A 72,089-nucleotide genomic window follows, 5' to 3' on the forward strand; every position below is an offset into this window, starting at 1 on the left:
TAATAGGAGAGCCAGAGGGGAAGAAAGTGGGCAAGGGGTAGAGAATATGTTTGAAGAAATAATGTCAGAAAACCCTGACCTGGTGAAGGAAAAAGTCATACAGGTTCAAGAGGCGCACAGAGTCACAAACAAGAACCCAAACAGACTCACGTTCTGAGACATCATAATTAAAATGCCAAAAATTAAAGACAAAGAATCTTAAAGGCAGCAAGAGAAAAGCAATTTGTTACCTACAAAGATGCTCCCATAAGGCTGACACCTATATCTCATCAGAAACTCTACAGATAAGAAGGGAATGGCATGAAGTATTCAAAGTAATGAAAAGCAAGGATCTGAAACCAAGATTAGAAAGGCTATCATTCAAAATAGATGGTAAAATAATAACCTTCCCAGATAGAAAAGGCTAAAAGAGTTTATCACCACCAAACCAGCATTATAAGAAATGCTAAAGGGACTGCTGTAATGAGAAGAAGAAATAGAGAGAAACCTAGGCATAAAGAATTAAAATGGCAATAAATAAGTACCTATCAATAATAACCTTAAATGCAAATGGATTAAATACTCCAAAAGATATAGGGTAGCTGAATGGATACAAACACATGACCCCACTATGTGCTGTCTACAAGAGACCCACCTCAGAACAAAAGACTCACACAGCATGAGAATGAAGAAATGGGAATAAAATGTCCATGCAAATGGAAACAAACAAAAAAAAAGCTGGGTTAGCAATAGTCATATGTGACAAAATAGACTTCAAAATGAAGGCCATCACAAGAGACAACAAAGGTCACTACATAACACTAAAGGGATAGATTCAACAAGAGGATATAACCCTGGTAAACAAATATGCACTCAATACAGGACCACCAAAATATATAAAAATACTTCTAGAGGATTTTAAGGGAGAGATCAACAGCAATACAGTCATAGTAGGGGACTTTAATACCCATCTGATTTCACTGGATAGATCTTCCAGACAAAACTTAGCAAGGAAACAGAAACTCTAAAAGACACATTGGGTCAGATGGATTTAATTGACATTTTTAGAACATTTCACACCAAACCTGTGCACAGGGGTCATTCTCAAAGACAGACCACATGTTAGGACACAAAACAAGTCTCTACAAGTTCAAGAAAATTGAAATAATATCCAGCATCTTCTCATATCATAATGGAAGAAATTAGAAATCAACTACAGTAAAAACACTTAAAAACATTCAAACAAGTGGAGGCTAAATAGCATGTTATTAAACAATGAATGGGTTACCAAAGAGATCAAGGAGGTAATAAAAAACATCCTGGAGAAAAATGAAAACAAACACACAACAACCCAAAATCTATGGGACACAACAAAAGCAGTCCTGATAAGGAAGTTCATAACACTACAGGCCTACCTCAAAAAAACAAGGAAAATCCTATATAATAAAGAGCTAATATGTTAATTAGACCAGACAGCAGAACAACCTGCTGGAAGACCAGTGGGCGAGGGCAGAGCCAGTGAGCCTGCACCGCCAGGCCAGTCATGGAGGTCCCAGTGCCCCCCCTTCCACAGAGGTGGTGGTGTGGGTCTGGTCCCAGCACCCCTCCTTCCACAGAGATGGTTGGAGAGGCAGTGGCGTGGGCTGGTCCAAGTCCGGGCATTGTGCCTTCTGCAGAGGTGGCTGCAGGGGAGTGGGCCTAAGCTGGCAGGTGGACATCCCCTAAGGGGTCCTGAACTGCAAGAGGGCGCAGGCCAAGCTGAGGGACCCCTTGAGTGCACAAATTTTCATGCACTGGGCCTCTAGTTAATAATAAGCTATTTACCCCTACAACTTAAAAAATTAGAAAGAGAACAAGAAAAGCACAGAGTAAGTAGAAGGATGCAAATAAGAAAGATTAGAGCAGAAATAAATGACATGGAAGCTAAAAAAATACAAAAAAATAAATGAAACCAAGAGCTGTTTCTAAAAAAAAATAAACAAGATTGATTAACTGTTAGCCTGACTCATCAAGAAACAAAGAGAGAGGGCCCAAATAAAATCAGAAACAAAAGTGGTGAAGAAACAACTGACACCACAGAAATACAAAGGATTGTAAGAAAATACTATGAACAACTAAATGCGAACAAACTGGACAATCTGGGTGAAGTGGACAAATTCTTAAAAAATATACAATCTTCCAAAACTGAATCAGAAAGAATCAGAAAACCTGAAAAGGCCAATAACAACTGATGAAATTGAAATACAAAAATTCCCAGCAAACAAAAACCCTGGTCCAGATGACTTCAGAGGGGAGATTTACCAAACCTTCAAAGAAGAACTAATACCTGTCCTCTCAAACTATTCCAAAAAATCCAAGAGGAAGGAACACTTCCAAGCTCTTTTTATGAGGCCAGCATTATCCTAATTCCAAAACCAGATAAAAACACTACAAAGAAAGAGAATTACAGGTCAATATCCCTGATAAACATAGATGCTAAAATTCTCAACAAAATATTAGCAAATCGCATCCAGCAATATATTAAAAAGATCATACACCATGACCAAATGGGATTTATTACAGGGATGCAAGGCTGGTACAATATTCTCAAATCAATAAACATGATCCATCACATAAACAAATTGAAAGACATAAAAAAATCACATAATCATATCAATAGATGCAGAAAAAGTATTTGACAAAATCCAATACCCTTTTTTGATAAAAACTCTCAGCAAAATGGTAATAGAGGGATCATATCTCAACATAATAGAGGCCATATATGACAAACCTACAGCAACATCACACTCAATGGGCAAAAACTAAAACCATTTTCCCAAGAACAGGAACAAGACAGGGATGTTTTCACCACTCTATTCAACATAGTACTGGAAGTGCTAGCCACAGCAATCAGATAAGCTGAGAACATACGAGGTGTACAGGTTAATAATGTGGATTTTGTAATCAAAGAAAACTTGATAATTTCAAGAGAAACATCAAAAGTGCTTTATTCAAAGTAATGTTCATTGCTAGCTACACATTTCCCCCATCTTTCAGGTAATTTGTGGATACCGTCCCAATAGAACTTTTCTTGTTTTGAAGCAAACCATTCAGAGACCCAATTTTCCACTTCTTCGTATGTTTTGAAGTGCTGCTCAGAAAGTGCGTGTGCCATTGATCGGAACAAGTGGTAATCTGAAGGAGCAAGGTCTGGTGAATACGGTGGGTGGGTTAATACTTCCCAGGCAAGATCTTTTAACGTGTCTTTAACTGGTTTTGAAGTGTGTGATGGTGCATCATCATGAAGCAAAATTATTTTGTGGTGTCTTCTGGCACATTCTGGTCATTTTACGGTCAAAGCGTGGTTCAAATTGATTATTTGTTGTCAGTAGCAATCAGTATGAACGGTTTCACTTGGTTTTAAAAGCTCATAATACACCACACCTTCCTGATCCTACCAAACGCAGAGCATTGTCTTCTGTCCGAAGTGATCTGGCCTTGCAGTCTATGTTGATATTAACCTGGATCAACCCATGATTTTGTGCGTTTGGAATTCTCAAAATAAATCGACTTTTCATCGCCAGTCACAATTTGATGCAAAAAAAGACTTTCTTTTGTGCCGTTGAAGCAACATTTTACTAATGACTTTTTGGTTTTCCATTTGTTGTTCGTTCAGTTGATGTGGCACCCATTTCCCTTCCTTTAAAATCTTTCCCATTGCTTGTAAACGATTGGACATTGTTTGCCGAGCAACGTTTAATCTTTCTGCAAGTTGTTTTTGAGTTTGACATGCATCTTCATCCAATAAAGCTTGTAATTGTACTTGGAAAAGTATGGGATGTTGGAAAAAGAGATAGAGGAAGATATAAACAAGTGGAAGAATATATTGTGTTCATGGATTGATATAATTAACATAATTAAAATGTCCAAAGCAATCTACAGATTCAAGGCAATCCTTATTTCAAGTACCAAAGGCATATTTCACAGATCTAGAGCAAATACTCCAAAATTTTGTGTGGAACCAAAAAGAGACCCAGAATAGTAGCAACAATCTGTTTTTTTAAAAAACAATATTTTTATTGATTTCAGAGAGGAAGGTAGAGGGAGAGAGAGATAGAAACATCAATGATGAGAGAAAGTCATTGATTAGCTGCATCCTGAACACCCCAAACTGGGGATCAAGCCTGCAACCCCAGCATATGCCCTGACTGGGAATCAAACCCTGACCTCCTGGTTCATAGGTCGATGCTCAACCACTGAGCCATGTCGTCTGGGCAATCTTGAGAAAGAAAAACAAAATTGGAGGGATCAAATATCAGATATCAAGTTATACTACAAAGCCACTGTAATCAAAACAGCCTGGCCCTGGCACAAGAACAGGCAAATAGATCAATGGAACACAACAGAACCCCCCAAAAATCAACCCAAGCCATTATGCTCAATTAATTTTTGATGAAGAAGGCAAAAATATACAATGGAGTCAAGATAGTCTCTTCAATAAATGGTGTTGGGAGAATTGGACAGATACATGCAAAAAATGAAACTAGATCACTAACTGACAGAATAAACTCAAGAATACACAAGAATAAACTCAAAATGGACAAAAGACTTAAATGTAGGTTGTGAAACCATAAAAATCTTAGAAGAAACCATAGGCAGCAAAATCTCAGACATCTCTCGTAGTAATATGTTTACGGATACATCTCTTAGGGCAAAGGAAACTAAGGAGAAAATAAATGGGACTACATCAAAATAAAATGCTTCTGCACAGCAAAAGAAACCATCAACAGAATGAAAATGGAGCCCACTGTATGGGAGAACATATTTGGCAATGATACATCTGATAAAGGGTTAATGATATCAAAAAATATATAAGGAACTCATACAACTTTACAAAAGGAAGATAAACAATCCAATTAAAAAATGGGCAAAGGACCTAAAAAGACACTTCTCCAAGTGGACAGACAGATGGCCAACAGACATGAAAAAATGCTCAAAGTCACTGATCATCAGAGAGATGCACATTAAAAGGACAATGAGATATCACCTCACACCTGTCAGAATGGCTACCATCAACAAATCAATAGATGACAAGTGCTGGGGAGGATGTGTAGAAAGGGGAACCCTAGGACACTGCTGGTGGGAATGCAGAGTGGTGCAGCCATTATAGAAAACAGTATGGAGTTTCCTCAAAAAATATATATGGAATTTCCATTTGACCCAGTGACCCAACTTCTAGGAATATACCCTAGGGGGCCCGAAACACCAATCAGAAAGAATGTATGCACCCTTATGTTCATAGCAGCACAATTTATAATAGCTAAGATCTAGAAACAGTCTAAGTGCCTATCAGTAGATGAGTGGATAAAAAACTGTGGTATATTTGCACAGTGGAATACTATGCAGCAGTAAAAGTGAAGGATCTCTTACCCTTTGAGACAGCATGGAGGGACCTGGAGAGTATTATGCTAAGCGAAATAAGCCAGTCAGAGACAGACAAGTATTACATAATCTCATATGTGGAATCTAATGAACAGAATAAACTGATGAACAAAATAAAAGAAAATTGTTAAAATATCACAAATGGTCTTTCTCTTTACTATTATAGATTCACTAGAAGCCCAGTTAATGAATTCATGCACGGATGGCCTGCCCTGATAGGGGTTCATTGGGCCAGGCAGGCGGAGGGAGGGGCTGTGGGCAGTTGGCCAGCCAGCCCTGCCTCTGATCGGGGTGTTGGGGGCCGATCAGGGGCCAGGATGGGGAGTGATTGGGTCCCAGATCAGGCTGGTTGGCTGCTGGAGAGCATGCCATAGCCAACAGTCATTCTGGTTGTTCTGGTCATTCTGCCATTCTGGTTGCTGGGCTTTTATATATAGAGATACTATTTGTATACCTATCATACCTTAATATTTGTTTCATCCTCCTTAACTGGAATCCTGGTTTTCCACTTTGAAAATATTCAGTTTGTCTGTCGTGGGGATAACTGGAAGCATGTGGCCTGGGTGGAGGGGGACCCATCCAGAGAGATGAAACGGTGGTGGCCTGCATCAAGGGCAGCGGAGGCAGGGAAAACAGGAAAGGATCTGGAGATGTCAGTGAGCAGCTCTCACGGCTTAGGCCTGGAGATGAGAGAGAAGCCGGAGTGTAAGATAGCTGCCAGATTCTAGACATGGCTGACTGGGTGTGTGGCAAAGCATGAGGATAAATGAGTTTGGAGCAGAATACAAGGAGATAAATTTTGGATAATTTAAATTTGTAGCACTATTGAGACATCTGGTTATAATATCTCTGTAGAAGTGGTGCTCAGGAGGGATATACAGAAAAAATATGGATTCGTGAATCATTAGCATATGACTTTTGAGGGCTTGGTGATTTGAGTTGGGCATCCCCAAGACCACCCTCAGGCTTAATGATTCACTAGAGGGATTCAGAACTCAGAAAGCTGTTATACTCGTGGTTATGGATTATTATAATGAAAGGAGACAAAAGCCAGCAGAGGCAAACTGCGAGGGCAGAGTCCAACCACAGCTTCCAGTTGTCTCCTCCAGTGTGTTTGTGCAGGTGGCACTCACTTATCCCCACTTGCTGCCCAGGGAATTTTTGGGGGTTTGTTCACATCGGCATGGGATGCCCACATGACTGACCTTAGCTAGTCAGCCTCCGGCCTCTCCAGAGGTCAAACTGAGACTGCGTGGCTCAAGACCCCCACACATCACGTTGTTAGCACAGACTATGTGACACAGCTCAAGGTCCCAGAAAAGTAGACACTCATATCAGGTAGGGTATTCCCAGGGCTTAGAGATGATCTTCCAGGAGGCAGGCAAGGGCTAGGCCTTCCTTTGGAATGTGCAGGGTTTGGAGATCCCACACCTGCTGGATCAAGTCTTTTCTGCACACACGGGTTTGAATGAAATCACTGGGACGGCTATGTGGGATGAACAGAGAAGATGGCCGTGGGCAGGGCTGGGGAGCACTCCAACCTCTCCAGCATAAACAGAGAAAGTGACTTTGACAAAGGAGCCTTGGTGGAATATCAGGGAGGTAGAAGCAGTAACGTCCCGGAAGCCAAGGGAGCAAGAAATACCCAGGAGAGAGTAACAAATGTGCCTGGGAATTCAGGGAAGAGGGTGACTGGCAAACGGATCCATTGGATTTAGAAGCAGGAGGCCCGTGCCATTTTTCACGGAATGTTTTCATTACAGTGGCTGGGGCTGGAAGCCTGACTGTAGTAGTCTGGAAATGCTAGGAAGTGGAGGCGAGGAATGCAGACAAGTATTTTGAGCTGCTTGATTGTGAAGGGAAAGAGAGTGATAAGGTGGCAGCTAGAAGGGAACAGCAGGTTGAGACATGTATTTATGTCACCATGGGAAACATGGGAAGACTTGAGTATGTTACTAGATTGTGGGAAAGAAGATGAAAATGAGAGCGAGTGTGGAAGAAAGAGTGAGCGAGAGATGACTTGGGAATACAGGAAAAAAAGACATGCCATGTGGAGAGGAGGTGCCTGGGGTATTGAGGACAGTGTAAGGAGAAGCCACTTTAGGGAGCAAGAGGGAAAACGGACTGTCAGGCATAACCGAGGCACTTGGGAAGTTATTAACTGATCTATTACATCATGACGTTTAGGCTGGAAAGCGGAGTCCAGAGTTTACGACCATAGAGTGGGATGAGTGAGTGAGAAGAGCATAAGGATAGCAGATTATAAAAAAGGGGCTGTTGACAGTTTAGCTAAGCTTCCTCATGGCGTTGCTGCCTTGACATCCCTTTTGGTTGGCCGAGTGGCCTGCTGGGATTTAAAACTGAGTCTGGCCCCTTGTGCAAGTACACTCTCTAACAGCAGCCTGCAGGCACCAGCGAATGTAAGTCTCTGATGTGGCGTCCTGAACAGCCCTGTGAGCAACTGTCTCCTTTCCTCCCAGGGCCTTTATGCCTTATGTGCTCTTAGATAAGACCCCTATGGACTGTCCCCAAACCTCACCCTTTTGGTTTGAGTTGACCGGTCCAGCTCTGGTCTGGGAACCCAAAGCACTCTACCTGTGGACACCAATAAATGCACGTGTTTCAGGTCCTGCTGTCTGCTGCCTGCTGCCTGCTGCCTGCATCCTGCCTTCACCTTTCTGTGTGGCCCCTCAGGTATACAGGTACTTCTTCCAGGATCTGAGTGATCTGTTTCTCGTTTTAAATTTCCCTGTGGTCTGCTCTTGCACTGTGGCTCACCATCTGACACCTTGTGCTCCACTTAACAAACATTAAGACTCAAAGCCACAGCAGGAGCAGAGCATACTATAGTTGAGGGGTGGTCCTGACCTGTTCGATGACGTTCAGTGAGTCAGAGGTTAAGATATTGAAGGTTGGGGGTTGCAATGTGTCATCCACAGGACGATCTCTCATTTTAATGACTACATTGCCTCACATGACAGAGAGAATGCCTTGCCTGGGAGCTCCCCTGGATTGGTTTTCTGGAAGCTAACGCTAATGTGCTCTTTCGTACAAGACAGCAGTAGGGACAACTCAGTTCATTAGGATCAGAAAGCTAAAGCAAACAGACTTAAACACCATGGACATTTGTGAGATGACAGCTTCAGGGCCAGCTTGATCAAGAGACTCCAGGTCTATTTCTCTGCTGTTCTCTCAGCTTGGTCCTATGTGGGATTAGTTATTTTTAAATTAAAAAATTTTAAAAATATGTAAAGTACCCATAACATAAAATCTACCATCTTAAACATTTTTGAGTGCAGAATTCAGTGGCATTGGGTACATTCACATTGTTGCTCAGCCGTCACCACCATCCATCTCTAGAACTCTTCTCATCTTGCAAAACCGAAACTCTGTACCACTAACCAATAACTTCCCATTTCTCCCTCCCCACTGTCCCTGGCAAACACCATTCTACTTCTGTTTCCATAGCCTACTATAGGAACCTCATATAAGTGGAGCCATACAGTACTTGCCTTTTAATGACTGCCTTATTTCACTTACCATAATGTTCTCAAGGTTCACCCATGTTGAAATATGTATCAGAAATTCCTTCCTACTTAAAGCTGAGTACTGTTCCATTATATGTTTACACCACATTTTGTTTACTCACTCATCCACTGATGGACATGGGGTTGGTTTTGTCTCTTGGTTATTATGAATAATGCTGCTATGAACATGGGTGTGCATATATCTGTTTGAGTCTCTGCTGTCATTTCCTTTGCACATATACCCAGAGGTGGAGTTGCTGGCTCATGTTTAATTTTTTGAGGGACTGCCAGACTTTTCCATAGCAGCAACACTGTTTTGCATTCCCACCAATGTAGGCTTAATTCCTAAGCTGCTTTCCACCTGGTGGCAAAAGTTCCAGGCTTTCTCTCCCCACATTGTGATGTCAGAAGATGAGTGGAGATGCTGACCAGAGTTCTGAGCAGTCGTTATGACACAGACCCTGCCGAGAACCACGGCTAACCCTGAGCCAATGCTGATAAAGGGAGTGGGGTGAACTGGTGGGCTTTAGACAACCTGGTCGACTCTTGTGCTGAAGTGGGTCAACATCTTGTAAGTATATCACTTGCTGCATGAAGCTTCAAAGGGCATCACTGTGTAGAGAGGTCGAGCCCTAGCCATTTCAGATAAAAAGGTATTTTTATGTACATACTAGAGCAGTGGTTCTCAACCTTCCTAATGCTGAGACCCTTTAATACAGTTCCTCATGTTGTGGTGACCCCCAACCATAAAATTATTTTCGTTGCTACTTCATAACTGTACTTTTGCTACTGTTATGAATCGTAATGTAAATATCTGATATGCAGGATGGTCTTAGGCGACCCCTGTGAAAGGGTCGTTCAACCCCCCAAGAGGTCGCGACCCACAGGTTGAGAACCGCTGTACTAGAGGCCCAGTGCACAAAATATGTGCATGTGCACTGGTAGGGTCCCTAGTGGCTGCCAGCTGGGTACTCACTCCCTTCCCCCAGCCGGCCCCACCCCCTGGTCGAACTCCCAGTCGAGGGGACAATTTGCATACTATGCTTTTATTATATAGGATGTGCCGGGGGACCATTCCCCTGGATCTGCATTCTGTTCAGCCTGCTATACTTATCTCCTTGCTTAGCTGAAGCTTTGATATGTCTCTGACCTTTGGAACAGTGGCCCAGTGATGCAGGATTGTTAGGAAAAAGGCTGGCTTGTTTTTAACACATGTTTTTGTTGTTTTGTTTTTCATTACTGTTACCGTGAAAGGTAATCGTCAAGACTTTTGCCAAAAGTCAAGCCTTTTCTTCTGCAGGGGGAGAAGGCACGTTGGCCGGGTTCCACGGGTCTCAGAAGACAGAGCTGCATGTGGGTCCTTGCTGATCACTGGGGTATAGCACCTGCCAGCCTCCAGGCCAGAAAGCTGTGCCTTTGGTGAGAGGCCCAGGCTGGCGGCACAGGCACCTTCCCACAGTCACGCAAATGAACGTAAGATTGTGTTAGGAAGGAGTTGCCCGTTCCCAGCCCCACAGTCACACAGAGATCCAGAGGGAAAGGCCTTGGAAACCAATATGCCTGGCTTGCTCAGAAGCCAAATGTCAGCTGGTTGCAGCCAAGCTCCGAGCCCATATGGGAGGTCCCACTGCTATCAGGCCTGGCTCTGTGGAAAGGAATTTCCCTGTGAAAACTCAGGTGCTGTAGCCACTCCCCAAGGAAGGGAGCATGGAGCCCAAATGCGGAAAGAAGAGTGTTTCTCACCTAGAGACTCGGCTGCCTTGGGAACTTGGGACCAGCTTGGCCTTTCCCGCCCAGAGGCCTGGGCCAGCTCAGGACGTGCTGGCCTAGGAGCCACTCCCAGCAGTGTGTGCACAGTGGGTCCTTCTCAGACCTGGGCCGGGCAGGCCGGCCTGCTCAGCGCCTCCCATGGTGGGGGGCACCCATTTTTACCTGTAAGAATGAGATGTGTTGGCCCCAAAGCGGTCAGGCGCCTCATCAGCACCTTCCTGCCCGTAAGGGTCCTCTACCCAGTCGCCGGAGTCTGAGAGGGGCCTCGACAGACCCTGCCATGAGGTTTCGTCAGTTCCATGTTCCCAGGCTTCCTGGTTGCCAGCTCAAATAGTGGTGGACCAGTGGCAGGCCTTCCCCAGCCCCCAGGAAGGCTCTGCACAAGGCCCTGATGGGGCTGGGGCTTGGAGTAGAGCTGTGTGGGCCGCCCAGCAGCCTTGGTTTTGTGTGGCTCCGGGAAGACGGGCCTTTCTTCATCGGGGCCTCCCAGGGCCACAGAGAAAATGCCCCGGTCCTGTTTCCCACCCGCTAAAAATGGGGACTTGGACTTCCCTGGGTGTTCCAGGCTCTTCGTGTTTCAGCAGGAGGATCCTGTGTGTTTGATCTAAATCTGGTCTCCTGCTGGAGAGACCCAAACAATCTAAGTCAAAACAGTATTAACAGGAAACCTGTCTCTTAAAGCCAAGAATGCAACCAAAATAGCTGCAAGCCTCATTCTCATAGCAGCACCATTTGGGGGAGGCCTTTACCTGAGAGAAACAGTAAGTGCAAATGGTCTGGCCTGCAGGGCTTTGCGGTGCAGAGTGCACGGGCTGCCTGTGGGGGCTGCCCAGCTTTGTGGTGCAGAGGTGGCGGGACTGCCTACAGGCACCTGGGCACAGGGAATTGGGCATTCCAGCTCCAACCCAACTGGCCACCCAGAGATCCATGCAAGCAAAAGATGTGTTTTCATGAATGAAAAAACCAGGTATTTTTGTTTGGTGGAGATAGTTGAGAATTTTAGAAGGGAAAAAAATCCTGTTGTTTTTTTTTTTTTTTTAAATAAAAGCACTTTATTTAACTGTGGAATATTTGTGAACTCAAAACACTACTAAGAATAGAAAAATCACCTATAATCTTACAATTCAGAAAGAACTGCAGCAAATGCTTTGTAGGAACTTTTAATGTTTTTTTCTTTATATACATGTGCATGCACATGCACATACACACACATGCACACACACACACACACACACACATGCTTTCTAATGGTTTGCATGCCTCCTGTTTCAGTCTTTTTTCACCTTCTTTCCTCCCCTCACACGCAGTCATGGCTGCCAGCTTCCCGACATGTTCGCTACACATACAAGAAAACATATATTTATTTATTCATGTTTTATATGCAAGAGGCAGTGGAGGACCTTCTGGACCTTCATATTTTGAACCTGACAATGTATCAGTACGCACAGATCTGCTTCGTTCTTTTATAAAGTTGCATAATATTCCCCAGTATGATTGTGCCATAATTTATCCAGCTGCATATTATGAACATTTAGATTGTTTTCAGATTTTTGATGTTAAAAAATACACTTCCTAGACGTGGCATTATTGGGTCACATTCCACATGTTGAGAGCGATGAGCCAACGGCTCTCCCCAGAGCAGGCGCCTATCTGCACTCCCGCCTGCCATGGATGGGAAGGTGTTTATTTCCCTTCACTGTCACTCACCCAGCTTGCTATCACAATTTTGGAATTTTGTTGATTACACAAGTGGAAAGTATCCCTATGTTGCTTGCTTTGCATTCTTTTTCAGAGTGAGATGGAACTATTTCCCATATTTGAAGCATTTGCACTTTTGTATCTGTGAAACTCCAAGTTATTTTCTCACCTTCCTCCTGGGCTGAAGGTATCTCTCTTTCTCTTCTGCTGTTTTCAGAACAATGTTTTTATGTTTTGGCCATTGCTCCTTTCCTTCTTCCTAGCCCAACATGAATGGAAGCTAATGGCTGCTCACAGCACAGAATTTCTTTTCCACTTCTCCCCGGCCTCACAGACTGCTTCCTGCAATAGGACTTCCCAATGTGGCTCCTCACGCATCCTTGTCTCTAATGCCCCTTCCTGGTGACCCAACCACGCCCGGGCAGCTCCTGTCACCAGCCATGCTCCCAGCTCCCACCGTCACGAGATAATGGGCTTGCACCTCAATTTTGATCCCTCAGCAGGGGAGGTCTGCTCCTGCCGAGTTTTATTTTTGAAGATTTAAAGCTGCAGGCACTTTATTTTTCTTTATCTTGTGTTTGACCGAAATGCTTCCAGAACACCTTCCTATTTTGTGATTCAGAACTCTAGAATTTTCACTACTTTTTCAAGAATGGAGTTCATAATGCTTTTTGCTTCACCTTCTTGCTTTTGTGGAATTTTTTTTAAAGATGTAAGGGGAAATGCTATTATTTTTTTTTTTACCTCTTTACACTCACACTTTATATTTTTGTGTTACATATCTCTGATTTACAACTAGATTAAAGCTTTACGACAAAAGTATCTTCCTTTGAGATGAATATTGTTTCTTCTCTTCTCTTACAGATAATAAGAAACAGTAATACATTTCTCCTCTGTATAAAGTATTTTTTTCCTTTTTATTATAGATAGAAACTATATATATATATAGTCCCACTCCCACTATACACAAAAAGAAAACAATAGATAACAAATCAAGTGATATGTGTCTATTCTAAGAGTGAATGTGTGTGATAAATAAACAGCAAAGAGCTGTATGTACAAAGCAAACATACAAACCAATTCTAAACTTGGGGAATCCCAACGACACACAAAAACCGATTTTTATCAATTGTTCAAGTTTTGCTAGTCTGTAATTATATTTCATGAAAAAGGTATAAAACACAATCCAGTATAGGTCTCCCAACTTTCCATTTCCTCCCCAATCATACATTTTCTAGGCATTATTTCCTTTGCTAAGGACTGGTTGATATATTTTATACTCAAAGATCTTTAAATAACATTCTTTAGAGGATAATTTTGTTTCATTGAGAAACTTCTAGCAATGTACCACAAGCTGGCATGTCCAGGTGGTAAAAATAATGTTGGAAATGTTTGCACTCTATAAAATTCTTTTCTGTGGTAGTTGGTGGAGGGCCAAAAATGCTTTAGAATTTAATATCGTTGATTCCAATGCTCACTGTATTCTGGAAAAATCAGTAATTGCAAAAAGTTTTACTTTATTGAGAGCTTTTCCTCACCTTACTCAAAGATGTAAAATTCTAAAGAGAAAGATATTTATTGGAAAAGATTTCCTTGCCCTCAAGTCTGAATGAGGCTGGGCCAGCTCAGCTTTCTTCTATGATGTTTAAATCCTTTACATTTATGTCTAGGCACTGACCTTTTACTTATATTTGTTAATTTTAGGAATAGCTACAGGGAAAGGATTGTAGTCTAGTGCAGGAGACATACAGACAACAACTTGTAGTGCTGGGGTCGGACCCCAGCAAGTCCAGGGGTCCCCAAAGGTGTGGACGGAGTCAGCGAAGAAGGAATGACACGGAGACAGTGTTCAGTTGATCAGCAGCCTAGCCAGGATCTCTAGCCAAGTTCTGGTGTTTATTGTTTTGTTACATCTGTATATATACCAGTTGATTTTAATCCTGTCAATTTCTATTGTAAAGGTCAGGGCGTTTCTTATCTCCATTCCAGGGAGTAAAGATTATGTAGCTTAAGCGTGATTGTTTGTAGTTAAAGTGATTAACTACCCGCCTGGCACTTAGTTAAGGGGTTTTATCCCCTCCCTGACTTCAGGGAAAAATCCCTACCTGGGGAAACAATCTTTCTCGGAGAGGTGACCTTGGTTAAAACACACAGCGCTAAGGGGAGCAAACATATTAAGAACAGTATGCTATATATGCCAGGTCCCTTGAAACATATGCTGTGCAGATGTTTCTTTCCTGCAGCGACTGTGTCAAGCAGCAAGGATGGACCAGCTTCCGGCATTATAGAAATGTTAGGCCTTTGTGCCGACTCCAGCCCTCACCTGCCTAGTTACCAGTGAGATTTTAGGGTTCACTCAGTCTTTTTCTGTTTCTTTTCACTCGGTTCCTGCACGTTGAGATATCAGGCTCCGAGAGAGTGTCAGACGGGAGGCTCTTCCTTTCACATCCTAATTTTAATTGATTTTATTAACGTGCTTAAGGTAGAGACTCCTTGGCTTCTGAATTAGCTGGCCGGGCCTTTGCCACCTGTCAGAGCCTGGTCTGTCCCTTTGGGGCAATAAATGATGGTCAGACCTGGCTGACAGGGTCGGGGGAGCCTGGGTAGATTGATTACTGCTAAAGAAAAGGTTTTTTTTAATTGATCAGACTAACATATTTTTAACTGACACGTTTCTAAGACACAAGGGAAATGTTGGGTGAAAGTCACAAATGTTCCAGTCTCAGAAACAACAGTCCATCACCCCTGCCCAAGCACACAGGCCTCTGTCGAACTTTCCTCTCAGGTTGTAGCTCTGTGCTGTGGAAAGTGATTTTCTTTCTTTTCCCACTTCAAACATTATTAAACAATTTATCATGTATTATTTACTAGACTGGCAAGTTTTTTCTCCCCCCCCCCCCAAAGGGGAAGTGTTATCTCAGAATTTAGGCAATGGGCCAGCATTTCTGATCCATGAATACAGAATATATTTAGATTCATTGTTATCTTGGTATTTGCTAGGCTAGAGAGGAACAATGGTAATAATAATGATAGAAACAGTAGTTAGCAATTAGTATGTGTGTATGTCAGACACACTTCGAAGTGTTATGTTTGAGGCTGACTGGGGCAGCTGGGGAGCATGTCCACTGTGGTCCAGAGTAGGCTTATGAGAATTTTAAGTGACTGCAAGTAAGCCCACCTGTGATTGTCAGTGGATCATCATCTGAAAAGCAACTTCATGCATGGAATAGTTATATTTGGACCTGAAGAGAATCCTTTTAAAGATGGTATTTTTTAATAAGCTTTTCTGAAGAATATCCAAATAAACTTCTCACTGTTAGTTTTTTATCCAAAGTGTTTCATCCAAATGTGTATGCTGATGTTACTGTATGTTTACTAGCAGAAAACCTTCCGAATCCATGGAGTCCAACACCTGATGTATCTTTTATTTGAGCATCAATGCAGTCTCTGCTGCGTGAACCGGATCCAAATGGTCCAGCCGAAAGCCAGGCAGCCAACTATATCAGGAAGACAAAGGAGAAAAGAGTTTCGGCCATTGATAGACAACTGGTCTGATAATCTTTCCCATCATTGTTGTGTATAATTCACCTCTCAGTAGAAAGGCTAACCCATTTTAAGCACCACAGGTTTTAAGGATTCTGCAGAAATAAAAAAGCCCTTCAGTTTAAACCTATAAAAGCTTGTGTGTCTTGATCAGTGTACTTTTTATTGCATGGTGTGAACCAAGTTACTGCTTACATCAATTTGTAATATATGCTGCTTGTATTCTTCCAAATGTATAATGATGGTGTGGGGTTTTCGTGACAGAATATACACATCATGTAAATCTATTAAAAACATTTTATTTTTGTTAAATCATTAAATCCCCCAAACAATGGAAAAACAACGGTTACTCTCACTTTACAGATGAGGAGACTGTTGCCCAGAGAGGTTAAGAAACTTGTCTGAGGAGAACCAAGATGGCGGCATAGGTTAACGCAGGAGTTTGCTGCTCTGAACAACTACTTCAAAAGTGAAACTAAAAGACAGAACGGACATCACCCAGAACCACAGGAACGCTGGCTGAGTGGAAGTCCTACAACTAGGAGGAAAGAGAAACGCATACGGACACTCAGAGGAGGCGCAGTGCTGAAGTCAAATTCTGAGGTGCTGAGTGCGCGGAGCGGGCTGGCAGCGGAGGGCGCGGTTGGCATTTTCAATCGGGAGGGAGTCGCAGACTCTGAGCTCCAGATCCGGGCGAGTCTCTAGGGACCCTGACTCAAACGGGAGAAGCGGGACTGTCTGGCTTCGGTCAGAGCGAGTGCAGCTTTCTCTCTGAGCTTTGCAGCGGGTGCTGGGACCCAGAGAGGCAGAGCCCCTGGGGACAGGACTGAGAGCCGCCATAACTGCTCTCTCAGGCCCACCCTGTTGATCCTGTGCGACCCGCCCCGCCCAAGCCCTGCACAGAGGCATTTGCCGGATAGCCTCAGGCAAAGGCTAGATTAGCACCTCCCTAGAGGACAGAAGTTCTCTCACTGCTGACACAGCTGATTCTCATAGCCACTTGGCCTGGAGGTATTAGCTCCCTGGTATTAGCTACAACAAGGTTTAACTATAAGACTGCGAACAAAGACCACTAGGGGGTGGACCAAGGAAGCATAACAAAATGCGGAGACAAAGAAACAGGACAAAATTGTCAATGGAAGATATAGAGTTCAGAACCACACTTTTAAGGTCTCTCAAGAACTGTTTAGAAGCCGCCGATAAACTTAATGAGATCTACAAGAAAACTAATGAGACCCTCGATGTTATATTGGGGAACCAACTAGAAATTAAGCATACACTGACTGAAATAAAGAATATTATACAGACTCCCGACAGCAGACCAGAGGAGCACAAGAATCAAGTCAATGATTTGAAATGCGAGGAAGCAAAAAACACCCAACCGGAAAAGCAAAATGAAAAAAGAATCCAAAAATGCGAGAATAGTGTAAAGAGCCTCTGGGACAGCTTCAAGCGTACCAACATCAGAATTATAGGGGTGCCAGAAGATGAGAGAGAGCAAGATATTGGAAACCTATTTGAAGAAATAATGACAGAAAACTTCCCCCACCTGGTGAAAGAAATGGACTTACAGGTCCAAGAAGCACGGAGAACCCCAAACAAAAGGAATCCAAAGAGGACCACACCAAGACACATCATAATTAAAATGCCAAGAGCAAAAGATAAAGAGAGAATCTTAAAAACAGCAAGAGAAAGAAACTCAGTTACCTACAAGGGAATACCCATACGACTGTCAGCTGATTTCTCAACAGAAACTTTGCAGGCCAGAAGGGAGTGGCAAGAAATATTCAAAGTGATGAATACCAAGAACCTACAACCAAGATTACTTTATCCAGCAAAGCTATCATTCAGAATTGAAGGTCAGATAAAGAGCTTCACAGATAAGGAAAGCTAAAGGAGTTCATCACCACCAAACCAGGATTATATGAAATGCTGAAAGGTATCCTTTAAGAAGAGGAAGAGGAAGAAAAAGGTAAAGATACAAATTATGAACAACAAATATGCATCTATCAACAAGTGAATCTAAGAATCAAGTGAATAAATAATCTGATGAACAGAATGAACCGGTGATTATAATAGAATCAGGGACATAGAAAGGGAATGGACTGACTATTCTTGGGGGGGGGAAGGGGTGTGGGAGATGCGGGAAGAGACTGGACAAAAATCATGCACCTATGGATGAGGACAGTGGGTGGGGAGTGAGGGCGGAGGGTGGGGCGGGAACTGGGAGGAGGGGAGTTATGGGGGGGAAAAAAGAGGAACAAATGTAATAATCTGAACAATAAAGATTTAATTAAAATTTAAAAAAAAAAAAATGAGGAGACTGTTGCCCAGAGAGGTTAAGAAACTTGTCTGAGGGTACACAGCCAGGAAATGGTAGAGCAAGGCTGAGATGGAGGTCATCCAGCTTCAGCGGCTGTGAAGAATGCTGTGTGTGTGTGTGTGTGTGTGTGTGTGTGTGTGTGTGCTTGCTCACGTGCGTGCATGCCCACGTGTGCACACACATGCATGATTGTGCATATGCTCAGGGCATTTACTCCCATACAATGTAATGAGATAACTTATTGGGTCAGGAAATTGAGCTAATAAGAAATTCATCAGCCGAGAATTACATTTGAATGGGCATCACAGTTGAGATTGGCTCTCTGATTCTTGAAAGTATTGTAGGCGATTGAGGCCAATCTGGAGCTGGGCCTAGGAATATTGGAATTTTTAATTTAGCTTAGCTTTTGTTTCCTTTTTTTGTCCTGACAAATTCTTAAGGCTGTTCCTTGAGGGAATTTATAATGAATGGAATTTGGAAGATGTTATTATTAATAATAATAAGTTTACCATTCCATTATGATTATTCATAAAGCAAGCAATTATCTGCCTCCACACTGTAGCCCTCAGTATGTGACTGAGCTGCGGCCTTGGCAGAATTGCCCGGGACTATATGACGCTACTGCTGCCTAGGGCACCTAGTCCTCCCTTCACAGATCCTAAACATCTACCCAAATAAAAGACATAAGACATAACTTTTAGCTACTTGGTATCATTTTGTTATAGTTTCCCTGAATGCATTTTCTTAAAGAATTCCTATGTTACTGCCAAACCAAGTCTTCAAGAAGCTAATCAAAGGCATTTGAAGGGCCTGGTGGATAGTATGGATTGACTTGTTATTCCCTTTCCAATGTCCTGCTAGTGCAGTCTGTGTGCAGAATATAGAAAGCTAATGCTGCATTTCCCCGCCGCCATTGCACCTGAGGTCTCAGATGGGCGTCTGCTTCACCAATCAGATGCACCCATGTGAGATTTAAATTTTGAATGAAGACGAGAGGCAAGACAGGTGTGGCAGGGGGTCCATTTGCTGATGTGCATTGCAAAGGGGAAAGCATGTTTTGGAACCAGAAAGTCAAAAGAATGCTCTAGTCACTGTAAGTACCTCCTTATGCAGCTGTTACCAACTGTCTAGGTAACTAGGCTTCTTTCTTTCAGCTTGTTTTAGGATTGCTTTTTAATTTCCCTTTTTTACTATGTAAAACATGTTATGTTCCTCAAGTCAACACTCTGTAACGAGGTGCAGTCTAAGACAAGAACCAGATGCTAATCAGTCAATTCCTCCCGCCTGGGATCCAGGTGGTGGTGGTGGGGCAGCAGAGGTCATTGCCCCAGGACATGTGCAACACGTCAGAATTCAACGCCCTCCTTCTCTCAGCCAAGCATTAGGCTTCGTTTCCTACCTGCACCAAGGGGTCAATAGATGTCACAGCTGGTCGACTCAGTCCCCGAATCTGCCATGTGAGCTGTGGAGACCACGTTGACTGCTTTATATTCAACATTCCCACCAGACGGCCTTGACTGAGCACTTAGGCATGCGGGCCCTGGGACAGGTGTGAGCACGTGGCCTCTGCCTCACGGTGCTGACCTTCCTCTAAGGACACTGTGGTCTGTTCCTCATTTGTTTATTTCTAGGGGCCCAACCTATCTTCACCCCACCCTACCTATAACCAAAGGGACACATCCATTCACACACATAGTCTGGGTTTCCTCAGAGGGCAAAGGACCTGAAATTGAATTCTGTTTCCAACTTACCAAATGTTCAGCTTATCATGATGGTGTGGTTGACCCCCTCCTGGGTGGGTGGAGGTGCTGCTGACTGCGTCGTCCTGATGTTCACCAATGGCTAGAAAAGATGAAAGGATTAGGAAACACAAATTAGAAGTTACAAAAACAGTTATGAGGATGTAAAGAACAGTTTAGGGAATATAATCAATAATCCTATAAAATAAAAGCCTAATATGCTAAGTGTCCGGTTGTCCCATTGGCCATTCAACCAATCAAAGCATAATATCCTAATGATAGGCTAAGACCACTCAACCGCTTGCTATGATGTGCACTGACCACCAGGGGGCAGATGCTCCAGCTGGTAGGTTAGCTTACTGTTGGGATCCGGCCAATCGTGACTGAGCGAGACAGGCCAGACACGCCCTGGAGCCCTCTGGCGGTCCCTCCTCAGGTGACCCTCCCCGACCCTGATCGTGCACCAGTGGGGTCCCTCGGCTTGGCCTGCACCCTCTCACAATCTGGGACCCCTCGGGGGATGTCGGAGAGCCGGTTTCAGCCTGATCCTGCAGGCCAGGCCTCTAGTCTTGTAATAAGAATCATTGTTCTCTTCCAGCCTGAAACAGAGCAAGTGCCTGCCCAGTTCCCAGGAAATTCCTTCCGCTCTTCAGGAGTGGCCCCGCTCAGAAACCCAGGCTGTGATGAAGCCTGTCATGTCCTCCAAGGAAGTTACTCCTTGACCAGAGAACCACCGCCCTCCGCATTCACTGACCTCTTTCTTGTGTCTCATTCTCCCACAAACTCTCTCTTTCTAGATCCATTCAAGGAAACAAATTACAACAGCTGCAGACCAAAGTGGGGAACAATAATAGGTAGTAGCACTTGGTCCCCCAATTTTTCCTTTGCCCTCCAGGCCCTCCATTACAGTTAAGTCTCCAGGCAGTAGCTACAGTGATTCTTCTACAATGTAAGCTGAGCCCTAGCCAGTTTTGCTCAGTGGATAGAGCATTGACCTACGGACTAAAGGGTCCCAGGTTTGACTCTGGTCAAGGGCACATGCCCGGGTTGTGGGCTCGATCCCCAGTGGGGGGTGTGCAGGAGGCATCCAACCAATGATTCTCTCTCATCATTGATGTTTCGATCTCTCTCTCCCTTCCTCTCTGAAATCAATAAAAAATATATATTTAAAAAAATGTAAGCCCAGCCCTGGCCAGTGTTGCTAAGTGGTTAGAGTGTCAGCCTGCACACCGAAGAGTCACAGGTTCTATTCCCAATCAAGGGCACATACCTGGGTTGCAGGTTCGATCCCTGGCCCCAGTTGGAGAATGTGTGGGAGGCAAACAATTGATGTGTCTCTCTCACATTGATGTTTCTCTCTCTCTCTCTCTCTCTTTCTCTCTCTCTCTCTCTCTTTCTCTCTCTCTCTCTCTCTTTCTCTCTCTCTCTCTTTCTCTCTCTCTCTCTCTCTTCCTCTCTCTCTCTCTCTCTCTCTCTCTCTCTCTCTCTCTCTCTCTCTCCCTCCCTTGCTTCCACTCTCTCTAAACATCAATGGAAAAAATAATCTCTGGTGAAGATTAACAAAAACTAATAAAAATAAGAAATAAATGTAAGTTGGGTCACGCTGCTTCTCTGCTGGAGCACCCCACCTGCTTTCCATCTCAGAGTAGAAGCCTTTGCCCCACTCACTCCGCTCCTGACACTGACAGCCTCCATCTTCCTCAATACACCAGAGAATGTCCATTCTCTTCTGTGTTCTTATTAATAGAACCCTGGCATTTGATAATACAGATGCCCTAACCCTTATGGGTGCACATGTGATCTAATTATGGCTGCTTAGGTAGAAACAAGCTGCAACGTGAAGCTTAAAGCAGAACAAAATTATTTCTGATGAAGCAACAGGCTGAGTTGTGCCTCTGGCCCTCTGGCCTTCACCTCACCACCCATCATCCTTTTTCCATCTTGGAACGTGCACAGTGCCTGGGAACGCAGCCGCCGCCCCGTCGCTATGGTACAGAAGCCTTAAACTAAGGATGGCGGGTCAGGGACAACAGGTAGGGTTTGGACCCTTGTGACACCGCGAGCTTTATAATAGCTGTGGGCTGCTTCCTATGCACCACTTGTTACTGCAAACAGACACGCCAGCCCTGTTGGCATTTCTGTTACTGGCAGACAAATCCAATAAAAATGCAAACAACATACTTTTTTTTTTTTACTATATAGAATAAAGTATCACATAGTATCATGATTCTAAGCTTTTGGGAAATGTTTACAAAAATTGTTGAATTATACTCATTTTCTTCCAGGTAGTTAAATGGTATATAATAAATGCCCTTAATTTTTTGTCCACAACCCAGTGGGTCTTGTATTTTGTACCTGCTTTCTCCCTGGACTGGTAGCTTTTAGGAGCAAGACATTGTTCTAATGCATCGTTGATGGCACCCAGTGTTTGACACACAGCGCATGGACCTAGGAGCTTCATGTGCGCGTGATTCTGACTTTCTCCGCTGTGTGGTTGGCACTCTCTCTGTCCCATGGCTAAGTGGATTGGTTTGGGATCTCTGAGTGGTCGTTGGCTCCTGCAGAATTCTGAGTGGAGAGACCCTTGGCTATGAGGAGAGATGGAGGAGGACCAACTTCTAATGTTCTTTGCCAAAGGTCAGGGCATTGCTTCTTCTCTGAATTGCTCTAATGTGAAATAAAAACTTCCCTTAATTTGGGACAGATAAGAATAATTTTGGGCAGATAAGATAAGAGCTCGGGGGAGCTGGGACTGCCCACTGGCTTGGCAGTGATGTTGCTACAAAATGATTATCTAAGACATTTTTCCTGTCTAGTTGAGTTATTTTTGAAAACCTAGAATGACCTGATTTAAAAACAATAGATGGAGGAGTCCTGGCCCTGCTGAGCCTCCGAGCCCGCAACGGGAGCCTCAGCTGTCACTTGCGAAGTTATCCAGACAGCCCCGCATCTGGTAGCTACAATGGCTCACCATCTCTTTGTGTGCTTTTGGGATTAATTGATTATATGATGGAAATTTTAGAAAGAAGGAAGTTGTGCAGGGGGATGAAGACTTTGTGGGGGGGACCAAAGAGCAAAGCGTTACATGCCAGATTAGTGTTTCTCACGGGGGGATGTATCTTAAGCAAAAAATTGGTGAAATTAATTAGGCTAATATCTGACAACCCAAAATAAGCTGCAATACATTCTCGAGAGGCACAAGTTCCCCTTGCCTCCTCCTGGTCCTCAGTGGGGACTGGGGAGCACAGCGCACCCCAACCCTTTCCTCTGCTCTGAGATGCTCGTTACAAAGCTGGACAAGGAAACGCATCGCCACAGACTCCGCCTCTTCTTGTGTGGGGCACTCAGCCCCCACTTCGGGGAGTCAGCACCCTTGACCATGTGGCGTTCATTCTGCTCACAGGCAGAGGACAGGCATTCTGCTCAGAGTCTCAGGGTCACCAGACTTGACCTACCAGCCAGAGGTGAAGGGTGGGGCATCAAATGACTTGGTTGGGAGGGCAGGGTCGACAGGAAGGGAGGAAAGAGGAGGGAGAGCACCCTTACCCGATGACCACGGGGTCCAACAGGCTTCCCAAAGGGCCCTGCGCCCTTCTCCCACCAAGCACCATTTTCAAATATTCAAAATATATTTAAGAATTTTATGTGATGTTGAAAAACTGCAGACATTTATGCAACAAAACCTAGAAAAATGAAAACTGTAGATGGAGCGGTAATCTCAATTAACCCTAGTGTGATAGAAGAGGAAAATTTTGGTGCCACATTTTCTCCCTTTCATGTTGTTGGACTTAAATTGATTGAAATGTATTTCTTTACCACAATTGAAGTATCAATAAATCTTGCTCCAATAAAAATGTATTCAAGAGCTCGTTTACTCTACCGTGGGAAGAGAGCCGTATCTCTGACTGGTGCCCGTATGGGAAGCACTCGGAACCCCACACATCCATGGTTGCTGGTTGCTCAGTCGCCATGGACACTTCCCACCTCGCTTCTGAGACAACACTCAGAGGGAGGAATGATCTGAGGTGAGGCACTGGTGGTGGTGGGGGAGACAGGGGCACCCCAGGTGGAAACCCAGAGGGTGGTCATGGTCTGTAGAACCCAGGTCCAGGTGAGTGGGCGCTGACTTCTTTGCAACACAAGATGCAGCGGTGCTAAAGCAACCCTCACTCCATCGATTACGTGTGTTTGTACCTGTCCCGCGAGCAGGTTCCAGGCTGGGCACCCATGAGAGCATCTGTTTAGGATTAGAGAAGGGCCAGATTTTCATATGCTATTGACACATGTCAGTGCTGAAGCCCGATGTGGAAGGAGCATTCATGAAGTTCCCACACAACCTGGAAAGCTGTTTCGGGTTCTTCCCAGGTTCCACCTCTTCCTCCATGACATCGGAGTTCTGCCTCCAAGGCTCGCCCTCCCAGCAGGGACCGGAAGTGGAGCTGATGCCAAATTTGTGCCTGCAGCAGGGGCATGTCCCTGCATCAGTGATGGCATTGCTGCCGTTTCCCTTTGGAAAGGGTCTCTCCGGAGGAGGCTTACCTTTCCTTTTTGAAAAGAAGCAGCAGAGAGGGACACAGGCTTCGCCCCCCCCCAGCTCGGTGACAGAGTAGATTGCTCCAGGAGCGCCCCACGGGCAGGCAGCGGCACTGACGGCTGGGGCTCAGGCCCTGGGCCGCAGGTCTGCAAAGGGCAGCACCAGGAGGGGGATGGAATTCCAGTCTCCTGAGCATCCTCTCTGTAGATGAGAGAAAAATCCCTGCAAAATAGAACAAATGACCTCAATGAAGCTGCTAAAATAATGAATATTTTTCACACCCCCTTAGCTTATTGTATCATGCAAAACGTTGTTTCTTTTTATTTCGAATCTCTAATAGCACTAGTATAATATTCTGTACAATAATTCTGATGAATGGACTTATTTTTGCCAAAAATCATTGGCCCATGAGAGCATCTGTTTAGGATTAGAGAAGGGCCAGATTTTCATATGCTATTGACACATGTCAGTGATGAAGCCCGATGTGGAAGGAGCATTCATGAAGTTCCCACACAACCTGGAAAGCTGTTTCGGGTTCTTCCCAGGTTCCACCTCTTCCTCCATGACATCGGAGTTCTGTGTAGGTTTCTGTACCCATAATTGCATGTATGTATGTATGTATCTCCATACAACATGTTTAGATTTTGCAGATACTGCCTTTCTTCAGGAGCATGCACACAGCGGCTAGAAATAATCGTTTTGGAATCAAAATGATCGTGTTGAACTCTCAGGTGAACCATTTGCCAGCCATGTGGACTTAGACACATTCCTTGCCCTCTCTGAACATCAGTTTCTTCACCAAAAATGGGGGTGATCCTCCCACATCTCCTTCTAAAGCTGCCCTGAGGCTTTCGTGGAAGGAGAAATGTCAAAGACCTGGTATAGTCCTGGCCTGTGATCAGTGCTCACAGTTTCCTCTTCCCATCCTTCTGCCTCCGATGTCCCTGGGAACTCCCGCAAAGCTCTCTCACACTTCACCCCGCACTACTGGCACCTTCTCCAGGTCATCGGGCCTTAAAACAACAGAGACCGGGAAACCCGTGGACTGACAGGAGCGCCAGGCTGTATCCACAGCTCTTAATCTCTCCACACAGGGAAGACAAACGAGCCGGGCAGCGGACAGTTGGTGCCATTACCAGATCGTTAATTACCAGCTTGCCCAGCCTTGGCAGGAGACCGTCCATCACTGTCAGACGAGTGGAGAACGGCAGAACCTCCTAACCGCCTCCTAACCGCTCTCCCGCTTTCGGCACCAGTGTGGCAGCTGTGAGCGGCCCCGGCAGAGCTTTCTCTCCCACGGTGCCTTATCAAGATAAGTGACCCGGGAAGTTGCTGCCATGTGATCTGCTAAATGCAAGAGCCCTGAACTTGAAGGGGTCTGGGGCCAAAGGCTTTCTGGGCCGGAGAGCAGGACTGGAAACCCAGAAAGATAAACGAAGACCTCTGGAACAAGATGAGATGAGTCAACTCTTTGCTTTGCGCACAGACATGATGCTCTAGGACAATCAGCTTCAGCTGCCAAAGTAGCCCTTTTGCAGTTCACAGAGAACCTTTCCAGGGCTCCCAGGGTGAGCTCAGCGCTCAGGGCTGTGGGTTTCACAGCAAAGCAGTGGAGCAGCTGCTGAGAGCCTTGCACAGAGGGGGAAACAGAGGCCCGGAAAGCAATAGTTATTGTCCAAAGTAAGATATCCAGTAAGAGGACGATTTGGATTCCAAACCAACATGCGTTGGATTCCAAAGCTCAGGCCTGCTCTATGACAGCACCCTGTGTCCCGCAGTGGGGCACAGCTCGCCGTGAGCAGGACAGCACTGGCCGCTAGGTCTCAATCGCTGATCACTCACTGCCTTTGACACCGAGGGCTGCGTGTGCAGCGTTGTCTCTAAGAAGCCCATTCATTCTCTCTGGTTGCAATGATTTCAGATTGGCCAAGGCTAACAAGCAATGGCACCTCTGTCGCTAGAGGTGAGAGGGGAGGCCACGTGTTCCCCCGTGCCAGGAAGGCAGAGAGACTGTCTCAGGCTATTCCTTGAGGCAGGAGACTTTCAGGAAAAGGACAGCTAAGAGTTCTAACAGGAGTGGGAAGGAGGCTTAGCAGAAAGGAGCAGGGAAAGGCGTTTACATGGAATCTCCAGTTTAATTTGATAAATGTGGGTCATACGATGTCAAGAAAACACTCAGAAACCATTGCTTTGAGCCATCAAGACTTGGCTGGATGTAAAGGAGACTCTACATGGAGATGAGTGATAGGGCGAGTGGGTTTCCATGCCCCGAAGAGCAGCCCATGAAAACTGCAACACCAGGCCTGGGTGGGGTTGGAGGCAGCATGGTCACCAAGGCTACAGTTGAGGTGTTTCCCCACCAGGAGACCTAGGGTTGGAGGGCACTCTTGGTTTTGCCAATCATTGTGCTGAAGACGAGGGGCACATAAACAATATTTAGAAAATATCTTAAATAACCTAAACTTAAAACTAAAATTATTGCCACACAACCATATGTGATTGTTATTCTCTGATAGAATTAATAACACATTTATAAATATCTGTGAAGAGTAGACATTTTGATTAGGGAAACCGAAGTTAAGCATTAAGCTACAGCTTTTTTTCTTGTTTCACTTATACCCCTGCCCTCTATCCCTGCTTTAATGTCCCCCAAAGTTATCTAAAAGAAAATCCAAATATTACACCATTTCATTAATAAATGCTTAACTATGTATATCTAAGAGAAATGAACTATTTAAAAAACATAAGCATTTTATCATTATCACACTAGAGATATGAAAAATAATTACTTAATGTTACCTAATATCCAGTCAATGCTTACATCTCCCTGTTTCTTTTTACAGTTAAAAAAGGAAATAAAACAATGTGCGCCGTATCTGTACCTGCTTTTTTTCTCAGCTAAAAGTTCCCCCTCTTTCCCCCACTCCCCTTGTTATTTATTTGATGAGACATTTGTCCTGTAGAATTTTCCACATTCTGGAGTGGCTGACTCTGTGATGTTGTTTCTCTATTATATTTTGTTGATAATTAGACCAGATCAGAATTGGATTTTTTTGCAAAACTATCCACCAGTTGGTGCCATATTTTCTGTTGCATCTACCAGGAGCATGGAAGGCTGGAGTCTTTCCTTTTGGGATCTGAAGTTACATCAGTGAGCTCAGGTGATGTCAATTTGAACCAGTCAGTAAGACATTTCTTTCTATTTTTAAATATGGAATGCTTCATGAATTTTCTGTCAATCTTGCGCAGGGGCCAAGCTAATCTTCTCTGTATCGTTCCAATTTTAGTATATGTGCTGCCGAAGCAAGCACAGTAAGACATTTCTTGTCAACCTTTACCCAATGGATTTGGAAACTATTGATGATCATTGTTAGGGTTACTATTTTATTAGGGTTGCAAAATGGTATTCTGGTACAATAATTCTGTCTGTATTTATTGGTTGGAATTATTCTATAAATAAGGACTTTAGGTCATCAATGAGTTGGTCTCCCCAAAAAAACAGGTTGTACAGGAAAGTAAATGCCATTCTTCCAGTTTATGTACCAGTTTTCAGAATAATACTAATTTGGTGTTCTAGCAATTTCCAACATGACCAATGCAGTTGTCATTATAGATTCATGCATTTTAACTTCTTTGATATAGTTTAACTTATTGTAAGCATTGTTCTTTTAAAAAATTATTTAAAATAAATTTTTATTGATTTCAGAGGAAGGAAGAGATAGAAAAATCAATGATGAGAGAGAAGCTTTGATCGGCTGCCTCCTGCATGCCCGCCCCCCCTCCCCCCACTGGTGATCAAGCCCGAAACCCAGGCATGTGCCCTTGACAAGAATCGAACCTGGGATCCTTGAGTCCACAGGCCGATGCTCTAACCACTGAGCAAAAACGGCCAGGGCAAGTATTGTTCTTTTTGATGCTTACATCCCATCCTTGGCAAATGAAAATTCTTTTATGTTGGTTCTTAGAAAATTTTGACATTTTCTTGGTAGTTTTGGTTAGCTTCCTTGTTTTCTGGTATAATAAGATAGTCTATCATTTCACATCTTCTGCTAACAACTGGATATTAAAGTTTGCACACCAGTGGTGATTATTACTACTTCATTGTTTATAGATATTTTTGGTGGAAATACATATTTACATGGATCTAGGAAATACATATTTCTTTTTATTTGAAAAAGAAAAATACATTATTATTTTATAACTTGTATTTCTAAGTTGAATGTAAGATTATAGGAATTTTATTTAACATATTTGATTTGATTTTAATTTTCTTTTACAGTAAAAGTTCTTGAATCCTAATAACATTGTGGGTGCCTGTGTATGTTTGTGTATCATTTAAAAATAGTAACAATATCAGTAGCACCACTAATATGACTCTTGTTTAATTTCTTTGTATTATTTTTGTCCTTAAGATATATCCCAGTAGAGATGAATAATTTCATTACTGTGTTTTGAATTTACTTGAAACAATTTTTCTGTATGTGGTAAAACTCCAACTTGGGTCATTGCTCCACCTGCTCTTGTGGCTCCCAGGGCACACTTGCTGCCTCATAAACTACCTGTGGGGTTTCCCTGACAAATGGCTCATAACAGAAAAACGAGGTTAGGATTTGGAGTCACTCAGGGATGGCCTCAGTTGTCACTCTAGATCAGTGTCCCATGGGCCCCCTGGGTTGTGAGCTGGAGAGAGATATTGAATGTGAGGAAACTACATATAGCTGGCTCACTTGTGTTCTGTGTTAGTTACTACTGTTGCTACTGTGGCTGTGGTTTACCTAAGAGAGCTGGGAGGGGAGAGAGTAGTGAGTGGGAAGGTGGCAGATTGTACCTTGTCTTGATATTGCAGGCCTCTCTTGCCTTTTTACACAGATAATCATGCCTCTCTATTGCTCATTTTCTTTGCTCTGTCCTCTGCCCCCACTCTGGAGCAGTCAGCACTGGAGAAAAACCAACCTCTTCCCAAGGAACATTTCTCATGATGGTAGTTATTAGTATAATGCTATTAATAACCAGAAGTCAATCTTTTTCATTTTAATTGTCATCATTATTGTTAGTGGTTGTGATGTGTGATTATTATTTATACTAGAGGCCTGGTGCACAAAAATTTGTGCACTTGAGGGGGTCCTTCAGCCGGGCCTGTGCCCTCTCAAGGTGTGGGACCCCTCGGGGGATGACCACCTGCTGGCTTAGGCCTTCTCCCCGGGGGATTGGGCCTAAGCTGGTAGTCAGACATCCCTCTGGCAGCCCAGGAGCCCTCGGGGGATGTCCACTTGCCAGCGGGGAGCAGGCCTAAGCTGCAGTTGGACACCCTTAGTGCTGCTGACGAGGCAGGAGAGGCTCCCACCACCACCACCACTGTACTGGAAGCCATAAGCCTGGATTGTGGCTGAGCAGAGCTCCCCCTGTGGTAGCGCACTGACCACCAGGGGGCAGCTCCTGCATTGAGCATCTGCCCCCTGGTGGTCAGTGTGTGTCATAGTGACCAGTCATTCCCAGTCGTTCTGCTGTTAGGGTCAATTTGCATATTACCCTTTTATTATATAGGATAGAAGCCTGGTGCATGGGTAGGGGCTGGCTGGTTTGCCCTGAGGGTGTCCTGGATCAGGGTGGGGGTCCCACTGGAGTGCCTGGCCAGCCTGAGTGAGGGGCTGATGGCTGTTTGTAGGCTGGCCATAGCCCCTTCAAAGGTAGGGGTCCCCACTGGGGTGCCTGGCCAGCCTGGATGAGGGGCTGATGGCTGTTTGTAGGCTGGCCACAGCTCCCAGCTACCCAAGCTCCCAGTGGAGGCTGGCTGGAAGCAGGTATCTGGGATTTATTTATCTTCTATAATTGAAACTTTGTTGCCTTGAGCGGAGGCCACAGCCATCCAGGGCAGGTGGGAAGCTTGGCTTTCTCCATCACCGGGGCAACCAGGCCTCCTGCTTGCTCCAGCTCCCTGGTTGTGGGCCGCCATCTTGGTTGGGTTAATTTGCATATAGTTTCTCTGATTGGCTGTTGGGCGTGGCTTGGGATTTAAGAGGAAAATGAAAAAATGAAAATGGCACAGAAGCAATGATGAGCAGATTGGGTGTTGCAGGAACTTGCATGAGCAAATAATTGGTTGCTCATTTCCAGTGTCTATTAAAGCACAACATAAAAGTCCTCCCACAGCACAAGGACAGTTGTCCAGGTATAAAGCTGATGAACAAAGAGATGAGAAGCGAAGTGAGGCCCAGGGAATCCTGTGCCCGGGAAGGGTAGCAGGGGAGCCACAGATGATGTGATTGTGGCACACAAGGGTTGAGAAATGTACACAAGGGTCACGTGGTCACTTGGAAAGTTCAAGAGTTCCCATATAGAACAAAAATAGAAATAAGTACAGATGGTTAATCAGGTACAAGTTGGAAGCTCAAAAATGCTTTTTAAAAACAACTCTTTATGTCACAGAGAAAATCAGAATGGCAATTACAGACTATTTAGAGAATAATCATAACTTAGAGTATGTGGCTGAAACTTAAAGAACACATAATTATTTTACTGAAACTGCTCCAGAAATTGCTGCAAAAAGAAATAAAATTGCCAAGCCCCTTTAATGGATAGGGCAGAAGCCTGATAACATAATAAAGACCACGTTTAAAGCTTAAAACTGCATAGAAAGCTCAGGATTAATGTTCAGCCTTCTATAGAGGCCAATTCTTTCCATTAATATGCAGACTTAGTATAACTCGAGTCAGTATCCCAATATTATTGTTTTTCATAAACTTAGTCAAAAGATTCTAATGTTTATCTGTAAGTGAAACATAAAAGGGAAGCCAAAAAAATTCTGGAAAAGAAGAGAGTAATTGCCTGGTAATTGCTGAATAGAATTTGCTGTATTAAAGAATACAACAGTGTTTCAGTGATCTGAATAGCCTCAAACTGATTTCAGAGGAGCTGGATCAATGGGGGAAAATGGAGCCGAAACCTACATCCAGAAATAAATGTATACATGCAGGAAAGCTTCTGAAACAGTGAAAGTGGTTTTTAAGTCAGTGCATTGATTTAATCTTCAGTAAAATGTGTTGGCACAACTACATACTTATTTGGCAAAATACTAAGAATCAAAATTGCAACAGTAATAAATTTAGATTCCTACCAGATTAATTATATACAAAAGAAATCTGGGAGAATAATTTTGTAATCTTGGGATGGGAATGGTTTCTTGAATCAAGATCTTAGAGTCAGAAGCCTTAAAGGAAAACTCGATCAAATTGACCTAAAAATAACAACACAAAGAAGCAATGTTGTTTGGGAATATAATGAACACAACATTTCTGAATGGGAATTCAGCAGTATGTGTCAACATTTAGAACGTACATATGCTTTTGCCTGGCAGTCTCTCTAACCTATGAATTTATCTCAAGGAGATAATTGTGCAAATGTATAGACATTTTAGTCAAGGTTTTTCAGAGAAACAGAATAAATAAAATATCCTTTCTTCCTTCCCTTTCCTTCTCCTTCCTTCCTTCCTTCCTTCCTTCCTTCCTTCCTTCCTTCCTTCCTTCCTTCCTTCCTTCCTAGCTTTCTTTCTTTCTTTCTTTCTTTCTTGTTGTTTTCTTTTCTCAGAAGCAGACTCTTTGTCTGAGACTACTTGGCAGGATGCTTGTCCATCTGCAGGCTAGGCCTGCCTACTGATTGGGCACAAAGCCCCACCCTCTGCATAGCCTGGGGCCTCCTGTGGCTTGGGTCGCAGTAGGGAGGCTTTTACAGAGAATATAGAAAGTGCCACAATAAAAAGTTTATTCCCAAACTTTCTGAAGTTCAGACAGCTCCTAATGTGAGTCTGAGAGTGCCTCAAATTGAGAGGACAAGAGAAGGCTAAGGTACACTCTGAGTGCAGAGAGGAGCATCTAGGAGCCGGAGGGATAAGGTAAGAGTGGGTGGGTTGAGATCAGCAGGAAGAAGTAAAGAGGCCCCAGAACAGTTTACTTTTGTGGCTTACTTATAAATTCCAGTCAGGGATTAGGCAAAGTTAAAGGGCCAGGAATAGAAGGGTCACCTTCTCTGTGCAAAACAGGGTTTTCCCTGCAAAGCTCTGACATGCTCCGTGCTCTCCGAGCTGCGATTTTAGGTTCTGAGTGCTGCCTGTGATCTGAGCGAACATAGCCCTTTATGATGCTCCATTACGATGTGTGGGCATATCTGTTGTGGGAATTAATTTTATGTGCTGACTTGCATGGCCCGGTATTTGCTCCCATGTTATTCTAGTGTCCGTGGGAGTGTTTCTGGAGATGACCGAGTGAAGCAGGCAGTCCTCCTTCATGTGTGGGGGTCCCATCCATTCAGCTGAAGACCTGCCCACAACAAACGACTGAGTAGGCGGGATGCCTCCTGACTCCCCGGAGCTGGGACACTGGTCCTTTCCTACCTTTGCATCCAGACCGGAGCCACGAGTGCCTCTCCTGGGCCCCCAGCTTGCTGACTGCAGAGGTTGGGACTTCCCGGCTTCTGTAATCATGTGAGCCAATTCCTTAGGAAAAGGTGATAGATGCACATTTTTGAAGACCTGGAGGAAGATCTAACTTAATTGCTTTGAAGTTAGTTCTTCACAAACAAACCCTGGGTTAACGTGCTGAATTAGAAATCTTCAATGTCTTTAAAAGTGTAATCTCGAAAGCAAAGGAAACATCTTCATATGGGGAGGAAAAATACCATAATAGAGAGAACAAATTCCATAACATCCAACAAAATACCGCACCACCTGGGCGTGTGTCTGCCCATGCGCTCAAGCAGGTGCACCCCTGCTGCCCCTCTGCTCACACAGGCAGGTAACCGCCTCTCCTCTCCATGTTATATCTGGCTGCGTCTACCCAGCAAACCTGCAAATGTTCCTAAGTGCTTTGTTACTGGTTGGCTTTTTAGTCATTTCAGAATAATGTCTAATTGGCAAGAGGTTTTAAAGCACCAGAAAATTCAAGGTTTGATGGATTTTCCATCCCCTTCATTATGTAAAGGCTTCCAGTAAGGAGTTCTGCTACAATTGGCTGCCAGTTTATTTAAGGTCCAATGAAAGATGAAAATAAACAAGGATTAATCCTGAGAACTTTTTGGTGGAATTATGAAAACAGTCTGTTATAAAACACATCCAGATGTCAGCCAGGATCCAGTCAATTAAAATAATAGCTTCAAGTAAAATCAACAAGGTTGGCCAGTCCAGCTGAGGGGTAAAATCTCCAGAATACCCAGCTCAAAGGGGCAGGGGCGGGGGCTGTTATGCTCCGGCCTTTAGCGGTGTCCATGAAACACACTGTGTAAATGATTTGTAAAAAAGAACTTATGGGTCCCATGAATCAATATAACTGAAAAAGAGATTAATTTTGTCACAGCTTAGGAAAGGTTTATAGAAGACCAAAACAAAAAAAAGTGTCATTTGAGAAGAAACTTTAAAAGAGCAAAAATAAAATAATTCCTTTATGTTTGACAATTATTACATTTTTATATCAGTAAAGATTTTTACTTTTATAAAGACCTAAGAAAACAATTTCCTATTGATACACTAATCCAATTTTTCAAAGATACATGTAAGGGTATTTATTGGAAAATTTAATATGAAAATCTCTGAACTAATCTAAATATCTGTATATGGAATATTGATTAAATAAATGATGGTACATCTCTACATAGGAACAAAATGCAAATGTTGAAAAGGGCGGTAAACCTGTTTGTGAACTGGTAGGAAAACATTTCTAACATGCATTAAGTATGAAAAAGCAAGTAAGAGAGCATTAAGTATATTATTATCCAGCCATCTTCTTATTAATTAATTAATCTATGTTTCCCTGGTCTATGAAGGGGAATTCTAGAAGGAGACCAATGCTTGTGTTGCTAACTCTGGGAGTTCCGGGGCTGCGGGCAGAGGATCTTTTTCTTTTTGTGCTATACTTTTTCATACTGTTTGAATTATTTGCTTTGAGCATGTATTGCTTTTATAAAAATTTTTAAGAGGCTAGTTAAAAGGAGCCAGAGAGAGAAAGAGAGAAAAAAGAAAGGAATGAAGGATTTATTGAAGTGGAAACCTAACTAATGGGATGTTGACAACCTTGGTGTGTGTGTGTGTGTGTGTGTGTGTGCAGAGACTGTGGCTGCAGGCTCTCTGACATGGCTCCATATCTAGACCCTCACCCCCACCCCACCGATGACTGAGCCAGAGAGTGGGCAGGGCCATATGTCCTCATTGCATTTATCCATTTGTAGCCCAAATGAATTGCAGAGCTCCATGTGGCCCAGTCCAAATGCACACACAATCTAGTCCCCTGAAGTAAAAGCCATTGCAATCAGTGTATTGCCTAAGAGCACCGAAAGCACTCCCAACTCTGCCTCTGGCCAACACCCTGATATCTTTTTTCCCTTCTTCTTTGCCTTTCACTTGCCTTACAGCTGTCAAACCTCTCTCCTCATGGCTTACTTTTGGTGCTTACCCAAAACTCTCTCCAGTGCCCTCAGCATTGTCTTCCTTTTCCTCCACCTTGCTCTTCTTTCCATCTTGCTACCCTCTTTGTTTGCATGCAAGGAAGTCTCCATCCTCTTCAAGTAAATGCCCCACCCCTGCTTCCTGACTTTTCCCATCACTTCTTATTCCTAGCTGCACAGCCATGTCCAGAAGCTGGAGGAGACATGGGGAAGGTGGTGAGTGACAAGCAAGCAATTCCAGAAATGGCCTGGGCTGAAGGGGAGACATATTCATGCACTGGCAGTTTTGGTTCCCTTGCATTGCTCATTCATTCACTCAAAGGGAATTTCCTGAGGTTCTGCTCTGTGTGGCTTGACCAGATGCTGTGTGGAGGACAGAAATGTCCACTTCATGGTCTCTGTCCTCAGAGAGCTTCCTATGTAGTAGAAAGATAAGCTGGCACTTGAGTTACAAAATGACAGGCCTTGACTAAAGGCCGCCCGAGGATTGCCCATACTGTCCACACTGAGGGATCAGGCCTGGCTTCATAGGGAGCAAGCTCTGAACACAGCTCTTGTTTACACATATCTTCTGGGGCCTGAGTGGCCCCAGATGGCAGAACAAAGGCCTGAGTGTTGATGGCATGGGGAAGGTTCAATATAAAGGAAGATGTTCCCTTTTAAGTCTTTTTAATAATTGAATTTATTGGGGTGACATTGGTGACAATCTTGCTCGTAAGAGGAAACAGGACACCTGTGAAAACATTGACAACCTCTGATTGTAATGTTAGGAGTTAAACAGTTACTACAAGAGACATAGTTTTGCTCATTATGTTTTATTCAGTGAATGAGTAATTGCCTAAAAATAAAACATGTTGTTATATCAGTTCAGTAATTATTGAGGGTTCTGGTGCCCAACAGCATCTCATGTGCCTGATGCCAACTCTAGTTTGAAATATACGTGTTCTTAAAAAATAGATGACTGATCATCTCTGTAGATGGAAGAATTCTGAAGCATTAAATTCCCTGTTATTTATGTAGAGGGCATATGAGCTTTAGTTGAACAACTTTGGCTGTCAAAGATCTTAAGAGTTCTAAATGGAACATGACTCTGATGGCTCACTTATCCCAGAAACCATTTCAGCCATTGAAGAAGCCTCTCTCTCTCTCTCTCTCTCTCTCTCTCTCTCTCTCTCTCTCCTCTGCTCCAGCTCAGGATGGCCCACACTCAGAGTTTTTCTGCCAAGCAAAGCCATTAGTTGATTATCTAAAAGGGGTCAGTCTATTGATCACTGTGGGTACATACAGTCAAATTAAATATCTGATGGGCTATTTCACATACTTCAGCTCTGCACAAAGCCAGAACATCCTTGGATTTAAAGGAACGTAATGGTCACAGTACTGGGGCTCAGAGCACAAAACATGGCACTACAATGCATTTCCCACTTAACTTGGCTTTTGCTGAGAAGCTCCTTATCACAATGACTAAATCTGTGAAGATTAAAATATTTTCTAATTGACATCTATATGACAATAGTCTTTGAAAACAAATATACAGCAAGAAAAATTTTCATCAGATAGGAGTGTGTGCAGCCATGTGTGTGTGTGTGTATGTTAATATGGGGATACTCATGCTTTCATGTATGCGACTTTGAATGGGGACAAAGGATAAGAAATGAAAGGGAATGAAATGAAAGCTTTGTTTTATTTCGGAATTTAAAAAAGATACCCATGACAAAGAATTTCCTTTTTTTGTTCTTCCTCAGACTGCTGGATAAAAGCAAAGCAAAGCGAAAGACCATAAACTTTGAGCACTCAAGTTCCTGTGTTAAGGGGAAGATTCAAATATTGTTCAAATCCTATAAAGCTGCAAGGCTTCTACATCTTATTTAAGGTGGTACAATATTAGCTCTCAGTCGGTTGTAAAAGTTAAGGAGGTGTATAGTAATTTCTAGAGCAATCACTAAAAGTATTACAGTGAGGCATTGCTAAGAGGTCAATAGATGAATTGAAATGGAATTCCAAGCACATTAAATAAACAGCAATAAAAGTTGAGGATAATGTATTTAAACCCTTTGGAGACAACACACACACACACACACACACACCCCAGACTTGAGTTGAATGCTGAAAGAAAATTCAGTAGAAGATAAAAGAAAAATGAAAACAAAATGGGAATATCTGGTGAGACATCTTCAGTGTTTCAGCTCCAGTCCGTGAAACACGGTTTTCAGTGGGAAAGTGCGTGCCCTGAGCCAGAAGGGAGCTGACTTATAGAACAACAACAACAATAAAATCATTAGAGTATCACTTATCAGCCCAACACAGAGCAAATGGTCTCATTAGCCGTGGTAGGAGGAGGGAAGGGCCCGCACACACTCTGGCAGGAGCGTATATTTGAGCATTGCTTTTGCAGAGCCACTGAGCAGTTTCTTACAAATGAACAAAGCACAGATCCTAAGACCTTATAACTGCTCTCCTAAGAATTATCCCATAGACACGATTCTTCCATAAAATAAAATATGGGGTCTTGAAAGAGAGTGATTTGGTCTGTAGGTGCTGAAATGTACTGTTACAATGAAGAAAAGCTAGATGCAAATGATACTTGCACTGGACACTCTCATTTGATAGAAAAAGAATCTGACAACACACAAATGAACCCAGGGCTTTTGTATGCAAGGACATTCTTGGAGGCACATAACACCGTTAATGAAGATTACGTTGTGCAGGAGTTTGGGGGTCTGGTGTGTGAGGAAAATAAGCTTTTCATTTTTAACCTTTACGTAGTATTTGGATTTTCCCCAACACATATCTTACTTTAAAAGAAAAGCTTTATTGATTACAGAGAAAGGAAGGGAGAGGGAGAGAGAGATAGAAACATCTATGATGAGAGAGAATCATTGATCGGCTGCCTGCTACAAGCCCCCCACAGAGGATCGGGCTCGCAACCCAGGCATGTGCCCTGACTGGGAATTGAACTGTGACCTCCTGGTTCATGAGCCCATGCTCAGTCACTGAACCATACAGGCCAGGCTTGTCTTACTTAAAAAAAATTAGGTAAAAACTAAAGGATGAATCTGTGTTATGGCTCATCAATATTCAGCAAACAAATAGTACACACTATCTCTCTCAGAAATCAATATTAATTTGCAAAGTTGGCCAAGTTATGAGTTCCCAAGTTCTGTAAAAATGGGAATTCAACCCCATTATGGCTTTAGAGTTTGAGAGCAGGTGGTTTGAAACCCAGCTGCGAAGGGCAGTGCATGCCAGGGATCACTTTCGATTAGAAAAAAAGAGAGACTTAGGTAGATTAACCTGGTGAGGTTACCCTTCACAGAGAAGGTAAGAATGACTGGGGTGGGAAGGGCAAGAGAGACAGTGATTGGAGGCGGGGTTGGGGGGGGGTGAGGGGTGGGGGTCTCGGTGTTACTGTCCTGCAGGAGAAACTTGCTCAGCATTTGCTTTCTTGGCTTCAAGCTCTTAGGGATATGCATTTTAAAACAATTTTCTGTTCCTGAGTAATACTTTTGTTTCAACCCTCTTTGTCATGAGAATTTTAATTATTTCCCCAGCCTTTGGTTTGACTAAGGTTAGAGTCAGTTTCTTCTTTTCCCGGATCTTTCCAGAATCCTGGCTGTAAGGTTTTCTGTGGAGTCATACGAAAATAGGCTGCAATCTATTAACTGAACAATTGCTCATACCCTTTGCGGGCTCTGAGAGTGCTGAGAGCTTGTTAGAATAGTCTGGAGATAATTCCATGGCCTCATCTATGCTCATTTTTGAGAAAGCATATGTGAGGTGATTTGTTGTTGGCTCCATGTCTGAGTAATTTTTCCCCTGAGAAAATGCACGAGGCTGACGCATTCCCCTCCAGTAGCAGGAGGAGTGCCATGGAGGACGTGCCCGAGATGTGCGGGCATAGGGGGAGGGCTCAGTGAGGAGGGTGCCTCATCCTAAGGGGAAGATGGTCCCGGCAGAACCAGAGAAGGCAGGCAGGTGAGGAACTGGCAATCAGCCCTTACGTCAACAGGCCCAACTAGGTTCCAAACTCAGGTGTAAGATGCTGCTGGGCCTGCACTGTCAGGGCTCTAGATGGGAGAGCCACGGGGATGTGTCCCACTCCTTCCTCTGCTACATCCTGCCCTTTGGAGGCAGACCTGGCAACCAGGTACAACTCCCCACACCAGATGTATGTTAACCTGTAAATTATCCTCCCAGAGCTTCCATTTCCTCCGGGAAATGTAAATATTTAGTACCAGCTTCCCACAACCCTGTGCCTGGCACATAGCAGTTTCTCAGTAAATACATGTTCTCTTTCTCCCTCATGGATTCCCTCAGTTCAAGTATTTCCTGCGAACCAGCTTAACATTCCGTCTCCCCTGTTTGAATTACTCATTGAACAGATGTGACTTTCTAACACCTCTGAAGGTTAGATCTTGACTTTAATAATAGAAACAAATAATGTTACTTTAGCAAGTTACTCTTTGCACAGGCTTCTAGATCCTTTTATCATATGCACCCAGTGATGAAGCTGGGCTAGGATTAATATGGTCCTATAGATGGATGCAGACCTGGAAGCTGAGGCATAAGTGACAGGCAAGGCATAGCCAAGTGTCAACCAACATCCTATGGTGCTCTGGCCTAGGGTGGTCGTGGCCCCTTATGTAGGTTCTTAAATATCAAAATCATGTGGTTCTTTCTTTTTCAAATGTTTTTTGTTTCTTCCCATGGAAGCCTATTCATTTTCAGGATTCATCTTAAGGCTTTCATATTCCAGGAATTCTAACACTAATGCGAGGTATGTGTGCGTGTGTCCCTGTTGTAATTGAAATCTGCTGGCGTTTTTATAGGAGACCCGTAGGAGACTCTGAAATGCCTGAATAACCCTTTTTTCTTGCATAGGAAGAAAGTGTGGGTAACAGGCAGTGACCACGCTTTCTGTTCTTAAGCAAGGAAGAGTGAGCAGCTGCGTGCCATAGAAGATGGACTGGGCAGACTCTAAAAAAGGAAAGCAAAGGGATGCGTGATGTTTGCAGGTTCCCTAGGAGAGGTCCCTTTCTGCCTAGAGATTATCTATGCTTCTCTTTTAATGCTTCTGGGAGCACAGAAAGAAAAGCCTACTTCCTGCATGAGATAAGATATTAAAAAAACTTCACCTAAGGACATGTTTTTATTGATTTGAGAGAGAGAGGAAAGCGAAGAGAGAGAGAGAGAGAGAGAGAGAGAGAGAGAGAGAGAGAGAGAGAGAGAGAGAGGCTGATGTGATAGAAACATCAGTCAGTTGTGCCCAGATTGGGGATTGAACCCTAACCCCAAGTGGAATCAAACCCACCACCTCTTGGTAAACAAGGTGACGCTCCAACCAACTGAGCCACATGGGTCAGGGTGAGATAAGAAATTTTTGGTTGGGTATCTCTATTGAACCAACCCCAAATGATACAAGAATTGTGCTTGAATGTCACTTTTTGACCCTTCAGTTTAATACTTACAATGGTCATTAAAGGCATCAGAACCCCTCCCCACATTTGGAATGGTTGCTGGCTTGCCCTTCTGAGGCTTGGCTTTGGTTAGCAGGCACCTCTTCCTCTTCTGTTATTTGCCCTTGTAGACTGTCAGCTGGTTCTGGGTGACCAACAACTTTGTGGTGCTTAAAAGGATATTAAAGCCCCTTTGTCCGACATTTCATTTCCTTGTGAGAAAAGGAATCAAAGCAAATTGTGGCCATAGCGGAGACTACCCACATTGGAAGTTCCTGGACTACTGTACGTGTGCCTTCTTGGAGCCAGAAGACCTGGATGCCCCTGCATTCCTGGGAAAGTGCTCTAACTCCCTGGTGTTAGGGCTGTGTCTGGTGACATGGTGAATAAGGGAGGCAGAGATGGCCTAGAGTCTAGTCTAGGCCCTAGGCTAAAGGTGTGTGCCAGGTAGGATGTGAGCATAAAATCAACAGTCCAGATGCTAAATGACAGAGTTGAGAGTAAGAGGCTGGGTTGAAGGAGGCCCTATCGTACTGGTGGGGGCACAGTAGGAGAGGTTTCAGAGGGATGGCTAGATCACAGCAGGGATCATTTCCCAGAATGCAGAAGGAAAACACTGCCTGTGCTAAGGTTTCAAACAGCATTTATCGGAGGATCTATAAGGGATTAAAGCCACAACACTTGGGAGAGAGTGGGTCTAGGGAAGATGTAGGGCAGTACCCTGATTGGACAGATAAGTAAAGTTAGGCTTAAAGAGCAATATCAGAAAGCCCCTCCTCCGGCCACCACCAGGCCACTGGGTGGGTCAGCCTCCAGATTACAGGATCCTGTCTAGTCAGCAGCCATGGCTGGGAAGTGGCTAAGGTGGTCCCAGGTGAATCAGCTCTGCTGGGGCCCTATTCTCTGGAGCTGGTCACCCCTGGCTATCTGTGACATCAGGGCCCCAGAAAGAGGGTGTGGCTGAAGTACTGCAGAGGGCCATTATGGGAACTGCTCCCTCTGTTGGTATCCATAAAGATGTGGAGGAGGCCAAAGTAAGGCCATTTGCAAAAGGCACCTTGAAATTTAAAGCAATTTTATAGAAGCTGTAAGTATTTATAAGCAGGGAAAGCGAGTTGGAGAAGTCACTGATGAGTAGATCAATGATTCTATTATCAAACATCTTAAGTTTACCTATCTGGAAATTAGTGTTCTTCTCTTTAAAAAACAACAGCTGGTCTTTTCTGTAAACACTAGAGGCCCAGTGCACAAATTCGTGCATGGGTGGGGTTTGGCCGGCCGGCCCGATTGGGCAAATTGGGCTGATTGGGCTGGACCAGCTGAGGGGAGAAGCCACAGGAGGTTGGCCAGCTGGCCCCGCCCCCAATGGGTCCAGTTGGGTGGCTGCAGTACGCATCATGGTGACTGGTCATTCCAGTCATTCTGGGAGTTAGTTGTGTAAGGTGTATGGAGGAACTACCAGAAATAGACATTTTTTCCCCATTGGCTGAGCCATTCCACAACTAAGGACCTAGTGGACCCTTTAATGCTCTAAGTTTTTCTAAAACTAGACTCTGGAGGATGCCCCCAAATGAGCTAGGAGGTAGATTTTGACTTTTTAGACTTCATGAGGCTTCACAAAAAGAAACTGTGTTTGTCTGGGTCATGCACCACAGCTATCAGACACTCCCAGAGCATCCTCAGTGTGAAGAATGAGTTGGAAGTGGTGAACCTGGGCAAGCAGAGAAAGAACTGTTTATTCTTCCTGGGAGCTGTGACATCTTGAAGGCCTTCAGTTAACCAACCAGTCAATCTATTAGATATGGTGGTCTGATTGTTTTTATGTATCAGTTTTTAATGAAATTCCATCACTTGCAGGAGAGAGCTTTGGGTGATAATGGACTAAATCCTTGATTTCAAGGATCTCACCATCTAATTGAGGGTCTGAGGTGTGCAGACAAATGACTTGGGAAAACACAAACCACCAGGTGTGTATCTGTGTGCTCTGGCTCTGAATGGAATTTGAGTGGAGAGACAGTTGACATTCCTTTGGTCAGGAGTCACTAGGGAAAAATATTGGACATAGTTGGACTCAAGTCAGACTTTGAAGATCATGTTAATTTCAGCTAGACCAAGAGAAAAAAAAATCATTTTCTGTGAAAAATGGTGTGTTCCAAGGACACCCTAGGTCACTTTTGTCCCCACTTCCCAGCCTCTTCACCCCAGGGAACACCAGAACTATGGAGGGGGGGGGCTGCTACTGACCGATGCCAGTGACAGGGATGTCCCACAGTGCCCTGCCAGAGCTACCGCAAAGCCTACGAGTCCGATCAAGGGATGAAGTGACACCACCAAGCGCAGCTTGTCGTTTTCTGCAGCACTGTGCTGGACGACTCACCAAGAACCCAGAACTTTCTGCTGTAAAGAAGTTGTGGACTTTCTGAGGTTTATGGTCTTTTTGATTATTACTGGTGTGCAAGGGGAACTTACAGTTCTCATTTATGCTGACTAGGAGCTAGGAGCTAGACTTTCTAAGGTTTTTTTTTTTTCCCCACTTCCTTATCCGATCACTTAGAATTTTACAATTACATAGTAAAATCAGCCAAACTTCCTAGGAGACTTGCTCTCTTTCAAACCACAAACATAGTAGAGAAAAGCAAAAAAAGCTAGAAAACTTCTCAAACCGAGAAAACTAGAGGATATATTTTTCTTCTCAGACAATTTTCTCAAGAAAACAAAGAAAAGCAAGCAACCTGGAGACTGTGGGTCTGTAATCAGGCAGGAAGAGGAATGGCTGAGGCATCCTGCAGTCTGAGTTTATAGATACTGCAAGTAAAGGGTTGTAGGTAAAAGAAAGTGTGGGGTTTGTAAAGACTTGTAAGAATAAGATTAATACCAGCGTAAGTATGATAGTAAGGTGACATCTCAGTGATGTCAGCTGAGATCATCACCACCAATTCACCAACAACTGGAGTCCCCAGTTTGGGGTGCAGTGAGGGGACAGACTTTATTCAGTGATAATAGCTCAATTTTAAAACATAGCTTTGGAACAGCATGGTTGCGACAGCTCAGTCACAGAAGAGCATGGCTGTGAGGCAGCCTGGGTGAGGCAGCGGGCAGGGTGGCCTTGGTGTCATGGCTCTGGTGTTACAGCTAAGCTCTGGTACCGCAGCTCATGTCCAGTATTGTTGCTCCGCTTTGATGTTGGAATTCCAGCCAAGAAATGCAGTCTTCAATGAAAAGTGGAAGTGTGTTCCATGGAGACACAGGTTAATCTGGTGTATATTAATCTGCCTCCTGATTGGTCCATTCTCATGCAAATGAGGACTCATATCCTCATAGTTTGATTGGTCCAAAATGCATCATTCTGATTGGTCAGAATGGAGCCACTCTGGTCAGTAAAAATGCAAATGAGAACATAAACTTTGCAGCCCTGATTGGCCAGGGGAGGTCTTCAGCCAATTGGTTGATTTATGAGCCTAGGAACTCCTTTGTAAGGGTCAGCTCAGATAGCAGAAACAGAGTTAAGGAGGGAGGCAGCCCAGTCTGTGTTTTTTTTCCTGAAATGCAGCCTGCATGAGGGGCCTCTGTAAACAATGACTGTTAGATTCTGGTTATGCAATTTGGCCCTGTTAACTATAGGCATCCATTTACTTATTTAAAATATATTTTATTAATTTTTTACAGAGAGGAAAGGAGAGGGATAGAGAGCTAGAAACATCGATGAGAGAGAAACATGGATCTGCCCACAACCAAAGTACATGCCCTTGACCAAAATCGAACCTGGGACCCTTCAGTTCGCAGGCCGAGGCTCTATCCACTGAGCCAAACTGGTTAGGGCAGGAGTCCTTTTTTGACAGTTACATTCCTTCCTGGGGTCAACAGGTGCAGCAGCCCTACAACAGATACATGTTCCTTTAGTGTGGAAAGGAAGCCAGGTGCCAGGCACATGAACCTTTACCACTCTTCTAACTCTGAGGGGGGCTGCAGGGTTAGCTAACCCTTTCTTCCTCCCACCCTGATGGCCATGCACTGTGTATGAAGGAGGAAAAAGCCCAGCTTCTGAGAGGCTGGGTCTGGAGAGGGGCTGAGCCTGGCCTCAGACCAGCTCAGGGAGCAGGATATATAGCAGTTGTTTTCAACCTGTGGGTCGCCTAAGACCATCCTGCATATCATATATTTATATTACTATTCATACAGTAGCAACATTACAGTTATGAAGTAGCAACAAATATAATTTTATGGTTGGGTCACAACATGAGGAACTGTATTTAAAGGGCTAGAAGGTTGAGAACCACTGATATACAGTGTCGGGGTGGGGTGGGGTGGGATCTGGCAGCCATAGCAGTCTCAGAGGTGAGCAGTGTTGACAAGGACAGTGCCTCTTGTGGCAGCTTTCAAACCTGGCCTCCAGTTCTGTGATACTTCTCTCAGGAGGTGGGATCTGTGGGCCCTCGCCTTGATCCGAGTGGAGTCTCCACCAATAGTATATCGCACAAGGGTAGTCAAGTCAGTCTCGAGGCCGGATCATAAAGGGCCTCCATCCAGGTCTTTTGGGATGCTGGCTCATGGGACATGTCCTCTGGGAGCAAAGCTCCCTGCCATCAGAAGGCACACAGGCAGGCCACAGGCAGGTTGACAGACCTTGTTGAGCCCCATCTTCGGGTGATCCAGACCAGACTCCAGGCATGTAAATAGGGAAGCCTGTGTGGGGACAAGCTGTTCCCTCTGTGCCCTGTCTGAGCTTCTGGGCCACAGAATCTGAGACCATCATAAAATAGTTGTTTTATGTGGCTGAGTGCGGGGACATTTGTCATGTGGCTGCAGATAGCTCGTGCACAAACAACCCAGGCGTTTTGGTTGCTCTCTACCTGGGCCATGGACCTCATCTGCTTGCAGGTGACACACTGGACTAGGGCCATGCTCACTCAAAGACCAGCAAAGGGAAACAGGAAGTGCGCTGTGCGTCCTGGGAGGAGATTCTGCACATGACAGCTTGAAGCATTGTCCTGATAATTAGAGGATGGCTTATTGATTAGATCAGAAAAGAAAAAAATTTAGATAAAAACTTGGTTATCTTTAGGAAAACACAGGACACCATGGATAAAATGCATAAAAAATAAATCCTCTGAACATCCTGGCATTAAAACAGATAAAATTTCCTACAAAACCTGGGCTAACTTTAGCCCTTTCTCTGCCAAGAAACTATTTTCACATACACACGAGCCCAGAATGTGTTTCCGCTACAAACCCTCCCTGAGGGTTACGCGGCTCCCTGAGGGTAAGTCAAGGAATCATCCGTGAGCAGCTGTGGCAGAACAGGCTCAGCGACACCGGGAGCAATGGTCTTCCTGGCGCCCTCTCTCCTTCCCTCCTCCGCAGGCTGCTCATTGTGTCTTCTCAGCACTTCTTAGAGCCACCTCTCCCTGCCTTCCCCTGGACGCCCTGCCAAGCTGACCCACCCCTCTTCTCCAGTTGGGGAAAGAGTCACAGAGAAGCGTAGCCACATCACTCTGCAGCGTAGCGTGTCTCCCAGGCTCCCTTTCCAGCCCGTGGCACACTCCCCGTTGTGCTCGCCTGGGCGGGTTCTGCTGAGTTCGGCCCTCTCTCATCTCCTGTCCTCTTCCTGGGGGCTGGTCACTTCCCCAGGGACATCACTCCATCCATGCGCGGTCCATGCCAGCCCCCACCTTCCCAGCAGCTGGCACTGGGGGCAGATGGTCCTGCATCTGAAGTCCTGGCTGAGCCCCTCACTTACCCCTGAGCAAGAGAAGGCAGCCACTCCCAGGCCTGCCAGGCCCTAGCCTTCCTATCAGCCTTCTGCCAGGTAAGCAGTGCTTGGTGAGTGTTTGCTGAAGGGGAACAAAATTTAGGGGAGGTTGAGAGGAAAATAATGATAAATCCAGGCAAAAAGCCTGTATATAAAGTTAAACATGACAAATAATGCCTGGCTGGTTAAAACAGTACTGTTTCTGGCAGAAGCATTATTTTCTTTTTTCACAATAACAGTTTATTGATTTTTAGAGAGAGAAGAAGGGAGAGAGATGAACATCCATGTGAGAGTATAACATTGATCAGCTGCCTCCTGCAGGCCCCCTACTGAGGATCAAGCCTGCAACCCAGGCATGTGCCCTGACCGGGAATCAGACCAGCAACCTCTTGGTGCACGGGACGATGCCCAAACAAATGAGCCACACCGGCCAGGCCGAAGCAGTATTTCCTATTGTAAATACTATGGTTATTATGTTCTTGTGTGATTTTGGCATCTTTTCATTTTCTTGGAGGATATTTTCAATGGTTTGGTTTCCATCTGACTACCCCCTTACATGACTCATAATGCTATTTGGGGGAAATTATGGGACCGTTGAGGCTTTAACGGAGAATATTAAATGCATAATCTCAGAGTGCTTTACCAATGTTGTCATTTGTGTTTTTGGAATGCTGTTTCTGGTGTGTGTGCGTGTGTGTTTCCCACTTATACAAGTTGTGGCATTTTCTGAGAAATATTTTAGAACGTTATAAAGTAAAAGCCACAGACTTGGATTCTATTACAAAAATATTGACATTACATGATAGTTTGTGTTTTCTTTTTTTCCATTTTTTTTTTTTAAAAATTCTCACCCAAGGATATTTTTCCCCTATTTATTTATTTATTTATTTATTTATTTATTTATTTATTTATTTATTTTTAGAGAAAGTGGAAGGGAGGGAGGCGGTGGGGAGGGGAGAAAAACAACAACCTTCCTAATGCCGCGACCCTTTCATACAGTTCCTCATGTTGTGGTGACCCCCAACCATAAAACTATTTTCGTTGCTACTTCATAATTGTAATTTTGCTACTGTTATGAATCGTAATGTAAATATCTGATATACAGGAAGTATTTTCATTGTTCGTGAGTCACAGGTTGAGAACTGCTGTTAGAGAGAGACACATTGACTGGTTGCCTCCTGAATGCACCTCCCGACTGTGGCCGGGGATTGAAACCTGCAATCCAGGAACATGCCCTTGATTGGGAATCAAACCCGTGACCCTGTAACCAATGAGCAGCACTGGCCAGGGTGATAGTTTGTATTTTCTACTTGTAATTTTATTTGGTAACTCTGTCGTTCATGACAAAGGAGTTTTAGCAGACAAGAAAAATACCTCATAATTTTAGAACTGCTGAGAGTAACCGTGACATGAGCACAGAGAATTACTTCTATGGCTCTATTTACAAAGCTCTTCTCTAATACTACTCTGGATGCTCTCATTTGACTGAAAATTAAGGTTAACGTGATAGACTGAAAATCCACCACTTTATGAAATGTGGCTATGTTTACCTGCTTTTAATAATAAACTCTAATGAAACAGGTACATGATTCCAGATATGTAGAGAATTGACATTATGCATGCAAAAGTGAGTTTTTTTAACTGGATTACATCACTTTACTCATGTGTTTGGAACTGTGTGGACATGTCTGTGGTGCACATTTATCCATTAGCAATTTTAAAGGACAATAAAAACAATTCTCACACAAGCACTATCTTGAAAGTTTTGTTTCAAATGATGTTGTATATCTATGTACACCAATCTGTTCTGTTCATTTGCTTCAAAAGAAACATTTTAATTTGTTTCAATTCTTAAAAAAATATTTTTATTGATTTCAGAGAGAAAGGGAGAGGGAGAGAGAGATAGAAACATCAACAATGATGAAAGAATCATTGATCGGCTGCCTCCTGCACATCTCCTACTGGGGATCGAGCCCTCAACCCGGGCATGTGCCCTGACCAGGAATCCAACCTGGGACCCTTCAGTCTGCAGGCCTCTGAGCCAAACCAGCTAGGGCTGTTTCAATTTTTTGATGGCTTTCTACTGGCCAAAATAGTTCTGTAGTACACTTTCCCATGGTGGGCTCTGACATAAATCAGAGTAAATTGTTGGTCAACACTCATTTCATCCTGCTGACTTGAGAGGCAGCTCCAGGGCACAGTGAGTGAGCTTGAGTCATCTAGACTTCGCCTGGGATGTTGTCCAGGAGATTATGGGAAGAATTTGTTTTGAAGCTGATTTAACATCTCGTGGGCTCCCTATTATTATGTAACATTTACAAAGAACTGGGTCCCATGAGGTTCAGTCCCAGGGCAGTGTTGTGGGCAAATGAACACAGTGCAGCTACCAACAGTTATTTCAAAATAAGGATAAGGAGAAGAAGGGGGAAGAGAGTTATGAGGAAAAAGAGGAAGAGGAAGTGGAGGATGACTATTGATAAAGTCTTTCATTTCCAGGAAGATATATTTTAGGCTGAGGCTTGACTAATAAATCACCATTGAACAGATCATATTTTGAGTCTACAGTGCAATTAAACTAGAAATCAAAACCCAAAAGTTATTTAGTAAAGTCATCATCTATTTGGTAGTTTAAAAACATATTTCCAAATAACTCATGGGACAAATAAGAATTCATAATAAGAATTCTTTTTCAAATGAAATTTATTGGAGTAACATTGGTAAACCAAATTCTATGAGTTTCCAGTGTACAATCCTATAATACGTCATCTGTATATGGCATGGTGTGTTCACCACCATATATTTGACACTCTTTACCCTCTCCATCATTCTCTTCTCCCCCTTCCCTTTTGGTAAACACCATACTATTGTCTGTATCTATGAGTTTGTTTGTTTATTTTGTTTGTTCATGTGTTGCTTTCTGTTTTATATCTCATATATGAGTGAAATCATAGGGTTCTTGTCCTTTTCTGTTTGACTTATTTCACTTAACATGATACTCTCAAGATCCATTCATGTTGTCACAAATGGCAATATTTCATTCTTTTTAGGGCTGAGTAGTATTCCATTGTATATATGTACCACATCTTCTTTATCCTATTATCTATTGAAAGACACTTTGGTTGTTTCCATGTCTTGGCCACCATGAATAATGCTGCAATGAACATAGGGGTACATATGTCTTTATGAATAAATATTTTCAATTCTTTTGGATAGATACCCAGAAAAGAGATTGTTGGCTCATACAGTTAACCCTATTCTTAAATTTTCCACAGTGGCTATACCAGTTTACATTCCAGCAGTGTATGAAGGTTCTCTTTTCTCCACATCCTCTTCAACTCTTGTTATTTCTTGTCTTACTGATAACAGCTATTATAACAGGTGTGAGATGGTATCTCATTGTGATCTTTTTTTAACATTTTAATTCTTTATTGTTTAAAGTATTATGTAAGTCTTCTTCCCCCCCCCCCATTGACCTCTCCCCAGGTGCTCACCCCCCCAGCACATGTCCTTACCCCCCTACTGTCTGTGTCTGTTGGTTATGCTCATATGCATGCATACAAGTCCTTTGGTTGATCTCTTACCTGCCCCCCTTCCCCTGCCTTCCCTCCTAGTTTGGATGGTCTGTTCGATGCTTCTATGACTATGGCTCTATTTTTATTCATCAATTTATGTTGTTCATTATATTTCACAAATGGGTGAGATCATGTGTTATTTATCTTTCTCCGACTGGCTTATTTCACTTAGCATAATGCTCTTCAGATCCATCCATGCTGTTGCAAATGGTAAGAGTTCCTTCTTTTTACAGCAGTGCAGTATTCCATTGTGTAGATGTACCATGGTTTTTTAATCCACTCATCTGCTGATGGGCTGGCTCCCCTATTATGTAGATGTTGTTTTGTTTTGTGTTGTCCCAATGCTCCCTTAGGCTCTCCTGCTTTTTCCTTTCCAGTTGCTTCTGTGCTTGGGTATTTTTTCTATCTTGTTTTCTAACTTGCTGATGTGATCCTCAGCTTCTTATAGTCTACTGTTGAAACTTTCCATTGTGTTTTTTATTGCAGCTATGTCATTCTTCATTTACTCTTGATTCTTACACATGTTGAATTTGTCTTCCATCCTTTTCACCATCCTTATAACCATTGCTCTGAATTTTTTCTCTGAAAAATTCTTTGTCTCCCCATTTATTGTTTTCCTTTGTTATTGTTTCTATGTATTATATTAAACTGCTATGCCACCCAGATATTTTGAGTTTGTCTTATATAGTTGATATTTTGTAGGACCCAGTGGTGCAATCTCTCTAGTCTTATGGGCTGGGTAATCTAGGGATGCCCCCTACCTGGGATATTTGGGTTCTCTTGATGTAGTTGGGTTTTGAGTGTTATTGTCCTGTTTGTGGATGCAGGGTGTCTGGTTATGTGGCTCGCTCTCTGCCATGTTGACCGAACAGCACAAAACACAAGTCAACAAGACATGACACAAAGGGAACAAAACACGAATGTACTCACAACACTGATAACCACAATATAAGTAACCAGCAGAGAAAACAGAATTAGGAGAGATAAAAGAGAGCAAAAATGATTTCTAGAAAAGAAAAAAAGGTAAAAGAGAAAAAAAAAGAAGAAGAGAAGAACAAAATATATGGGGAGAAAACACCACCGAGCACACAGATAAATTAAAAAATGCAAACAACAAACACCAAGATTAAAGGGGTGGGGGAAGAAATCTGTAGAGGCAGAGCTTATAAACAGATAATAAGGTTAAGGAATTGAATTAATAAGCAGAGGCCTTAGTTCAGTATAGAGGAGGTAGAAAAAATGAGTAGATAAGAAGAAAAAAAAAGATAGAATAAAATAACATTAAAAAATAAAAATAGAATGAATAAAAAATAATGTGAAAAAAACAAAGAAACAAAGAAAATAACATAACATTTTTTAAATAAAAGATAAAAAAAAAAAGTGGTGTCATTCATTTCAGCCAAGTTTTAATGGGGGCTGGTTTAAGATCCCATTCTCCTGTTCTGTCTGCCACTTCTCAGTTTCCTGTTAGGTAGACAGTACCATGTTGAAATTCTAAGCAATCCACTGGTCCTCTGTGTCTGTCTCCACAGCCTTGACTGCAAGTAGGTGGGACCAATCTGCCTACTTTGCCTGTCTGCCTGCTATCAGTCTTAATCTCTCAAGCAGCTGTTTCTGACAGGGCTATAGGGCAGGAGGGTGCTGTATCGCTTTCTGGGACTGAATGGCCTCTCTTCAACGCAATCCCTGAGGGCTCTTCAGGGCTATTAAGAGTTTTTGTGTCCTTTGTACAGTCCCTGGTGTAGGCTGGGTATAGCTGTATTAGCTGTCTTGAGGCTGTTGGGAGGGTCTGGTTCTTCAGGAGAAAAATGGCTGCTTAGGTCCGGAGGGTCAGGAATGTCCCAGTGCCAGACCCCTGGTCACCTCTCCCCGACCCGCTATCCTCCACAGCCTCTTCCCAGACTCCACAAGTCCGCTCCTCCACCTGCACCTCAGCCACGGGTGAGTGTTTGTATTTGAAAGGTCCTTTGAACTGGGTTTAGTGAATAAAAGCGAAGACCAAACAGAGGCAAAACAACCACACGACTGCTAGTTTCTCACCCCTCTGCACCCTCCCCCCCAACTGGCACGGCACAGCTTGGGCAGTTCTTCAGGATGCCCCTTCTGGACTCAGCCTCTCGCGACTATCCACCTAGATCTAGAACCTCCTGCCGCCAGCAGCCCTGTGGACTTCCTTTCCACAGTTGGATGTTATTCATGTCCCCAAGGGACACGGACTTGGTGCCGTGCCGCTTCCTTCTGACCCTCTCGGCTCAGTGGTCTCATGACTCTTTCCAGCCCAGATGACTGATCCTACCATTCTCCAGGAGGCCTCTGCCCTTCCTGGCTGTGAATTGTCTCACCAGCTGAGTCTGCTTTGCCAATTTTGATGGCTGTTATTCGATTTAGATGCTCTTTTTATCTGCTCTGGGATAAGGCTCGGGACAAGTCTGCCTATTTGGCTGCCATTATTTTCAGTCTATAGTTAGATTTTAATATAGATTTTCATTAGACACAGGTCAGAGCTCAGGTGGCTTACGGCTGAGGTGCTGATGTCTCTTCTGGGAAGGAGCAGGCTGGAGCCACTCTCGCTGCTCTGAGTGTACGCTGCCTGCTGCCTCTGTAATGGCTCCCTCAGTGTCCCCAACTCATTCTAGCAAAATGAACTGGCACCAAACCTGGCACCAACTCTGAAGTGTGTCCTCATTGTGATCTTATTTGCATTTCCCTTCTAGCTAGTGAAATTGAGCATCTTTTTATATCTCCATTAGCCATTTGTATGTCTTCTTGGGAAAAGTGTTCAGTTTCCCCCTCTCCACCCTGCCCTAGCGAGCCTTTCTGGATGTACCTGATGTGCTGTGAAATTTTTATGCTCAATAGCAAGGAGGTAACTCCGCTTTCATTTTAAGAAAGTGGAGGCCGAGGGCATTGTTTCAGTACAGCTTTAACTCCAAGGATTTTTCCTCACAGAATCTAAGAGAAGATCTTGTTCCTGATTAACCATTCTCTCATCCCTAGCTACTCACATAGCCATGCTCTCTGTGTCTCGTGGCTGGAAATTTTTGTATTTGTTTATTTGACTAATGTATAATTTTTGTTTCTATATTAATAAACCTGTAACATTAAAATATATTTTATTAAATTTGGACTGGATGTATATCTCTTGCAATATGAGGCACTTTCTAAACTATTAAGGAAGGGTGGTATCCCCATGTTGAGATAAGATAATGGTTGTTTAGATTTTGCAATTTTTTTTTTTTTGGCCTGCAGAGATATGTTGTGTTCATGTGTTCAAAAAAAGAAAAAATTGGCACTGTTGTGCCAAATGTTGTTTTTCTTGTTAACAACAACAAAAAAGAGCATCTGTTTGGGTCCTTTGACCATTTCAAATTGGATTTTTTTGTTGTTGTTGCATTGTGTGAGTTCTTTAAGTATTTTGGATATTAGACCGTTATTGAAAGTATGGCTCACAAATATCTTCTACCATTTAGTTGGTTGTCTTTTTGTTTTGTTGATTGTTTCTTTTGCTGTGCAGAAACTTTTTAGTTTGATGTAGTCCCATTCATTTATTTTTGCTTACACTTCCATGGCCTTTGGGGTCAAGGTCACAAAAACCTCTCTGAGATCAAAGTCCATAAGTTTGGTATCTATTTTGTATTTTATTGGTTCTAGTCTTATATTCAAGTACTTAATCCATTTTGAGCTAATTTTTGTCTATGGAGTCAGATAGCCTCATTTCATGCTTTTGAATGTGGCTTTCCAATCTTCCTACAACCATTTATTGAAGAGGCTTTCTTTTCTCCATTTTATGTTTTTGGCTTCTTTGTTGAAAATTAGTTGCCCAAATATGTGTGGGTTTATTTCTGGGCTCTCAATTCTGTTCCATTGGTCTGTGTCTCTGTTTTTCTGCCAATGCCATGATGTTTTGATTATTGTAGTTTGAAGTCAGTGAGTGTGATACCTCTGGCTTTTTATTCTTCAGGATTTCTTTGGCTTTTTGGGGTCTTTTAAAGCTCCTGTAAATTTGTTAGGGCTAAAAAATAGGTAGTACATATTAAAACTTGTATTTACAACTTTTTGTAACCGGAGACGCAGGCCTGTGGAGGAGTGGGCGATGAAAGGTCAGTACCTGTGGGAGAGAAGGGCAGAAGAACAGCAGCCATAGGTCCTCCCTCTGTATCAGGCACTGTTCTAGGCTCTGAGCACATAGCAGAGGACAGATTCCAGGAGGGTAAAGTCCAGAAAATAAAAAAGAAATAAAGAAATATTCAGAAGTGTCTGTAGTTTGGAACCTCAGATAAACACTACCAGAAAAGGAAAAAGAGAAGCACTGTATATTTGCCACCAGGTACAATTAAACTGTGCCCTTGTCTCATTTCATTTCATCAGCTGCCATACTTCCTAGTGTGAGAAGGATGCCATGCACAATGCCTGACTTGTGGCCTCCAGGAGTCAAGACAGCCCCTGCCTGACAGTCTACAAGGAAAGGAGGACCTAGGTCCTACAACAAGGAACCACTGATAACCCGAATGAGCCTTGAAGCAGACCCTTCCCAGAGCCTCCAAATAAGAGCTCCGCCCTTGGTTTTGGCCTTGTGAAATTCCAAGTAAAGAGCCACGCCAAGCCTGCCTGGATCTCTGTCCTACAGAAAAGAGGTAATAAATGGCTGATGTTTAAGCCTCTAAAAACTTGTATGTTACAGCTAAACGAATATTTAGAAGGAGTTTAGAGCTTTGAATGATTTGGTTTTCAGGTTGGTTAGCTGTTGGAAAACTTCCGTTTAATCTCACTCCACTTCAGAGTCTATCCAAAATGTCCTTTTCTTTCTTCCTTTTTTTTTTTTTTTTTTTTTTTTTTACATTTTAAGAAGGCTTTTAATTAAAATGAAGCTCTGAAGCACACCTCAGAGACCTAAATGTCTTTTTCATTTGACACTGTTCTATCAAGAGCTTTAGTCCGTGCTGATGAGACAATGGGTTTTGCAAGGTTGATGCTGAACATTTTTTCATATGTCTCTTGGCCATCTGTATGTCCTCTTTGGAGAAGTGCCTATTCAGGTCCTGTGCCCATTTTTTACTTGGGTTATTTCTTCTTCTTCTTTTTTTGAGCTATATGAGTTTTTAACATATTTTGGAAACTAACCCCTTATCAGTTGTTTCATTGGCAAATATCTTCTCCCATACAATGGACTCTCTTTTCATTTTTTTTGATGGTTTCTTTTGCTGTGCAGAAGCTTTTTAGTTTGATGTAGTCCTATTGGTTTATTTTTTCCCATTGTTTCCCTTGCCCTAAGAGATGTACCAGTGAAAATACTGCTACATGAGATATCTGAGATTTTACTGCCTATATTTTCTTCTAGGATTTTTATCGTTTCATGACTTACATTTACATCTTTTATACATTTTGAGTTTATTCTTGTGTATGGTGTAAGTTGGTGGTCTAGTTTCATTTTTTTGCATGCACCTGTCCAATTTTCCCAACACCATTTGTTGAAGACTGTCTTTACTCCATTGTATATTCTTGCCTCTTTTGTCAAATATTAATTAAACATAATGGTTTGGTTCGATTTCAGGGGTCTCTGTTCCATTCCATTGATCTATATGCCTGTTCCTGTGTCAGTATCAAGCTGTTTTTATTACAATGGCTTTGTAGTATGGTTTGATATGTGGTATTGTGATCCTTCCAACTTTGTTTTTCTTTCTCAAAATTTCTGTGGCTACTTGGAGTTATTTTTGGTTACATATAATTTTTTGCAACATATGTTCTAGATCTGTGAAATATGCCATTGGGGTTTTAATAGGGATTGCATTGCATCTATTGATTGCTTTGTGTAGTGTGGACATTTTAATGATGTTAATTCTTCCAATTCATGAACAGAGTATATACTTCCACCTGTTTGTATCTTCCTCTATTCCTTTTTTCAATGTCCTATAGTTTTCCAAATGCAGGTCTTTTACCTCCTTGATTAAGTTAATTTTTTTAATATATTTTTTTGTTGTTGCAATAGTAAATGGGATTATTTTTTAGTTTCTCTTTATGAGAGTTCATTATCTATATATATAAGACCCTAATATGCAAATAGACTGAACGGCTGAACAACCGAACAACTGAACAACCGAACAATCAGACAACCAGTCACTATGATGTGCACTGACTACCAGGGAGCATGCGCGGAACATGGCGGGCATTGGCTGCGGCAGGATGGTGGAGCAGATGAGTGGGGGTGCCAGACCAATGTGGGGTGCCAGTTGCTGTCATCGGGGCGAGCCTCTGATGGTTACTGAAAATTCTTTGCTCCTGCATGTTGTAGCCCTGCTGGGTGCTCACACCCGCTGCTGGCACCAGAGCTGCCACTTGTACCCACTGCTGGCGCTGGCCCTGCTCGCACTGGTGTCAGCCCCAATTGCTCCGTGCCAACAGTGGGTGCGAGGAGGGCCGATGCTGTCAGCATGTGGGAATGGCAGCAGTGGGGGGCTGCTGGCAGACAGGGGACTGGGGCCGTGGTAGGAGGGGTCAGGCGGGGGCACGGAGGATGGGCCGAGACCCGACCCTGTGCCCACTGCAGCCTTGCGGCCCACAATTCCTTTTAAGGTGCACAAATTCAGGCATTGGGCCCTAGTTGGTGTGTAAAGATATCTCTGATTTCAGGATGTTAATTTTGTATCCTGCTACATTGCCAAATTCATTTATTAAATCTAGTAGGTTTTTGGTAGAGTCTTTAGGGTTTTCTATTTACATGTACAATATCATGCTATCTACAAATAATGACAGTTTTAATTCCTCCTTTCTAATTTGTATGCCTTTTATTTCTTCTTGTCTGATCACTGTGGCTAGGACTTCCAGTACTATGTTGAATGAGGGTGGTGAAAGCGAACATCTCTGTCTTGTTCCTGTTCTTAAGGGAAACACTTTTAGTTTTTGCTCATTGAGAATATTATTGGCTATAGGTCTGCCATATATGGCCTTTATTATCTTGAAGTATGATCCCTATATTCTCACTTTGCTGATAGTTTTTATCAAAAAAGGTTGCTGGATTTTGTCGAATGCTTTTTCTGCATCTATTGATATTGTCATGTGATTTTTATCCCTCATTTTGTTTATATAATGTATCAGATTTATTGATTTGCAAATATTGTACCAGCCTTGCATCCCACATGGTCATAATTTATGATCTTTTAAATGTATTGCTAGATCTGATTTGCCAATATTTTGTTGAGGATTTTAGCATCTATTTTCATCAATTGGCCTGTAATTTTCTTTCTTTGTAGTGTCTTTATCTGGGTTTGGAATAAGGATAATGCTTGTTTCATAAAAAGAGGTTGGAAATGTTCCTTCCTCTTGAAATTTTTTGGAATAGTTTGAGGTATTAGTTCTTTTCTGAGTGTTTGGTAATGGTCATCTGTGAAAGCCATCTGGTCCAGGACTTTTGTTTGCTGGGAGTTTCTTGATTGCTGTTTCAATTTCATTACTTGTTATCATTCTATCCAGGTTTTCTGATTCTTTATGATTGAGTTTTGGAATATTGTATGTTTCTAGGAATTTGTTCATGTCTCCCAGATTGTCTAATTGTTGGCATATAATGGTAGTTTTTCATACTATTGTTTTACATTTGTATTTCTGTGATTCAAGTTGTTATTCTTCTCTCTTGTTTCTGATTTTATTTATTTGGGTCCTCTCTTTCTGGTTCTTGGTGAGTCTGGCTAATGCTTTATCATTTCAAAGAACCAGCTCTTGGTTTCATTGATATTTTATATATATACTAAAAGCCTGGGTAATGAAATTCATGATGGGGGGGGGGTCTCCTCAGCCCAGCCTGCGCCCTCTCCAATTCAGGACCCCTTGGATCGGCCCTAAACCCGCATTCGGACATCCCCCTCACAATCTGGGACTGCTGGCTCCTAACTGCTCACCTGCCTGCCTGCCTGATCATCCTACTGGTCCCCCTGCCAGCCTGATTACCCCTAACCGCCTCTGCCTGCTGGCCTGGTTGCCCCTTACTGCCTCCCCGCTGGTTTGGTTGCCCCCAACTGCCCCCCTGCCAGCCTGGTTGCCCCTCACTGCCCCCCTCTGCCGGCCTGGACACCTCTCACTGTCCACACCCCCCCTGCCCCCCTGCCGCCAGCCTGGTTGCCCCATGCAGCCTGCTGCTCAGTCGTTTGGACATCCCTCACTAACCCCCCTGCCGGCCTGGTTGCCCCAATCCATTCAGTTGCAATGGCCCCTGGTTCTCTCTCTCTCTCTCTCTCTCTCTCTCTCTCTCTCTCTCTCTATATATATATATATCTATGCCATTTATTTCCATTTGATCTTTATTACTATCTTCTTCCTTATAATTACTCTGGGCTTTTCTTGTTTTTATCTTACTAATCTTTCTAGTCATTTTAGTTGTAGGGTTAGATAGTTAGAATTTTTTGTTGTTGTTTATTTATTTATTTATTTATTTATTTATTTATTTATTTATTTATTTATTTATTTTTGTTTAAGCCTATAGTGCTATGAACTTCCTCTCAGGACTGCTTTCACTGTGTCTTATAGATTTAGAGTTGTTCTGTGTTCATTTTCATTTGTTCCCAGGAATTCTTTGATTCCTTAATTGATCTCATTGGTAACCTATTCATTGTTTACTAACATGCTATTTAGCCTCCATGTGTTTGAATGTTTTGGGGGTTTTTATTTGTAGTTGATTTCTAGTTTCATGCCATCGTGATCTGAGAAGATGTGTGATATGATCTCAATCTTCTTGAACTTGTAAAGATTTATTTTGTGTTCTAATATGTGGTCTATCTTTGAGAATGTTACATATGCAGTTGAAAAGAATGTATATTCTGCAGCTCTGGGATGAAATGTTCTGTAAATACCAATTAAATCTATATTATATAATGTGTTGTTTAAGGTCACTGTTTGCTTGCTGATTTTTTGTCTGGAAGATTTATCCAGTGAAGTCAGTGCAGTGTTAAAGTCCCCTACTCTGACTGTGTTGCTGTCGATCTCTCCCTGTACGTCCTCCAAGAGTTCTTTTTAATAGATTTGGATGCTCCTATATTGGGTGCATATATGTTAACCAAGGTTATATCCTCTTGTTGTCTTTTAAGTTACTGATTCAATCCTCTGTTTCTTCTAAGCTACTGTTATTTTTTTTCAGTGTATTTTTTATTTCTGCTATGTCATTCTTCATTTTTGACTGGTTGTTTTTCATGGTTCCTAAGTCCTTTTTCATGCTGTTGGACATTCTAAAAACCAATACTTTATACTCTGTTTCTGTTAAATTACTTGCATCCATTTTATTTAGCTATTTCTCTGGAGATTTCCCCTGGTTTTTTGTTTTGTTTTGTTTTCATTTCAGGCTTGTTTCCTTTTTTGGTCTGTTCAGATTTTCTGTTGATTCTTGATTAAGTTTTGGAAGATTGTATGATTCTATAAGTTAATCTAGTTCTTCCAGATTGTCCAATTTGTTGGCATATAGTTGTTCATAATATTTTCTTATAATTCTTTGTATTTCTGCGGTGTTAGTTGTTACTTCTCTTTCATTTTTGAGTTTATTTATTTGGGTTTTATCTCTTTGTTTGCTGATAAGTCTGGTTAAAGATTTGTCAATCTTATTTATCTTTTCAATAGTCTGCTCTTGGTTTCATGGATCTTTTGTATTTTTTTATGCTCTATTTTGTTTACTTCTGCTCTCATCTTTATTATTTTCTTTCATCTATTAACTTTGAGCTGTGTTTGTTGTTCTTTTTATAGTTCCTTTAAGTGTAGGGCTAGATTGTTTGAGATTCTTTTTGTTTCTTGAGGTAGGTATTTATTACTATGAATGTTCCTCTTTGGATTGCTTCTGCTGTGTCCCATAGAATTTGCATTGTTGTGTTTTTACTTTTATTTCTCTCAAGGCATCTTTTCATTTCTTCCTTGTTCTCATTATTAACCCATTCATTGTTGAGTAACATGTTATTTAGCCTCCATGTCTCTGTGTGTTTTTTAGTTTTCTTTCTTGCAATTGATTTCTAGTTTCATATGACTGTGGTCAGAAAAGATGCTTGATATGATTTCACTCTTTTTAAATTTATTAAGACTTGTTATGTGTTCAAACATGTGGCTTATACCAGAAAATGTTTCATATGCACTTGAAAAGAATGTATATTGGGCTGCTTTGGGGTGAAATGCTCTGTAGATATCAATGAAATCCATCTAATATAGTGTATCACTTAAGTCCACTGTTTTTTTGTTAATTTTCTGTCTGGAAGATTTATCCGTTGATGTCAGTGTGGTGTTAAAACACCATACTACGATTGTATTACTGTCAATCTCACACTTTATGTCCATCAAGATTTATTTTATATATTGAGGTGTGCCTATGTTGGGTACATACATGATACAAAGATTATATTCTCTTGTTAGATTTATTTTATGATTATTATTTATTACTCTTCTTTGTCTGTTATGATCGACTTTGTTTTAAAGTCTAGTAAGTCTGCCAGAAGTATTGCTACCCAACCTTTTTTTTTTCATTTCCATTTGCATGACATATCTTTCCCCATCTCTTTACTTTTAATCTGTGTGTGTCTTTCATTCTCAGGTGGGTCTCTTATAGACAGCATATATATGGGTCTTGTTTTCTTATTCATTCAGCTACTCTATGTCTTTTGATTGGCATATTTAAGTCATTTTCACTTAAAGTGATTATTGATAGGTGTGTATATATTGCCATTTTATTACTTATGTTTATCTTTTTTTTAAAAAGGGCCCTTTAACCTTTCTTGCAATACTGATTTGGTAGTAATGAAATCCTTTTGCTTTTTTTTTTTTTTTGGTCTGAAAAGCCCTTTATTTCTTTTTTAACTTTAAATGCTAACTTTGCTTGGTAAAATAGTCTTGGTTGTAGGTTCTTGATTTTTATCACTTTAAATATTTTGCGCCAATGTTTGTTGAGAAATCATCTGACAGTCTTATGGGAGGTCCATTGTAAGTAACTAACTCTCTCTTACTGCTTTTAAGAGAGTCTCTTTGTCTTTAACTTGTGGCATTTTAAGTATGATGAATCCTTGATGTGGGCCTTTTTGGGTTCATGTTGTTAGGGACTCTCTGTACTTCTTGGATTTGTGTGTCTTTTTCTTCACCACATTATGGAAGTCATTATTCCTTAAAGTAATTTCTCAATTTGTTGCTCTTTTTCTTCTTTTTCCACTACTGCTATGATGCAGATGTTGTTACACTTTATGTTGTCCCAAAGATCCCTTAAACTCTTCTTATTTTTAAAAATTCTTTTATTGAGTGAGCACCAAAGCCCCATTGAAGCAAGTCTTGCCCCGGAGGGATGTCTCCAGCACAGAAGTTCTCCCACTGCAGACACAGCTGATTCTCACAGCCAATTGGCCTGGAGGTCAATTCCTCCCACTGATACCTACAACAATCAAGGCTTAACTACAACAAGATTGTGCACAAAGACCACAAGGGGGTGCATCAAGAGTATCCTCCTCAGATAATTCATGAGGCTGAACCACTGGGCCCTACAGAACACTTAGCACAGAAAACCACTTTATCAACACAGGGAAGCATAAAAAATGCAGAGACAAAGAAAAAGGACACAAATGACAGAAATGGAGGAAAGCAAACTACTGGATTAAGAGTTCAAAACCACACTTTTAAGGTTTTTCAAGAATTTTCTAGAAACTGCCGATAAACTTAATGAGACCTACAAGAAATCTAATGATACCCTTGAGGTTGTGATAAAGGACCAACTAGAAATTAAGCATACACTGACTGAAATAAAGAATATTATACAGACTCCCAACAGCAGACTAGAGGATCGCAAGAATCAAGTCAATGATTTGAAATACGTAGAAGCAAAACACACCCAACCGGAAAAGCAAAATGAAAAAAAGAATCCAAAAATATGAAGATAGTGTAAGGAGCCTCTGGGACAGCTTCAAGCATACCAACATCCGAATTATAGGGGTGCCAGAAGAAGAGAGAGAGCAAGATATTGAAAACCTATTTGAAGAAATAATGGCAGAAAACTTCCCCTACCTGGTGAAAGAAATAGACTTACAAGTCTAGGAAGCACAGAGAACCCCAAACAAAAGGAATCCAAAGAGGAACACACCAAGACACATCATAATTAAAATGCCAAAAGCAAAAGAGAAAGAGAGAATCTTAAAAGCAGCAAGAGAAAGACAGCCAGTTACCTACAAGGGAGTACCCATATGACTGTCAGCTGATTTCTCAACAGAAACTTTGCAGGCCAGAATGGAGTGGCAAGAAATATTCAAAGTGATGAATGCCAAGAACCTACAACCAAGATTACTTTATCCAGCAAAGCTATCATTCAGAATTGAAGGTCAGATAAAGAGCTTCACAGATAAGAAAAAGCTAAAGGAGTTCACACCAAACTAGTATTATATGAAATGCTGAAAGGTATCCTTTAAGAAGAGGAAGAAGAAGAAAAAGGTAAAGATACAAATTATGAACAACAAATACACATCTATCAACAAGCGAATCTGAAAATCAAGTGAATAATCTGATGAACAGAATGAACTGGTGATTATAATAGAATCAGGGGCATAGAAAGGGAGTGGACTGGCTATTCTTGGGGGGGCAAAGGGTGAGAGGGATGCGGGAAGAGACTGGACAAAAATCGTGCACCTATGGATGAGGATAGTGGGTGGGGAGTGAGGGAGGAGGGTGGGATGGGAACTGGGTGGAAGGAAGTTATGGGGGGGAAAAAGAGGAACAAATGTAATAATCTGAACAATAAAGATTTAATTAATAAAAAAATAAAAATTTACTTATTTATTTATTTATTTATTTATTTAGCTGCCCTGATTTTGGGTGTTTTCTGCTACCTTGTCTTCCAAATTACAAATTTGATTCTTTGCTTTATCCTACTTGCTATTTATTTCTTTAATGTATTTTTCATTTCAGATATTGTATTCTTTACTTATGACAGTTCTTATGGTTTCTATGTCCTTTTTCATGCTGTTGATTCTCACTAAGTTTCTTGAGTATCCTTACAACTATTGTTTTGGATGCTATATCTGGTAGATTCCATTTTATTTAGTTCTTTTTCTAGAGATTTATCCTGTTCTTTTATTTGGGACATGCTTTTTAATCTCTCTGTTTTGGCTGCTTCTCTGTGTTTGTGGGTATTAGGTAGATTTGCTATGTCTGCCAGTCTTGGTAGGGTGGCCTTATGTAGATGTCCTGTAGGTCTCAGTGGTACAGTCTCTCTGATCACCTGAGCTGGGTCTTTCAGGAATCTTGTGTGGTTTATATGAGTCCTCCTGTTGTAGTTGAGTCTTGATTGCAGCTGGGCTGTCTGTTCATGGGGTTAACCCTCAGGCTTGCTCACTCTGAGGATTGACCCTGACCACAGTATACAAATTGTGTGGGTGCTGACCACACAAAGCAGAATTTGCCTCAGCAAGATCTGGTACATGTCGAGATCTCCCTTTGGTTGTGGCTCTTGTGGAGCTAATGGCATCCTCCTCTGATATTGTCTGAAACTTGCCACTTGGTGTATTTGCTTTGGGACCTCTTGGGAGGGACTGTAGTGCTGGTCAATGTCAAATGCTACATGTGACTGGTCCTGGACAACCTGTTTGGAGCTACCGAATGAAACACACTTTGTGGCAGCCTCTGGTGGGCCTGGATGTGTGTGGGAAGTACCAAGCTATGCACCAAGGTTGGCTTCTACCATCATGGAACCCAGGGGCAGGTTAACAAAAGGCCAAAGGCACCCTGAGACCCACCTTTGCCTGCCTCTGATTTCAAGCTGCCTCTTAGGCTCAGTCACTGAAAGAGCTTTTGGCAGAACGTAAGTTGTGTAAGGTAGGTTCTCAGTGAGTCACCAGGTAGGTGCGAATGGTGCTCACCAAACTGATACAGACTCAAACTTGGCACCAGTACTGGGACTGAGGCCACTCAACAAAATTTCCAGCATATACCAAGCCTAGCTGTCACCTACTGGTGCCCACAGACCTTTGTGCTTGAGCAGGGCCTCAGGGAGTTTTCAAAGGAAGGCCAGCAGGTTTATCAGTCCCAAACAGATCAAAATTTGGCCAGGAGAAGAGAAGTCTCTACATCAGTCAAACTAGTGAGGAAAAAATGACCCTCATCCTAGAACCACACAACTCAGTCTGTCCTGGATTCTGCTTGGACCTCCAGGAGAGCCTGAGCTTGGCAGGGAGGGCCTCAGGAATTGGAAGTATGGGACTAGTGGATTTCCTATGGGGGTGGCATTGGTCAGCCATGCGGGGAAGGTAAGATAATGACCACAGAAGAGCCACACAACTCATTCTCAGACACCTGCTGAGTCTGCCCAGAACACTGCATCTTGGGCCCAGGAAGCTGACTGCTCTACAGGATGTGAGCTCCACAGGATGGGAGAACAGGGAGTTGGGAGGTTGGGGCTATTGCATTCCCCTAGGCCAGTGTTTGGCAAACTGTGACTCGCGAGCCACATGCGGTTATTTGGCCCCTTGAATGTGGCTCTTCCACAAAATATCAACTTCTGCACATGGGCCACTAAGTTTCAATTGCGTTGTACGTGCACGCCCACATGTGGTATTTTGCCTAGGCTGATGGCATATAGAGGGAGGTGCTTAAATCAAGAAAGATTGTGTCTGTGGGTAATGTGAGAGAGGGAATCAGCACAGGGACCCTGGAGGCTGTCCTTTCAGCTCTCTCCCCAGAGCCACATGACCCAGTCTCTCCTCACACAACTCTAGTCTGCTTTGAGCTCTCTTCCCTGGACTGGAGTTTATGGTAAGTGGCTTCAAATGAGATTTTGTGTATTGGCCCTTTAAGAGGGCATGTGGGTTTCTAGGCATGCCCTGTTTCTTCCTGGTGTACAGAGTCCCCACTAATTTTCACAGTCAGATGTTATATGGTCTCCTCTCTCTGGGTTTGAGCCCCGTGTGAGGTAGAGACTCTGTGCTCTTTAGGGGGGATCTTAGCAGCTGAAATATCCCTCTGGATCCTTGGTCATTGCTCATTGGTGTGGGGCTAGAGACTGTTTTGTGTCATTGCCCATCCTACCAGTCTCAATGTGACTTCTTCTGTAAGTCCTTAGTTATCAGTCTTCTGTTAAGCTTGTCTTCAGTTGGTTATTCAGGTGGATTGTTCTACATTTTAGTTGTAATTCCATTTTCAGGCCTTGGAAGAGTGAGTGTAACTTCCACTTATGACCTTTTGGATCCTCACAATAGGAAATCTTATCCACTATTGATGGAGGCATAATGTAATCATTTTGGGGGAGAGATGGCATAACTTACTAAAGCAGAAGTTGTGACTACCTAGTCACCTGGCAATTTGTCTCCTGGGTATAAACCTTATAGAATGGCTTGCTCTTAATTTTCCAGTTATAGTTTTCTAATCCTATATAATAAAAGCCTAATATGAGAAGTGTCCAGTCATCCAGTTGGCCATTCAACCAATCAAAGTGTAATATGCTAATGATATGCTAAGGCCACCCAACCGTTCACTATGATGTGCACTGACCACCAGAGGGCAGACAGTCGACCCGTAGGTTAGCTTGCTGCTGGGTTCCAGCCAATCGGGACTGAGTGAGACAGGCCAGACATGCCCTGGAGCCCTCCCGTGGTCCCTCTCCGACTGGCCAACCTCCCACATCCCTCCCCAGCCCTAATCATGCAGTGGTGGGGTCCTTTGGCCTGGCCTGCGCCCTCTTACAATCCAGGCTGAGTGACTCCCCCCACCCCCCAAGTGCATGAATTTCGTGCACCAGGGCCTCTAGTTAATAACATAAAATATTTAAAAACCTAGTGTGTGTATGTATGCATGTATATATGTAGGTTGGTCATCTGTCTATGCCTGTTTATTTAGCTATCTATATCTAGTCAGCCAAATGGTAAAGCCAAATGTTTTAAAAAAATCTATATTTTTGTTAATTCTAGTAATCTATCTTTTCTCAGGAAAGCTTTTTGATTTTATCTAAGTTTTCTCATTTATTACCAGATAATTGAAAAAAATATTACCTTACAATTGCTTTATTGTCTTTTGTGTTTGGAATATATTTTCCTTTCTCATTTTCAATTTGGGGATTTCCCCGCCTCCTCATTTTGTTATTGATTAATTGATTTATTCAATAAATATATTGAGTGCTTAGTATTGTAATAAGAATTGTGTGAAATTTATTGTCTAGTGAGGGAAAATTGATAATAAATAGGTAAACATAAGTAATATAATTTTGTGTCCTGATAAGTATTAATAACAAAACCTACACAGTTTAAGAGCATAGACAGTTATCCAGAGGGGAACATTTTTTTCTTTCTTATTAAGGTATAATTAACATATAACATTACCTTAGTTTCGAGTGTACAACACAATGATTTGATATTGAATATATTGTAAAATGACCACCACAACAAGTCCAGTTAACAGCTGTGACCATATGTAGTTACAAAAGTTTTTTTTTCTGTGATGAGAATTTTTCACTCTCTTAGGAACTTTCAAATATACATTATAGTGTTATTAACTGTTGTCATCGTGCTGTATATTACATTCCCAGGACTTAGTTATTTTATAACTGGAAGTTTGTACTTTTTTGTTGTTGTTGTTTGTTAATCTTCACCCGAGGATATTTTTCCATTGATTTCTAGAGAAAGGAGGCACAGAGAGAGAATCATCAATGTGAGAGAGACAGATGGATTGGTTCCCTGGAGCATGCGCCCTGACTGGGGCCAGGATTTAGCCTGCAACTGAGTTACGTGCCCCTGTCCGGAATCAAACCCAGGACTCTCCAGTCCTTGGCAAATGCTCTATCCATTGAGCCAAAATGGCTAGGGATGGAAGTTTGTACCTTTATCCATTTCCCCAATCCCCATCTCCCTGCCTGTGGCAATCACCTATCTGTTCTGTGTATCTTTGAGCTTCACTTTTTTTTAAAAAAGAATTCCACATATAAGTGTCTTTCTCTGACTAATTTCACTTAGCATATCGCCCTCAAGGAATGCAAATGACAAAATTTTATTCTTGTTTATAGCTGAATAATATTACATCTCTCTCTATTCCACACCTTTATCCATTCATCCATCAGTGAACACTTAGATTGTTTCGATTTCTCGGCTATTGTGATAATGCTCCAATAACATTTTCTCAAGTTAGTGCTTTCATTTTTTTGGATAAATACCCAGAAGTGGAAATGCTGGGCATATGGTTGTTCCATTTTTAATGTTTTGAGGAACCTCTATTCCGTTTTCCAGTGGCTGCACCCATTTGCATTCCTACCAAACAGTGCACACGTGTTTCCAAACAGTGCACACGTGTTTCCTTTTTTCCACATCCTTGTTGTTTGTTGTCTTTTTGAAAATGGCCAATCTAACAGGTGAGAGGCAATATCTCGTTGTGGTTTTGATTTGCATTTCCTTGATGACTAGTGAGGTTGACCGTCTTTTCATGTACATGTTGGCCACCTGTATGTCTTCTTTGGAAAAATGTCTTTTCCGATCCTCTGCCCAGTTTTTACTCAGAATTTTTGTTTGTTTTCTTATTGAGTTGTATTGAGTTCTTTATGTATTTTCTCTCCTTCAGTAGGTTGTCTTTTCGTTCGGTTGATGGTCCCCTTTGCCGTGCAGGAAGGGAAGCTCTTTTTGATGAGGAGTGCATCAATAAGGTGTCCCATTCTATTTATAGCAGGTTTTGCTTGATATTTATGAGATATTATTTGACACATAAAGGATTAGGATAGTCAAAATGTTTTCTGGATTATATATTTCATTATTATAATGTGGTTTTAATGTAATTTTAATGCTGTTTTAAACTTCAAATTCAACTAATTTTGTGATATTAATGTGGAAGCCCTTTCTTTGCTTTTATGTTTGTTCTGTCTCTCATTCAACCTTCCCGAGATGCTTCGCTGAGTATGTCCTCATTTGTAGTAGCATGTAGTAATTTTTACTCCAATCGAATGCATGTCATTTATATACACTATCATTACAGATACACTTGCTTTTACTTCCATCCTCTCATTCTCTGTTCTGTGTTTCTTTGAATGGTTGTTTGTGTTTTCTGTAATTTGTTAAATGTTCTATGTTTTATTTTTCTTCTCCTGGTAATCAGAAAAGCTCACAATCTCTTTTTTGTTCAATGTGAAGCAGCATTTAGGACTAAAGGGCTACAGTGTATGTGGGAGGGGCTGCAGAGCCTCCTGCTCAGAGGCTAGTGCTTCACAGGTTGGTCAGAGAGGATGGGCACCAGGTTGCAGGGTGGCCTGCACTGAGGCTGCAGGGGACACACCACTCAGCCAATCTAGCCCCATTCAGATTGATCTCCCCACTCAGGAAAGGTGGTTCCATGTGGTTCCCATTGAAATGTCCAGAGCACAAGAGCCTTTCAAAGAGGTTTCAGTGGCTGGTGCTTCCCTGGTGAGGGAAGTCTCAGACTAATGAGACAGCTGTGCTCACCGAGCCGCCTGGCTCCATTGCTCCAGCCTTGGCTACTGAGACGTGGTATGAGAACAGGCCAAAAGCTCCCGATCTTTGAGGGATCTGCCCTTCTGGGAACTGAACCCCAGTGGCTGCCAAAGGGTGGAGGTGCCAGAGGCTGCTTCCAGGGGACAATGCTGAGGGAAGCAAATAAAAAAAGAATGAATGATGAAATAAAAAGAAAGAATGGAAGAAACAGAGATGAGGAAACAGAGGTGTCATGAGGGTAGCTAATGGTGGAGCCAAGAATCCAACTCTGGCAGTTGGATTCATGCCTCTCAGCTCTGCTGCCTATAAATGGATGAATGAATAGAGAGAGTGGGGGTATGGAATAAGATGTATAACATAAGTAACTTATTTACTGAAGATATAATATAAGGTAATTATGATCAGAATAGTCTGTGGTGGACCCATCTATGCTGTTATAAGTCAGGACAATAGCTACTCTTGGCAATGCTGGGCCTGGGAGGTAACACAGGAGGCTTCTGTGGTATTTGTCATTCCATGGTTTGATCTGGGTGCTGGTTACCCTGGCCTGAGACATGGGGAAGCCAAGACTATTTAAATCTGAGGTCTTACTGACAGGCATGGTATCTTTGGGCAGCCGAGACTGATACAATTAGTAGAACAATAGAATGTGTCATTGAGTTAATGGATGCAGTGTGCCTGAAATGATAGCACAATAAAAGCCCAGCCGTAGGTCTATGGCCATGGATGAGGGAATCTGTTAGAACTTTCCAAGCTTCATGGGGCTAGAACACTCTAATGCTGAAGCAAGGCAGGTTGTTGCTTCGGTTCTCTGAGGCACAGCTGCCAAGAGCCAGGCTGCCTTGGCCAGCTGGCTTTGTGCACATGGGGATCAGAGAACTCCATGCACAACAACTTCTGGACAAAGATGCCTTGGCTTCAGTCTTTGGTTCAAACAAAAAGCATTTTTGTAAGCCTCTGTCTTCTTGACGAACTTTGAGTAAGTTCAGCTCAAACTCTGTTGCCTTTGGCTCTGGCCAAATTCTGCTGCTTGGAGATTTGTTTTGTTTCTTTTTGATGCTCTACAAGTCAACAATTGCAAAATATACCAAGAAGTGAGCATGTTGTGAAGACAATGAGAAACAGACCCCTGCCTGCCAAATAAGGAAGTGAAAAGACAAAACCTTCCAGTTACATAAGCAGCCAAGTGCAGGGTGCGCCACTCCAAGAGAGAATACACTCGGCCTGGCGCTGGAATTCCTCCTGAGCCAGTGCCGCTGTTTATATCTGGGTTCAATAAAGATAATTCACTCCATCTAGTGTAATCTTTAATCATATTATGGCTTCTTTCCTAAGATCTTTCACCTACTTTTAGATGCAACTCTGTGCATTTAGAGATGGGCCGGAGGAAATAATGAAAAGTTGGCCATTTTGGGTTCCATGTTTCAAAAGCCGCCTGCATCTCGGCGTTGCAAGGCAGGCTTCTGAAATCCTTTCTTGTCCTAAAAAACTTGTGCAACTGCATGAACAAAAGGAGACACAAAGCACCACCTCACACAGAACCTGCTCCACCAGGCGGACAGATGTTGGCATTCCTGTGACTTGAAAGTGTTACCAATCTGTAAGGCTGATTCGTGTCCACAAAGAGGAGGGCGTTCTTTAGTTTGCCACTCAGTCTCATAGTCATCAATGAAAAATTTGAATACAATTGCCTTTGACACTACAAGAAAGGGCAGAAATATGTATTTCAGACTTCTTGAAATCTGGCCGATAGTTATGGTGGAGCAAGTGAGAATACCAAGAAATAATTTATCTTCATAAGAGTGGATGACACACTTTTATGTTAATACTAAACTCCCAAAACAAAATCAATCCCCTAAGCCTGGTGGGGTGGAAATGGCAGAATCTCCTTATAATATTCTTTTAAAAATATTTTTATTGATTTCAGAGAGGAAGGGAGAGGGAGAGAGAGAGAGAAACATCAATGATGAGAGAGAATCACGGATCTGCTGCCTCCTGCAGGCCTCACACTGGGGATTGAGCCCACAACCCGGGCATGTGCCCTGACTGGGAATCGAACTGTGACCTCCTGGTTCATAGGTCGATACTCAACTACTGAGCTGGCCAGGCCTTATAATATTTTAACTGTTTTAAATTATACACTGGGGTGTAGGGGAGGCCAGGGGATTGTCAAGGGCAGGGGAAAAAAGGAGACATATGTAATACCCTTTGTAATACTTTAAGCAATAAAAAAAATAAATTATATACTGTATATGTAAATTATATGTATAAATTATATATCCATATGTATATGTGTTAGCTCATTTTTTCATCCTCTTTTTTCTTTTTATTTCTATTTCCCAGTTCTAATAGAATGCTTATGAAATTGTTGCTTTATAATTTATATAGTCATTTATTTATTTGACCAAGATTTATTGAGTGCCTACTCTGTATTGGACACTGTTTTGAAGGATTTCATAGTGAACAGAAGGGACAAAAATTCCTGTCCTCCCAACCTTATATTTGAAAAGGATAAGAAAAGCACTCTCCAACTCCACTCTTTCCCCAACCTCTCCCCCCAAAAAAGGAAGAAAAAGATGAAAGAAGAACAGGAAAAATAATAGGGCTGGGAAGAAATTGTGTGAGTATATGTATTTGATGGGTGGGGAGACTGTGGGGAGGTGTTAGAATTATCTGAAGCAGTCCAGGAGGGCCTTCATGGAGAAGGTCCCACTTGTATGAGGTTATCAAGGAGTTGTAGGTTTATGGGGAAAAGCATTCTAGCTGTAAGAAGCTACAAGTGCAGCCGAAAGTGGTTTGGCTCAGTGGATAGAGCGTCGGCCTGCGGACTGAAAGGTCCCAGGTTCGATTCCGGTCAAGGGCATGTACCTGGGTTGCGGGCACATCCCTGGTGGGGGATGATGTGCAGGAGGCAACTGATTGATGGTTCTCTTTCATCAATGTTTCTGACTCTCTATCTCTCTCCTTTCCTCTCTGTAAAAAATCAATAATACATATATATATATATATATATATATATATATATATATATATATATATGCTACAAGTGCAAAGAACCTTTGGTGGAACATGCCCCAAATTTAGAGACCAGTGCAGAGGTCCATGTGCTAGAGCAGAAGGAGCAAGGGATGGGGGAGGAAATGGGAGATGAGATCAGAGAAGAAATGGGACCAGATTGGGTCCTTTGACATCACTGGCTTTTATTTGGAATGAAATGGAGAGCCATGGGATGATATTGAGCTGAGGAGTGATTTGATCTAACATCAGTTTTAATAGGACCACTTTGACTGATACCCTGAAAATACATTAAAAAAAGCCCTAGCTGCTTTTGCTCAGTGGTTAGAGCATCAGCCCGTGGGCTGAAGGGTTGCATATTTGATTCCGGAAAGGGCAGGTACCTAGGTTGCTGGCTTGCATTCCTGGCCCTCGTTGGGGTGTATGCAGGAGTCAACCAATCGATGTGTCTTTCTCACATCAATGTTTTTCTCTCTCTGCCTCTCCCCTCCCTTTCACTATTTCTAAAAAAGAGGATTAACAAAATCAATCAATCAATCAATCAATCAATCAATCAAAGTAAAAAAGAGGCTAGAGTGGAAGCAGACAGACCAGTAAGGGGCTATTGTGATGGTCTAGAAAAGAAATGATGGGAGCTTGGTCCTGAGGGTATGGTAAGAAGACATGGTAGGATTCTGGATATATTTTGACATAAAGCCAATAGGTTTTCTGAGGTATCAGATGTGGTATGAGAGAAAGGGGATTCAAGGATGGCTCCAAGACTTTTGATCTAAGCAACTGGAAAAATGGAGTTACCATTCCTGGAAATGGGGAGCCTATGTGAGAAACTGATTATGTAGGCAGGGTTCTGATTATGTATTGGATTCTGGGATATGCTAAGCTTTACATTTACTGGATAGTGCCAAATTTCTCTTCTAAGTTTCAGTTCCAC

The 72,089-nt window shown here is 42.7% G+C and overlaps 1 non-coding gene and 1 pseudogene across 1 annotated transcript; one reads left to right on the forward strand and one right to left on the reverse strand.

Moving 5' to 3' along the window:
• The first annotated feature begins 15,513 nt into the window (after positions 1-15,513).
• On the forward strand, positions 15,514-15,950 carry LOC118670354 (annotated as a pseudogene).
• Positions 15,951-27,739: 11,789 nt separating this feature from the next.
• On the reverse strand, positions 27,740-27,845 carry LOC118670405. Its single transcript, XR_004972306.1, has one exon. It is a non-coding gene; the product is annotated as a U6 spliceosomal RNA (small nuclear RNA).
• Positions 27,846-72,089: the final 44,244 nt, after the last annotated feature.

The sequence above is a fragment of the Myotis myotis genome, unplaced genomic scaffold (genome assembly GCF_014108235.1).
Source record: "Myotis myotis isolate mMyoMyo1 unplaced genomic scaffold, mMyoMyo1.p scaffold_m19_p_15, whole genome shotgun sequence".
NCBI lineage: Eukaryota > Metazoa > Chordata > Mammalia > Chiroptera > Vespertilionidae > Myotis > Myotis myotis.